The sequence below is a fragment of the Schistocerca serialis genome, chromosome 2 (genome assembly GCF_023864345.2).
Source record: "Schistocerca serialis cubense isolate TAMUIC-IGC-003099 chromosome 2, iqSchSeri2.2, whole genome shotgun sequence".
Classification (NCBI taxonomy): Eukaryota; Metazoa; Arthropoda; class Insecta; order Orthoptera; family Acrididae; genus Schistocerca; species Schistocerca serialis.
The window spans coordinates 493,898,560-493,970,648 of NC_064639.1; the positions used below are offsets into that span (position 1 = coordinate 493,898,560).

General features: G+C 42.1%; 1 protein-coding gene and 1 pseudogene across 2 annotated transcripts; one reads left to right on the top strand and one right to left on the bottom strand.

Moving 5' to 3' along the window:
* Window positions 1-11,729: 11,729 nt before the first annotated feature.
* On the top strand, window positions 11,730-11,847 carry LOC126458876 (5S ribosomal RNA; annotated as a pseudogene).
* A 2,235-nt stretch (window positions 11,848-14,082) lies between these two features.
* On the bottom strand, window positions 14,083-48,471 carry LOC126457427 (uncharacterized). 2 transcript variants are annotated; one of them, XM_050093697.1, is made up of 3 exons: window positions 48,297-48,316; window positions 19,354-20,236; window positions 14,083-15,237 (listed from the first exon to the last, which is right to left on the bottom strand). In XM_050093697.1, the coding sequence occupies exons 2-3, from the start codon at window positions 20,215-20,217 to the stop codon at window positions 14,842-14,844; spliced, it is 1,260 nt and encodes a 419-aa protein (XP_049949654.1). In that variant the 5' UTR covers window positions 20,218-20,236; window positions 48,297-48,316; the 3' UTR covers window positions 14,083-14,841. The 2 variants fall into 2 exon arrangements, with proteins under 2 accessions (XP_049949654.1, XP_049949653.1); XM_050093696.1 differs by lacking the exon at window positions 48,297-48,316 and adding an exon at window positions 48,361-48,471 and having other exon boundaries at window positions 14,085-15,237.
* Between the last annotated feature and the right edge of the window lie 23,618 nt (window positions 48,472-72,089).

Consider the following 72,089-nt stretch of genomic DNA (forward strand, 5'->3'; position numbering starts at 1 on the left):
CTACGAAAGTACTTAGGTTTTTATATGCTCACGGTCTGCACTTGCTTGGGATCTGATGTGCCTTGCAGCATGTATACTAAACATTTCCGCAGTTGCTAGTGCGGGACTTCCGCCTTCTTCAGCTTAGGTGCCGCCATGTCAACTATTTCCACACCTCGCCTGGCTGACACGCCTCGCGATGCGCGACGGCGTGTTGTTTATTGTAAGGCATAACATCCGTGTTCGCCTGCAGCTGGCTTGGCTGTAATCTACTTCCTACTTTGTGCATTTCTGGCTGAATGCCGTTTCTGGGTTACATTGCCTTCTCTGTTAATAAAACCCTGTCCCGCGGATCGCCTTAACTACACTGTCATACGCTAGAGTGACAGATCCTGCCGGAAGGCCCAACTGACTCCAGCCTGCTCTTTCGCGATTATTTTTACCAATAAGTTCCTTTAAACCATACTAAGCCTAGGTCCCTTAATTTTCCGCCCAATTTAGTTTATTGCTACGGCTCTTTCTCTCCTACCTCCTAGGCTCTTGGAGTCCAGTCAATTATAATCTGAATAGTGGCTGGGTCGTTACTTTGTCTCCGCGCTGTGCAGCCGCGTGATCTAGGGCGTCTTGTCACGGTCCGCTCGGTTCCCCCAAAAAATGGTTCAAATGGCTCTGAGCACTATGGGACTTAACTTCTGAGGTCATCAGTCCCCTAGAACTTAGAACTACTTGCCGGCCGAAGAGGCCGAGCGGTTCTAGGCGCCACAGTCTGGAACCGCGTGACCGCTACGGTCGCAAGTTCGAATCCTGCCTCGGGCATGGATGTGTGTGATGTCCTTAGGTTAGTTAGGTTTAAGTAGTTCTAAGTTGTAGGGGACTGATGACCTCCGCTGTTAAGTCCCATACTGCTCAGAGCCATTTGAACCATTTAGAACTACTTAAACCTAACTAACCAAAGGACATCACACACATCCATGCACGAGGCAGGATTCGAACCTGCGACCGTAGCGGTCGCGCGGCTCCAGGCTGTAGCGCCTAGGACCGCTCGGCCACCCCGGCAGGCTCGGTTCCCCTCGTCGGAGGTTTGAGTCCTCCCTCGGGCATGTGTGTGTGTGTGTGTGTGTGTGTGTGTGTGTGTGTGTGTGTGTGTGTGTGTGTGTGTGTGTCATCCTTAGCGTAAGTTAGCTTAAGTTAGATTAAATGGAGTGTAAGCATCCCCCAATTAACAGCATATGTGTTTTTTTGTAGCCCGTCCAGGTGACAGCAAGTTCACTCCAATTTGGCCTTACACAGCTTGCTGCCTCGCTCCTGTAACTCCGCTAACTTTCTTCGTGCTCCCCATATCCTGTCCTCCAAGGACTGTAACCATTTTGTTACTACTATTTCCGTGTGCAATATTTCCAATAATACAATTGTAAGTAGCCTTTTTATATGTTAGCAGCAATATAGACTGTGTTAATATCGCTGGCAGCTCTCTGCGCCCTCGGCAAGAGATTCTGGGATTGGATGTACTAGCAGTTAGTAGATAGAGAAATGTAGGGACATGTTTTTTCTTAGTGGAGACTCAGTGTTGGTAGGACATGCATTGTCAAGTGAGACGCAATGAAATGTATGAGGATGGATGTATGGTTTGATAAAATTTGGGCAATGGAATTATTGACAACTATATAATATTTGGAACTGGATATCACATGAATAAGGTGAAATTTTCTAAATACATTGTTCGCTCTACAACAAGATCTTTCTTTTTCTGACTATATGCCTCTTAGTAGTTAGAGTCTATAGCAGTTAGAATCTCTTTATTTAACTGGCCATTGTTGCTACTTGCTGTAATTGCTATCGTTATTATTATGAAAATTTTCAGTGAGCTAAATGACTTATAAAAAAAGAATGCGGGTTTCTACTATCGATATTCGTTAATGTAACGAGTTTAGGCAATTAACAGAGTTGGACGTAGTTTCGTATTTCTGTAATTCAATATTTTTTGGATTTGTATTATTGTTAGGATATCTTGCAATTCAGGGCCATTTTTTTGTGTTAATTATTGGAAGTCATGTTGTCAATGTATAGCAGTCAGATTGCGTTGGGCTTGTATATTGTGGGTAATAAATGAATAGGTTAAGTTTCAGTTGTCTTTGTCAGGGAAGATTCTGTTGGTCAGCGCTTCATAAAAAAATTAAAGAGTTAGTTTCACAATCTCTTATTATTCCGATTCACTAATTCCTAATTCTTCCGCAGTTTTGTCGTAGCTTATTACTTCCCCAGTCATCTGGCGTAGTAACCGAGTATTTTTCAACATATCTTTCTTAAACTAGCGATTTGTGTGGCGAGCCACTTACTTGTTGCCTTGTTTCCCTTCACCCATCGTTTTATTACATTTAGTGTGTTATTCACTCTCCTAATGTCGGCCTCGTTGTCAGTTTTCATAAGTCGGCCTCTTACGTTGATCCAACCTCTCCTCCTCTTCGTATGTGGTATAGTCCTCAGAACCTGTATCTTCTCATCCCTTAACTTCTCATAAGTCCCATGTATGCTTCTACATATCCCGAGAACTTTGAGCATTCCGTGATTCTCTGCCCCCTGTCTATCTCCCAGAGCGATTTCTACCTGACGACAGCCACTCAATACGTCTATTGTTGAGAAATACTGGCACTGGCCCAAATCGTATATGGTTTCCGTAATGTTTGACAAAGGGTAGGCAACCGTTAAATGGCTCTGAGCACTATGGGACTTAACATCTATGGTCGTCAGTCCCCTAGAACTTAGAACTACTTAAACCTAACTAACCTAAGGACATCACACAACACCCAGTCATCACGAGGCAGAGAAAATCCCTGACCCCGCCGGGAATCGAAACCGGGAAACCGTTAAATTTTAGCATTCAGACGTCGATTTTTTTTTTTTTGAGTCGTCAGATTCTGACTGGTTTGATGCGGGCGGCCACGAATTCCTCTCCTGTGCCAACCTCTTCACTTCTGAGTAGCACTTGCTTCCTACATCTTCAATTACTTGCTGGATGTATTCCAGTCTCTGTCTTCTCCTACAGTTTTTGCCCTCTACAGCTCCCTCTAGTAACGTGGAAGTCATTCCCTTGATGTCTTAACAGATGTCCTATCATCCTGTCCCTTCTCCTTGTCAGTGTTTTCCACATATTCCTTTCCTCTCCGATTCTGCACAGAATCTCCTCATTCTTTATCTTGTCAGTCCACTTAAATTTCAATATTCGTATGTAGCATCACATCTCAAATGCTTCGATTCTCCTCTGTTCCGGTTTTCCCACAGTCCATTTTTGAGGACCATACAGTGCTGTACTTCAGACGTACATTCTCAGAAATTTCTTCCTCAAATTGAGGCCTATGTTTGATACTAGTAGAATTCTCTTGGCCAGGATTGCCCTTTTTGCCAGTGCTAGCCTCCTTTTGATGTCCTCCTTGCTCCGTCCGTCACTGTTTATTTTGCTGCCTAGGTAGCAGAATTCCTTAACGTCATCTACTTCTTGATCATCAATCCTGATGTTAAGGTTCTCGCTGTTCTCATTTCTACTACTTCTCATTACCTTTGTCTTTCTTCGATTTACTCTCAATCTATACTCTATACTCATTAGACTTTTCATACCGTTCAGCAGATCTTGTACATTTTCTTCACTTACACTCAGGATAGCAATGTCATCTGCGAACCGTATCATTGATATCCTTTCGCCTTGAATTCTAATCCCACTCCTGAATCTTTCTTTTATTTCCATCATTACTTCTTCGATATACAGATTGAACAGTAGGATTGAGAAACTACATCCCTGTCTTACACCCTTTCCAATCCGAGCACTTCGTTCTTTATCGTCCACTCTTATTATTCCCTCTTGGCTCTTGTACATATTGTATATTATCGGTCTCTCCATAGAGCGTACCCCTATTTCCCTCAGAATTTCGAACATCTTGCACTATTTTACATTGTCGAAAGCTTTTTCCATGTCGTATGTCTATAATCGCAACAAAACCTATACTTCCGTGTTCCATCCACAGATTTTTTGTCTACGGCAACTCTTCTCAGTAATTCCATCCTTCACTGCTGGTCGATAAATTCTTCCAGAATCGGCTGCTAGTGCCTTGTAGCTCTGTATGGTTTGCGGTAAACCGTTGATTCATTTCCTGTTGGTATCCAGTGTTGCGTAATATACACATCTGGCAAAAGCGGTATTAGAACAAGGAATTCCCTAAACTCCAAAAGTAGGTGTTCCATCCGTTCTCTGTCACTACCATTTTGACGCTTACTCCCCTCATTATGCAGTTTAGATGGCGTTTGGTGAACGTCCGTGGCTAACAACAATACTGTAACGCAATGTGAATCGTCGGAAACTTGGTAATGCTACCCATTCGCAGATTCAAACTACACGAAAGAAAGTCACTGAAACAAGTATCCACGCATATCTAGTAGTCATACTCCGTATTACAAAGATCCAGTGGCGACTTATCACCCACACAAACAGTCTCCGACTTTTCACTTGCAGACTCTTTGGTGTAGGTAATTTGACGTCTTTGTCTTTGCGTGGGTTTTTCATATTTGTACTTATTCAGCAGACCATTTGATGTATGTAATTTGACATCTTTGTCTTTACGCGGGTTTTTTCATATTTGTCCTTCTGCAGTTTGCAAATTAAAGTTGTTCTGCAGCGTATCTCACGTTGATGATCTATTCCTTTCTCATATAAGAAAGAGACGGAAATTACGACAATCCGAACCTATTTACCCATTCATTTTAAATAACTTCGATTCCCAATGAAGGTTTCATTTACAGAAACAGTAGGCTCAAGGTCAAACATTCAGTGATTTACTATCAGAATTTGTTTTTGAGTGGTCATTTGTATGTTATCCTTTCGAAATCTGCGTCCTTAAATAGTTCCCAGGATACCCCGGATTGGGACGTACATCGAGATCCGACATACATTTTTTAAATACGAAGTATTGCCGGGTTCCCTTAGCTATACAAATATTTTTCATCTGAAACAGAAGAATGGAAAAAGCCAATGAATTCAAAAGACAAAAGAGTAAAGATCACGTCAGATGTATGAAATGCCGTACTTCATCTGAAAGACCAGCACATGTTTATCAGTTGCAAAGTCCGCCACGATAGCTGAGTGGTCAGCGTGACGGATTGCCGTCCTACGAGCCCGGGTTCGATTCCCGGCTGGGTAGGGGATTTTCTCCGCTCAGGCACTGGGTGTTGTGTTGTCTTCGTCATCATTTCATCCCCATCCGGCGCGCAGTTCGCCCAATGTGGTGTCGAATGTAATAAGACCTGCACCAAGGCGGCCGGATCTACCCCGTAAGGGGCCTCCCGGCCAATAACGCCAAACGCTCATTTCCGTCAGTTGCAAAACAGAAAGACCTCTTGCCGATGCTGCCATTTTTCCCCAATAGCACATAAATTTCACAGCAAACTTCGGAACAACTCATCCGAACAATAAATTTAATTTTGTTATTCCCCTGATAAAAAAACTTAAAAAGAAATGCGAAATGGTTTTTATTACAATCCTACTAGTTAAAATATTATTGCTACATTTCTGTCTACATATTACCAGAAATAAACCCGCCAGGGTAGCCGAGAGCGCTAATGCGATGCTTCCTGGATGCAGGCAGGCACGCTGGCACTGGATCGAATCCGCCCAGCGGATTAACGACGAGGGCCAACATGCCAGCCAGCCTGGATGCGGTTTTTAGGCGGTTTTCCACATCCCTCTAGGTGGATACCAAGCTGGTCCCCACGTTCCACCTCAGTTCCACGACTCATAGTTAGCACTATTTCATAGCCTACAGTAGACGATAACAGCTGGGGGGTGACCTACTTACATCCCAGAGGGTTAGAGGAAGGGCATCCGGCCAGCCTCTAGAACTAACACCGCCAAATCCGTAATAGCAAGGCCGACCGCACGTGACATGGGACAAGGCCCCAAGACAGACATTACCACAAATAAAAAGTTCTATGTATGTATTAATGATGCTCGAATCAAAAACTTTCGAAAGACATTTTATAACCAGTCTTTTTTCTTGATATGGCACATATAATGTTCTTTATGAATTATTTACTTTCTGATTTGTCTCATTCTTTTTTTTGCAATGGTGAGTTGAGAAACAATTCTCTGGTATCAGCATAGCATCTAAGTTCTTTGGATACAAATAAGTTATGTACCAAGAGAAGTGTGCTGTTTTTCTTTTTTTCTTTTTCTCCAGACAAATTTCGCACTTAGAACCTTTTCCATTTCAAATCCTAAGTTCATTGTCACCTTTCAATAACAAAATGTTCATTCTATTTGTGATGTTTATTCAAATTTGCAGCATTGTCTTTGAAAAATCTGTATGCATAGACACATTTGTAACCCAAACAAGGAAAGAAGCTGATTGAAATGCGATATACAATAATCAGTACCAATCTTCAGAATTACCTTACACATTTTAAAGAAATCAGCATATTTTCTAACCTATTTTCTGTAATTGATGCCACATTTCTTGCGAAATTCAATTAAAAACGTACTATAATTTCCCACAGACAAATGTTTGTGTCGTGATGACATCATCATTATACTTTTCCAACAGTAAACAGAAGTACTGTAGGTAAGGCTGTGCTAAGAAAGGTCAGTTGGCAGATAAAAGGCGGTGTCGAGAAGATAGTAAATGTACTTCATTCTGACGTTTCCCATCCTCTTCATCTGCTCGGTATGGCATTTTTCGTTGCGAGGCCCTGAGAGACTCTTCCAGCCGCTCAAGCGGATAAGTTGTCTTTCTCTGCGCGCAATGCCTTGTTTCCTAGCGTCGTGTCTCTAATATATCTATTAAGCTTAGGCGACCGTAATGTATGTCGGTACAGCATGGGAAATATTTGTCTTGTATGCCTTCGTGAAGGGGGGGGAGGGGGGGGAGGGGGGGGGAGGGGGGGGGAAGAAGATAACCCGACCGGAACTTGGCACATGGCCTTCTCCTCTAGAAAGACCACCAAGGTTTCTATTGAGCGTAATGCCTACATCAGACGGACGCATTAGTAGTCTCACATCCCCTTACTCTGTGAGAGACTGCGATGGAGTTAGAAATTTAATCAGAAACTTTATGTCACCACCTTTACTGCTCTTTCTGGCCAGTGAAAGCCTTTAGCTTAATCTTAATTACTCATTACTAAAACCTATGTTCCAAAATGGCGGCCTCCCACCCCTGACTCATGTGTATTTCTATTAGAGCCCCACCACCAGCCCTCACCCACCAACGCTCTTCATGTACCCAAGCATCATGAGGTGAGTTTGTCATTCATGCTGTGTACGTCGATCGATCACCACCATGAAGTGTGAGCCGCAGAAGGTGTTAATCCTTCCATCTCTCTCTCGTTGCACATTATTATTATATGTGTTTTTCATTAATTTCTTTTCCTTTCATAGTCAAAAGATCCCTGATCATGATGGAGTCAATCCATCAGATTTATGGGAGCTGACCGAGTTACAAAAGCAGTTACCTAATTTATCAGACTTCTGATTTCCAATACCTGATTCTTCGTCCAACTTTTCGTCCCTAGCTTGGCAGTGCACTGGTTATATACGGCAGCAGTGCACTGTTGATATATCACAGTATCAGCAGCTGCAAGACGTGAAACTACTCTTCTTCCAGTGCAGTTTTTATGTCTATGGACATGTATTTAAACAACAGTGGTGAGCATAAATGGTTAGGCAGCATGGATAAAAGGAACTAACAAAACTCAGCTGAACTGAAGGGTGCACTTCAGGTACATCGTAGCTATACGACAGCAGGCCTTAAATATATAGCTGTCTTAAGGCCACGAGTGGCCTACCGGGACCATCCGACCGCCGTGTCATCCTCAGAGGAGGATGCGGATAGGAGGGGCGTGGGGTCAGCACATCGCTCTCCCGGTCGTTATGATGGTATTCTTGACCGAAGCAGCTACTATTCGGTCGAGTAGCTCCTCAATTGGCATCACGAGGCTGAGTGTACCCCGAAAAATGGCAACAGCGCATGGCGACTGGAGGGTCACCCATCCAAGTGCCGGCCACGTCCGACTGCGCTTAACTTCGGTGATCTCACGGGAACCAGTGTATCCACTGCGGCAAGGCCGTTGCCCAGGCCTTAAAACTACAATGAAAAAAAAACAGCGTTTTGTTACTGGAATTGTTGTGAATCACTAAGTTTTTGTAACTGCAATGTTCAGTGTGCATACATCTAGCTTTTACTAACCCTTTCTAAGAAGGTGATATCTGTATGTGATTCAAATTGACATCAGTACGTTCTGTCAGCGTTCCGCTTATCAAAGTGAACATGAGACATCACCTCCAATCCTTAAAGACCTTGTCATCAATATTAGGAAGCTCATTAGTAAAGAAATATACAACGGTATTATGCCTTGATAGCACATATCCCTCAAACATTTGCCTTATTTTTGGTACTAACTTTTGTAAATCGTCATTCCAAGGAGTCTTTTCCTTTTTTAATTAGACGATAGAAGATCCGATTTCTATGCTCTTCTAAAAGGTTAGTTAAGAAGTACCTGACATCTTTACAAATGCACATGCGAAATTTGTGTAACTATGATTTTAAATGTGACTGTGGTGTATAGAAATGTGACTGCTGTTTACATCACTAAAAGTAGTTGATGATGGGATGCACAGAGCACATGGAGAATACCATACTAACTTGTAGCTAAGAAAATTAAGTCCCCTCTTGTCCTGGATACGCTGAGGCAGGATGGCGGAAATATGACACGGGGATGGAGACAAACAGCACAATATCTACTCCACAAATTCCTCCCCGATGACAATCCACGAACAAATACACAAGCACACACACACCTTAGGGAGACAATGCATAGGGATTACACTGCAAAAAACCGTCACCTGCCAGTTTGTGCGAGAGGAGATAGCGCTAGCAATTGTTGGCTACGAAACTAAGTAAATAGCAGGACTAGATCATATCCACTCGGTAGCATTGCGCCATGTATCACGGCAAATAGCCCCATACTTAACTAATCTAATAAATGACGCCCTGAGACAGACGGGTGCCTCTAGTCTGGAAAACAGCCAAGACTGTAATTATTAAAAGAGCTGCAATAGGAATCCGTCAGTACCAAAATCGTACCGACCAATTTGTTTGTTAAATACATTGGTCTTTGAGAGGCTTATACGTAAGCGCCTTCAAGCTCACAGGGATATCCATGGCCTCAGTCAGCACCAATTTGGCTTTATAGCGGAAAAATCTATTGACGATGCGATTAATCGGGCTTTCCAAATCGTAGAACAGACATTACAGAAGTAGGCAATTGCGATTCTTTTTGACGTTGCTGGCGCCTTTGATAATCTTCAGTGGCCAGCAAAGTTCGCACGAATTCGAGAGCTACAAGTACTTGGATCCCTGTACAACAGTGTTCGAGACTATTGTAGGAACAAAGTGACTGAGTGGCAAGAGGGAAACCGCGAGGTAGTAAAAAGGATTACCGAAGGATGTCCACAAGGCTCTATCTGCAGACCCATCTTATGAGGTACCACAACTGAACCGCTCTTGAGTTTAATCGAGTGAGACGAACGTTCAGACGGGATCGTTGCGTATGCTGACAACCTGTTAGGTGTGACACCAGCCAACGCAAGAGCAATGTTGGAATAGGTGGCTAGCAGTATGCTACCCACAGTACAACAATGGTGCAACCAAAAGAAATTATCCATAGAAGTCCAAAAAAGGGGATACATAGTGCCTAAAGGATCACTACAGAGACACCCTCAAATATACACTGACAAACGACACAGCTTCAACGAACAAACTAGCCACATTAAATTCATCCGGTACAGACTACCATTCACACACATGAGAATGCACCACTGTGCACTTTTCGAATCAGTGTTGAGCTATGCATCAAGTACATGGATACATAGACTCGCTGTCGTCGTGAACAGGGTCACTGTTAGGCGCGGGTATTAGGCAGCACATCGTTAGATTCGTTGCATGTAGCACTTGGAATACATCCGATCGATGTAACCACTAGATGTCGGGCTGCAACATACTGGATGAAGATGGGTAGACCTGAGAGTGTTGCAGGCACTGGGCAGCACATAGAAGATAGGCGACAACTAAAGAGTTTGCTTGCGGATACTCGGCAAAAATCGTGGGACGAGAGTGATAAGAGCGGTTCAGTCTACGCATTTTTCCCCAATATCAAGGAGCGGTTACAGTTGCGCCAACCGAGGCATGGTTCATTTTGTAACTACACACTACGCCCTTATCCCACGCACTTGTAACGCATGTCGCTTTCAGAAAGCAACCGTTGCACATGCGGCGAACTACTTCCCCCGAGCACTTTCTTTTGAAATGCGTTAGATACAGGCACTTACGAGATAACATAGGACACAAAGGAAACAACACTATACGATGTACCGAGGAACCCAGAAACACTGACACAGTTGAACCCAATCCCCAACAACATCTCGAAAGCAGACATGACGTAAACAAACCGGCCCATCAACACAGAAGGCACAGAAAAACCGACACAGATAGTTCGAGTAGCTCGAGTACTGATGATGATACGAGTGATAGTGACGACACTGTCATAACATAGACACACAAAATATACATAACGAAAAATGTGTAAGACATGCACAACTACTCACGTGAGCATTAATTAAAGATTGCAGTTTATATCCTATTACGAATGAATATAAACAAAAGTAGGAGTAATTAGAATAGTTCATGGATATATATTGTTTTATAATCCACGTTAGACCTGTACAGCAAACTGTTTAGTAGTTGCATCAATGAACACGTCAATGTAAATGTAATAACATGAATGTAATATGAACTTAATATAAAGTAAGCATGCAGGATCAAAGAATGTAAATGCACAACAAAAACCAATCATGTATGTTACGCAACAATATAAAATTAATGGGTCCACTACTCAAAAAAGGCTAGTTTATTCCAAAAAAACGTTTTACAAGATTAATAATAGGTTAGTTGTGACTTGTTATTCCTCCTACAGCAATGTGGGGACAGTATATAACTTAATTTCACTGATGTAAGATATTGTTCCAAAGCCAAGCAGAATTTGTTTACTAATAATCTACTTGTAGTAGTTATTATGTAACCTAACCACCATCTACTCACAAAGCACTCTAACAATCAATGCTGACATAAATTAGATCTGCATGGACTGAACAATTCGAGTTTTCCAGAAGAGGGATTCTCATGTGGATAGTTACTAAAATAGGTAGCACCATATGTGGACGCTGAACTTGAATTTCAATACCAACTCCCCTTCCCCAGGTGGTGTTGGTGAAGGGATATCTGTATCTGCTCTTTCCCGTCTTATTTTATTCCCTTCTTAAATGATACCATAAATTTAAAATTTGCTGCCTCTAAAGTCCTGTATTTTTCTTTGAAAGACAAGTGTAATTGCTGCAAGTAAATAACAGATAACACCAAAGTGCAGACGAAAGAATTCCACACAGCCCGACCTCCATGTGGTGCTGCACGGGCAACAGTGCCCGTGGCTTCAACTGCATAGCACAGTTTTTCTGTGCAGTGGTGGTCATGAGTGCTGGCTATGAGATCTGTGTGGAGCACTATGGCCAACATAATAAGATGCCAGGCAAAATTGCTCACAAGGCAGTTTGAAAAAAAAAGTTCAGCAGCTATTAAGTTCTCACTATCAACATCGGCACCACTTGTGGGCAGTTACAATGGCACACCTCACCTATTAAAGTGAAGCTATTCACAGTAATGGGCAACGGCCTTGCCCCAGTGGATACACCGGTTCCTGTCAGATCACCGAAGTTAAGCGCTGTTGGGTGCGGCTGGCACTGGGATGGGTGACCGTCCAGGCCGCCATGCGCTGTTGCCATTTTTTGGGTTGCACGCAGCCTCGTGATGCCAACTGAGGAGCTACTCGACCGAATAGTAGCGGCTCCCGTCACAGAAAACCATGTTAACGACCAGGAGGGCAGTGTGCCGACCACACGCCCCTCCTATCCGCATCCTCAGCTGAGGATCATAAGACAGTCGGATGGTCCCGATGAGCCACTTATGGTCTGAAGTCGGAGTGCTTTTATTCACAGTAACAAGCAATCTAAATGTAAGGGGAAGAAAGCATGCAGTTGTGGGCACGTCCTCTAGTGAAGAGTTCAACATGTTGGCACTAGCAGCATTTCATCCAATGAGTGGTGACAAGCATGTCAGAATTCTTCAAAGGTGATCTCACAACTGAATGGTCAAATGGCTCCTGCCATACAATACATGTTGAGGAGTACCTAAAACAATTAAGATGTACAACAATGAGGACAGTGTATAGTGCACTCATTTTCAGAAAACAAAGTTTGGAAACTTGATGTGCACTACCACTGCCCTCCAGTGTGCTGTGAATGAACGTCTTTGAAGGAGAGAGTATGTGTATGGATATGGCTATGTTTGTTATGAGCGTATAAAGCTCATCCATGAGAAAGCTTTGGAGGACGCTGTCACTAACAATTTCGATGTTTGTTGTGATTCTGTTTTCAGTATGTATAGTGCGTCATGACTACTCAATGGAGCTACAAAAATACATGCATACTTATATATGTGTATGTATCCTACAATGCTACCTGGGATTAAAAAAAGAAAATAAATGATTTTTTTACAAATAAAATTTCAAATAGATCATCCCCATTAGGTAAAGCTGCATAGGCACTGTAATACAGTAATTAGAGTATATGCACTAAAGAAAAAAAACGGAGTGACTGTGTTACTACCCTATCGCTCCCAGTGGCTGCAGATATTTGTACGTGCAGTAGAACCACAGTCTAACAGCCGTGACACACTGTCTCGTTTTTGGTACCTACCGCGATAGCAGCTTCCAAGTACCCTGTAAGCGATATGTCTGAAGACAATAGCGGATAAATTAATGTTTATATTGATTTGTGACAAATTTTAAAACAGAGTGTATGTAGTACCACATTTGTCATTATTTAGTTTTTTTAAGGACCCTGAGAGATATAAACGATGCTTTACAGAACAAATTATTTACAGTTTTACTGTAACATTCAGATAATCACCGAGTAAAGTTGTTTTCCTTTAATAACTAAAAATTGCTAGTAAATACCAGAAGACCTGATCTTTTGCAGAATTAAGTCGTACATGTTCTCAGCAAAATGAATTTTCGTACGCTACACTTTCAGCCTAATCAGAAAATGTGGAATGCAGGAAATCTGTATGGAACGTAATACCTACATTATTGAACGCAACAAACAAGCCGCCACACCTGTACCTTAAGGGAGAACCACACAGACACGATAATAAGTAGTCAAAAGCAATCAAACTGTTTCCCAAAACGCAAGAAATCAATTGCATAAATGTTGCTAAATATGATCCACAAACAGCAAGAATCTTCAACACATTCTCTTTCGAAGTACAAATAATTACATCTACTCAAATATTCGAGCATTACAAAGTCGAATGAACTGCAAGAATCGACGAATCGTTAGACTCTATGAAAATTTTTTAAGTGTCAAGGATAGTACCCGTGATAATGAAAACAGACAACATCAGAAATATAAGTTTCTCAAGCATGAAATATATGTTAATGTTCTCTTGTTTTCAGCGGAATAAGCTGCAGATACAAACACATTCGAAAATATTTTTTCATGAATAAACGGCAGCTCCTGTCACTGAATCAGTGAGATTCGGTTATTTTACGTGTATTCCACGATAATTAATGTCACTTGATAAATTGCGAACGCATGGAACGCAAAAATCTGACAACTATTTCGTTCATTACGTAGAAAATAATTTAAAACAAACACTGCCCATAAGATACATGTGACTGAATGCTTTCTCACCACTTGGAGCGCTAGTCTCGCTCCAGCTGTAAAGCGGTAGCAACTTCCGCACTAAAGAGCGTCGTGACTGTATGTATTAGATTGTGGTACTACTACTGCTGTTATTGGGTCTTCCTGTAAATAAAAGCAGGACGGATGTAAATGACAATTTAATAATTTCTAGTTTACTTCTATATATGTAGATACAATTTTTTTCTGTTGTATGAAGAATGGCAATGATAGTAGCTAAAGAACACAGAGATACGTTTTCATTTATTTAATACACGTTTTAATAACAACGATCAAATACTTTTTATACTAATATTGTTTAATAATGTTGCCTACAAACTTTTTAAAATAATGTTAGTAGCATGAAAAGATATGTACAGTTTTCCACAATGGACTTTTAAAAAATATGTTAACATTCTTTGATATAGCTGTTTCAGTAGAAATATTTTTACTGTTGACATTCTTTGATATAGCTTTTACAATAATAACTTTTTTTGGTTGGTGAATGATGCAACCAGTCACAATAACTTTTTAATGTTTTATTTTAGTGCCATAACCGGTTTCGGGCTACCATGTCCATCTAATGTTTTTAGTTAACCAGTTGTTTTAACTGACAGCATGTCGTCTGCTCACATATTGCACAAAAATATTTCAGTATTTGATGCCACTTCATAAGTCGTTTCAGTAACGAAAATACGCTAAAATGCTTGCGTTTATTTCTATATGAAGCAAAATAGTGGTGTTTGCTTACGTAAATTCCAGCACATGACGATTTGTTTTGTTGTAGTCCACGTTGTTTTCCAGGTCGATGTACATGTTGTTGAATTCCGCACAGCACGCATATTGTAAATAAAGTATAGCAGTAGTCTCACTCTTTAAATACAAAACCTCGAGAAGCAAATACTGATTAATCATATAATAGCATAGGTATGCTGCTTCAATGCTAATAGTTTCAGGGAGATGAAAGGATGTCTAAAGTTACCATTTAAAAGTTGTTAAATAATGTCAACTATAATAGGTGTACGTGCTACAAATGTTCATAAAATTCCTTTACTTTCAAAAAATGGTGTCAGGTATTTCATGTAGGATAACGAAGAAGGATTTTTGAAGATCTTTCCGAAAGCTTCTTCGGCGTGTCCTGGGTCACTGAACAATTTCGTAAACTCTACACCGTACTTTTCAGTCGCCAGAGCTAAGCTGCTCATGATGCTGAAGAGAAATCCTACGACTAGACAGCGGTCCATTTCCCGCTTTAGCTCCTCTAGAGTGAAGACCTCAGCTTCCTCCTGCATGCCCAGGCGCCGTAGGATGTCCACCAGCGTGTTGTGGTACTCGCCCAAAAGGTCATCCATGTGGTGGCGATGGACCTCCTCGCTAGCGCTTGCGTACAAGAAGTACTGCAGATCCAAGGCTGGGCTGGTCACGTATGATACCTGCAAACATCGCCATAACACTAGTTTAGAGTAAAGATCTCATACTCTAACTATTCATCACCAACTCACACTCTTGGATGTACTAGTTATTCGCAGACAATTCTATTATGATAAATGACGAAATAGGGAAGAAATCTTCTAGTAAGTTGAGTCCATTTACAGTTACAGTAGAGAGCAGGAAACCTCTTGTTTTAGTTATTTAGTTTGTTAGCCGTTTATATGAATCAAAAATGATTAGGAAAACTAATCTTAGAGAGATGGAACGAGTCATTTTATACACTTATTACTAATTCGTACATAAGTATGGCTACATACTGACCATTTACAAACTGTTTTTTCTTTAATACAGATGTGAATTAGTAATTTCTAACTCACCACCTTTCACATATTAAATAAACAGAAATTCTTCTGTGGAATACAAAGTGTCAAAGGCAAACTTTTTCTGTTTGTTTTCAGATTGAACTTCGCTTTCTCGCAGACGTTTCATATCGTGGGTAAGGGAACAAAAATTTTGGTGATAGAATTGTGCACCACTTTTTGTGAAAAGACAATCTAAATGTGGAATAATGAATGTCATTTTCTCTTCCAATATTGTAATTATATGCACCATTGTTCTTATTGTACTTTAATGGGTTGCTTACCAGAAATGTAATGAGGGAGTAGAAATACAGTGATGCACTAGTCAAAATACCTAACCCCAGGAGCAGGTATCTGCAATATAATCATGGGTGAGTATCACATGCTATTCTTACAGCACTTTCGTGACCAATGGAAACTTTCTTTCTAAAAGTAAAGCTATCCCATAACATGACAGTATTGAATGGGAATATGCAGAGTATGTCAACTTAACGATTTGTCTTCCCCCAAGGTTTCCAGTGATTCTAATTGCCCATGTGTAAGAACTGAGTTCTTTTAGGAGTTCTAAATTTTTGTTCAACTTCAGTTCTCATCAACATTGCTAACAAAAACTTCGAAGTTTACAGCACACTTATTATTTCCTCGACATCTGTTTTATTTATCAACTAGTACAGTACCTCTAAAAGTGAATATGTTGTCTTCTGGAAATTGATAGTGAGACCATTTGCATTTCAATAATATTTTCAAAAACAATATTTATCATTTCTTCTGTTGCTCTATTTATTATCAGAATGAACAAAATGCTAGTGTCTTCAGCATGAAGAATGAGTAATTGAATATTAGATGGATGGTCATTATATATATGTTCGATGAATGATATTAATCAAACGAAAGATAAACATAATACCTCAATTCGTCTTCAAAGTGATGTCCACTGGCCACAATTCTCTTTACGACAATGTTTATGTAGTTGCTGCAAACTGTCACAGAAAGCTTCTTTTGAAATTATTGAGCAATGTCAATCAAAATCTGATGTGGACTACTTTACAAAAATGTTCAAATGTGTGTGAAATCTTATGGGACTTAACTGCTAAGGGCAGCAGTCCCTAAGCTTGCACACTATATCTCGTCTCCTGCCTTCCAAAATTTACACAAGCTCTCCTGCGAACCTTGCAGAACTAGCACACCTGAAAGAAAGGATACTGCGGAGACATGGCTTAGCCACAGCCTGGGGGATGTTTCCAGAATGAGATTTTCACTCTGCAGCGGAGTGGGCGCTGATATGAAACTTCCTGGCAGATTAAATCTGTGCGCCCGACCGAGACTCGAACTCGGGACCTTTGCCTTTCGCGGGCAAGTGCTCTACCATCTGAGATACGGAAGCACGACTCAGGCAAGGAAGTTTCATATCACCGCACACTCCGTTGCAGAGTGAAAATCTCATTCTGGAAGTGCCTTATTAATGTGGCGAGGTGTCAGTAGCAGTCCAGTGTTAAGGCCAACAATGCAGCGTGCAGTGTGGCTGCAGACGTCGATGCAGAGGTGTAGAACGTTTAGACTCTAGAGTTATACTGTGTGCTTTTCCCGAGAGTCCCATCGCAATGTTTCTTACTACTCCTGCACTTTATTACGAACAATATTTGCGTATTCCAGGCACCTGAACTCGATGCAGTGATGATGTGGTATGATGGTTTGGACGCTTAACAGTCAGACCTAAGATCTAAAAGTCTGATAAAAAAGATAAATTAAGTGTCATGATCTAAAACATCTTGACAAGAATATGTTGCTGCACGGAGTTTGGTCTAATACAGCATGAGACACCCAATATGACCAGCTAAAAATTCTAGTCTAAAACGTTAGACTGAAGGCTAGACACTATACAAAATTTTTAAAACAGATGGCAGGTGTCCACTTAAATTTGCTTCACTCACTTAAAAGTTGCCGTACAATGATCAGTACGCCACAGCCTTCACAGAACGAGGAACTCTCTCGCCGGAGTGTGCAGTCCTACATTAACGATAATGACGTATGCAGAGGTTGGTCAGAGCGACTTCATCCTATTGGAGTGACTGGTATGTGGTAAGTCACAGAAGAATCGTTTGCTCCACTGACCACTGCTTCTTATCCCTTATTGCTAGCAACCAATCCAGCGATAATCGAACATTCCACAGCGAGATGAAAGTCTGCGTTTGATTCCCTGTAGATCTTGGGTTTTTGGTCAGCTTGATCATTTCCACAGATTCCTCATGCTTTAGTATTAAGCGGAATGATACGTACTCCCATCGGTCTTGAAAAGCATTAATTTGTCCTGCAATGTTTGAATCATTTTCTTTGTAGGCAACATTTACTGCAGTAATGTGGGACACTAAAGGAAGAAGAATAAATAAGAATTGTTTTCTGTCGATGATGTCTCATCTACTCCACTGCCTCCAAGATTGATGCACTAAGTACACTGTACTGATTGAAAAAGCGAATCCTGAAGATATGATCCGAGAAAATGGCAGAACAGCTGAAGGCTAAAGGAATCCCATTGATTCAACCATAAGTATATGACATCTGAAACTTAAAACAATGGCTTAATGAACGTTCTTGAAAATAGCTTCAGAAAATGAGTAAGTCAATAAACTCTTGGTCCACCTCTTGCCCAGTGTCAACACAGTTCATGGTTTCATGCCATCGTACTAAGGACGTCCACTGCAATACGAAAAGAGATGCCCAGCCACTACGACAGGCGATGGATATGAAGGTGTTTTCCGTGATTCATCGGTATCTACACATACTGCAAACCATTGTGAAGTGCATGGCACAGAGTACTTACCCTGGTATAAAATGTCGCAGAATATGTTTCAAGGATGAAGAATTTTTGGAATGTACGCCCTGAATTATTATGATTTGGTCACCATGAAGCAAAACACGTTACAAACTGATGTGTCAAACTAGACAGTCCGTGAGCTAAACATCAAACGAATAATTATTTGCAGCAGAACACAATTTTATTTTTGGTAATACGATAGTATGCATGGTGAGGCAGCTCGGACATACCATTCCGAATACGTTCGGAACGAGTAAATACATTGATATGCAGGTTTCGCTAAGTTGAAGCTGGCAGTTTAGCGAATTTTCTGCAGAACGTAAGTAAATTTAGCTGCCTTAGGCACACTGACATTCTTTTCATTACACACGTTTTCTGTGGCTCTGGAAAAGCCTCAGTAGAGGATGCTGGAAACATAGTGCATGGAACTTGAGATTAACAAGATAACAGCGCGGCAAACTACTGCCTCGTCTTCAAGAGAAGGTATTCCACAAACGTATGTCCTATTATCCAGATTTAAGCAAACGCGTATCCCATGCACGGTTCGTATGTTCATTTTTGTGGCTTTCGAATCAAGTTTTCATAATGTTGACTGCGAGCACTGGTAAATGGCATAAAGCGATTCTAGGGAGTCTTTACTGCACACTGTACTTCATCTTGACTTGGCTCATGCCCCTCTTTCATGAGTTTCCAGATGGTTGGGAGACATAGCTGTTGCCTGTTGCCTTGTAATCCTCTTAATTAGTTTATTCCACAGATAAAAGTGCAGAACTATTAACGCTGGAGGGCGTGCAGGCCATTTTCTGTTTGACGACCGACCACTCCAACTATCGGTCTAAATAATCTACATTATTGTAGACATGGCAGATCAACTCACATAATTACTGGTAAAAGAATTAAGCTCCATGTGGACGGAACGTAATACAAAAATTGTGAGGCATTCTTACCTGAAAGTCAACAATTCTGACATCTGACAGTTCACCGTCCACATACTTAAACAGAAAGTTGTTCTTCCAGCAGTCACCATGGCCCAGCACAGGTAACGTGGTCTCCTTTCTCATTCGTTCAAGTACTTCGAAGATACTGTTAACAGATCGGTCTATAAATCCCCGACATTTTTCAGAATATTTCTCATACCCTGGACACTTATTCAGTTCATCTGCCAGTGCGGACATGATTTTAGACCCTATTGCTCTGAAATGGTCCTGAGCACGCTTGTCTGTGAACATAGGCTCATTGAACACGCTCTTGTACCGGGGCTGTTTGTCGAGTAGAAAGGCCGAGGCGGCATGCAATCTGGCGTACGCTCGCAGGACCGCCTTGCAGTGTTGGTAGTTCAGAAGACTTTGCCCCTCAGCCATCCTGAAGCCACCCTCTGACAGGTCCTCCAGCACAAGGAAGAGTGCCGGCTGCTGACCCCCGTCGTAGCATCGAGCTGTCAGCGGCCGGAAGTCCTCACCCTCCAACGATGCCAGCATTTTCTGGATCTGTGGCATCACCTCACGCAGCATCTGTGTCTCTGTTCTGAACACCTGGTCATTTTTCTTCAAGTCCTTCATTGGCCCAAAGTCAAGAGCAGTTTTCACTAGCAGTGATTCCTTTTTAGCCTCTTGTTCATTATCTTTGCCCTTCAGAATAGCAGTCACTCTGAACAACAAACTTGTAATGCCAGCTCCTGGTGGACAAGCGTATTGTACTTTAATTGAATCTACAGAAGCTTGATTTCCAACTTTATTTATCAGTACAGATTCTATGAACTCCTGATTGATCCAGGATGGAGGCGGTGGTCGAGTTTCGTTGAGCGATTCCATGCTGTTGTGTACTCTTCACCTGAAAACGTAAAAAAAGATTCCATCGTAGTAATCAACTTGCTGAGTGTTAGCTTTATTACATTTAATATCAGGTTATTTATAAACAGGATGAGGCACATAACATTTCTCTTGAATATTTGTTAATGAGGTATCAAAACTTGTTTTGCCATTAACACATGATGTCCAACGTTAACTGGATCCAAAAGCCATTCCTCTCATTTGAGATAGGAGGTTTGGTACTTTAAAATTGTAAACTGAAATTACTATCCTCCAATGGAATGCATCATGAGCGAGCTCTAACAGAGTAAATTTGCTCTATGCAGTTTACAGCACTCATGCAGTGATTTCGGCTAGACATAGTTGATGCCTAACTTTCTAGTTCGCTTGTCCGAATATAACAATCTCAGAAGTAGAGGACAGGATTGGGAGATTGGCAACGCCGTGAAGTTTTATCACACAAATAACTGACCACACTGCGTATGTGGGGATGTGTAACCATTTGCTGAATGGGAGGACATTATTTTCCTTATGTAAACAAACCATCCAGTTCCCGTTTCTTAATTTAACAGCCCTTAGGTAAACAAACTGTCCACTTCACCAAATGTGGTGTTTATTTAAGCAATAATTAATTGCCAATAACTGTCATGATAATTACTATAATTTATGAGCAATATGGCGGCCTACTCCGTGAATTAGCCTTTTACACTGATGAGCCAGGACATTATGACCACCTGTTTAATAGCTTGTTTCCGCGTCTTCGGAACGAAATACATCACTGATTTTGCTTATCAGGGACCGAACAGTTTGTAGATAGTTTTGTGGAGGTATGTGCATTAGATATCTACGCATAAGTCATGTAATTCGAGTAAATAACAGGCAGCTCATATGGGTACGTGGTGATGGCGCCCGATAGTGCTCCAGGTGGGTTCCGTAGGATTTGCATCAGACGAATTTGATCGCCTAAACATCAACGTGAGTTCACTATAATGCTCCTCAAACCACTGAACCATGGTTGTGGCTGAAAGACCTGGACAAGTATTCAGCTGAAATATGTCATTGCCATCAGGGAAGACATCAAGCATGAATGGATGCAGGTGGTCTGCAGCTATCAGCGTGTCTTCTATTAGCGCCACAGGTCCCACGCAGACGCAGGATAATGTCTCTCATGGCACAATACTGCCCCCACCAGCCTGTGCCCGTGGCACGCTGCATGTTTCGAGCCGCTGTTCACCTCTTTGAGGCGTTTGTGTGCAAAAATATAATTAACCCAGAGAGCCGACACTTTTCTGTTGATCAAAGGTCGATTCCTGACGGTCCCATGTCCACTGCGATCGTAAATGACGATATCGTTGGGTCAACGTTTGAACACGTAGGAGTGGTCTGCTGCTGAGCTTCATGTTCAACAATGTATGATGAAAGGCGTGCACCAAAACACTTGTGTATGCGTGAGGACTGTATTCTTTCGGCAGAGATGTCACAGATCACCAACTTTACAAAGCAGACGAGATTCCGAACCCCATGTTCTGTAACGAGCCACACCTAGTGGTGGGTTTTACTGTCCTACCTCTTTCCATAGATGGTCACGACAGTAGCATGCTAACGTTCGACTAGCAACGTCAAATTGTAGAAGAAAGAGTGTATTTTTTTAGTGCACTGAAGTGTTAAGCTCCGTATTTACAGATGTATTCTCTTTTATAGAGGAAATCAGAAACGGGTATGGTGGTGTATTATCGTACGGGAAACTGAAGATGCTTCAAGGTGGTGCGGTTACTTGTACGAAGTACAGGCTAAGAGCGCCTCTCTTTGGGTGCTGGGATGACGCTAAGGAGTGGTGGGGATGGACTTAGTAGGAGACAACCGATAGCAGCACGGTGGTGGTGGTGGTGTGGGAGATAAGTCGTTATTTTTTGAGTCATCAATTACTGTCATTAAAATGAGAGTTATCACTTTATGCTAAATGCATTTGAGCACCTGGATAGACATAAAGCCAAGTCTCAGACATGGCCGCTATATTTCCCAAAAATTGTGTTATATATCATGACAGTTATTGTCCATTAATTATGTCCTAAATAAACAAAACAAGCATGGAAATGGCCAGTTTGTTCGCATGAGGACCATTAAATTAGGCTGGCGCTTCTGGCTGGCATGTTTCCATAGAAGAACAATGAGAGAAAATGCCCTTCCCCATTCAGGTAGAACGGGTATACACCCCTAAATAACTCTCTCTTGGCCTTTTGATTTACAAAAAACTTGCCACATATAATTTGTATAGTACCATCATATGTCAAAAGGCATAACCATTGCATAGCTGGGAGTCAGTTAATAATGGATACACACTAATTTTTCTTATTGCATGCACATACACCGACAGAACTACGGCGACACAGCATAAAAAGTACAAAGAATGTTTGTACAAGCTACTTTTTTTTAAATTTCTGTGGTGATGATAAGCTTTATGTAAGTACACACGAATTTCTTTGCCTACATCTGGTAGTGGTAACACACCATACATGCTCCACACAGCTTCACAACACATGTAAATGTTTTTAGTGACTACATCCTTGGAAATGTTGTCATTAGTCAGCTCTGAAAGAGCATACGAAATATTTCCCAAAAAAAACTGTAAAGATAATCTCGCCAACTAACATGGTCATTGACTGCCCACAGCATTGCTGGACTGGCGCGCACCAAGTTTCCGAAAGTCACTTCCTATCCTTATCACTGGTAATTTTAATAATTCTCGGATTGTCACTGACACATGCTGAGTAACAACCCAGTAACACAGGGGGTGCAGTTTAATCATTCGACAGAGAAGTGCCACCACTCATATGACGAAAGCATAACATTCTTGGCACTAACTTGAGGATTTTGAAACACTATTAGAGCAATAAATTCGTGTCCTGGTGGCATGCGCAAAATAATACATTAGCTACCGCTCAAATTTAGACGGTACATAACAGTGAATGAAAACACCTTAACGTTTGCATTAAACCACTGCAGCCACACATATTGTGATGAAGATCTAGGTGGTGGTGGTCACTCACGATAGTACAAGAATATTTCCTTTATATTGTCTGGTGATATTCCACCGGAGGACCAATCCTGATGCTATGTCGTGGACTAAGAGCTGGACAAAACACGCGACGGGAACCTAAAGTCCATCAAATCAGGTAAGGGCAGTGGAAAACGAATGGCTTCCATAAATCAGGCTGTTCAACTGCATTATCAGTTGGAGCCCACTGCAGTACAGGAGAGAGAAAAATGTTACTGTAAATAGTAAATAATAACAACAACAATGAGAAAGAGAAGGAGGAATTAACGAAACTATTTTCTTTCTACTCTTCTCATTGGTGGTGGATCTTTGTTGCTTCATGGTGATGGCAGTGTTGCTCGAACAAGGTATAGATTAAGGACGCCTGTCTTGGGATGCTGGAGTGATTGTAAGGAGTGGTGGGAGTAGTGATGGCGTTGGTGGTGGTGGCGGTGGCGGTGGGGTGGAACGACCATTAGGAGCACAGTTGGGCAGTGGGAGCCGGAAGAAGTCATTTTTTGAGTCATAAATTACCATAATTAAAATGACAGTTATCACTTTACACTAAAAGTTTTGAACACTTAGTAGACAACTGATAAACCAAAACATCATGACCACTGCACACCGTGACTGAGTGCAGCCTGTTGTCGTTGCGGGCGTGTGAAGCGGTAACAAAAGAAGTATGTAAGTGGAGCCAACACCCCATCGAAGGTATGGGCTGCAAATGGGGGAATCCATCGAGATAAGCGACTTTGATAAAAGGTAGGTTATTATCATGCAGAGCCTGTGAACGAGTATTTCGAAACCAGTGAAGATTGTAGAGTGGTTTGGAATTGGTTTATTACGCATTGGCAGTTACATGATATACTATGGCATATATTTTCTTTCACGTTTATGGTGAGCCTTAATATAGCAATTTTTTTTCCACTAGCACATTTTAATCCTATGTACTTAACCGTTACAGAGACACACCTTGTGCTTGTAAATGTTTCCTTTTTTGGCATCGTCTTACCATAATCTTGTTCAGGAGTAACAGATCTACATACTTCAGCAGCTTAGTACAGTCAGCTTCGTACGTATATAAGTAAACGGTAAGCGTTCATGTAACGGTCATGTGGCTGACACCCTGGCAGACCATGTATCGTCGTTTTGCACCTGATGAATTTTCAAAGTTTGTACTAATCCATTTTTTAACAAGTCTTACCGTATTGAGAATAGGTAACGCTCTGCCTTTGTCAGCAAAAAGTATGATCATTATGACATTCTGTACGTATTTCTAGCATTAGATTATCATTACTTTTAAGTACTTTGCTGCTTTGCTGGACGTGATTTCTTTTCCTCTATGGTGATTTGTGGTTGGATACCTAAATTCTTTTTCCCGGTGATTACATTTTTCCGCCATGTGAATGATAGCCAACTTGTCAAGTATGACATATATTCATTATTTTGGCCAAATTCTTCATGTTGGCCGTCCGGAATGGCCGAACGGTTCTAGGCGCTGCATTCTGGAACCACACGACCGCTGTGTCGCAGGTTCGAATCCTGCCTCGGGCATGGATGTGTCTGCTGTCCTTAGGTTAGTTAGGTCTTCTAAGTTCTAGGGGACTGATGACCTCAGAAGTTAAGTCCCATAGTGCTCAGAGCCATTTTTTTCTTCATGTTGCTATGTTGACTGACGCACGATGAATGACTTTAAATTGTCTCTTTCCACAGGTCCAATAGTGCTAGTGCACTACACAAACTTTCCTTCTCCTTACGTCCTAGTTGTTCCCATAATTAGTGGAACTTCTGTTTTTCCCTTTTGTGTTTATTCTGCAGAGATAGTTAGCCAAGACCTTAGTATAAATATTTTTATGATAACAGAGACGTTCTTCTAATCATATGGAAAGTGTCTTGTCATAAAGCAACTATGTTTGCACACTTCTCTGAATGTATACCACAATTTTTCTTTTCACAGAACTGTGTTACTCACATTACCGAATGTGGCATACTCTGCTCTTGATATATATATATCCATATGCCACCACTATAACTTAGTATGCAATTCTTGTCACACAGCAACTAAGTTTGCATATCACTCCGATATGTCGACTTTGTAAATACTTTTGAAAAACTGATTATTTGCTAAGTTTTAAGACATTTCGCCAGTGTTTAAGATGTACTGTATTCTGTTTGCTTTGTTTTTTTGCTCTTTAGGTTAATATGTTTCTCATTTTGTTTTTCGATGTAACATGAATGCTAGTTCACCATTGTATTTCATTGCATGGACATACCCTCTTGTTTTATATGTATCATTTGTACTTCATTGGCACTCTGCACACATACTGAAATATTTTCATTGGGAGCAGTTGTTAGCTCTCATATTTTATTTGATCAGAGACTGTAGAGTCTTATACCCTGGCTTGTGATTAGCTTGTACAGCACTTAAGATTATACGTACTGTAGATGCCTCGTAGAGACATGTTTGTAATGAGTCGTTAGGTTGTTGTTAGCGTGGATGGACTATTTTTTAGCATATTCTGAGCTTGCTGTCTCCTCGTTACTGCCAAAACCAAATTTTTCTGATGTCGGTGCCCGTGGAACTGCAGGATTTTCTTGCACTGGTCAGTTATACCAAATATTTGTGACAGTGACGGTGGGTTTGCACGACTGTCTCACTGTGCTTTTCAAATAATATTTATATTATCATTGTCTGTGGAACTGCAAGATTTTCCTTCAATGTGTCATCTAGTTTCCCTACACACTTATGGTTGGCAGTTAAACTGCAAGTTTTACTCTCTGAGGGCACTTTTCGTGGCGCACCCTAGGGTGGTGGTAAATATTTGTTTTTGTACTTAGGACACTAATATGTGCAGTCATATATGTATTCTATCGGCTCTCTGTAATAACAGTCGACACATTTAATGCAGTTTGCACTGCTGTGTGTGTACCCTAATATTTAGCAAATACTATACTTGTAACAATATTCCATCCGGAGTAGACAATATTCCATTGGAACTACTGACGGCCGTGGGAGAGCCAGTCCTGACAAAACTCTACCATCTGGTGAGCAAGATGTATGAAACAGGCGAAATACCCTCAGACTTCAAGAAGAATATAATAATTCCAATCCCAAAGAAAGCAGGTGTTGACAGATGTGAAAATTACCGAACTATCAGCTTAATAAGCCACAGCTGCAAAATACTAACACGAATTCTTTACAGACGAATGGAAAAACTAGTAGAAGCCAACCTCGGGGAAGATCAGTTTGGATTCCGTAGAAACACTGGAACACGTGAGGCAATACTGACCTTACGACTTATCTTAGAAGAAAGATTAAGGAAAGGCAAACCTACGTTTCTAGCATTTGTAGACTTAGAGAAAGCTTTTGACAATGTTGACTGGAATACTCTCTTTCAAATTCTAAAGGTGGCAGGGGTAAAATACAGGGAGCGAAAGGCTATCTACAATTTGTACAGAAACCAGATGGCAGTTATAAGAGTCGAGGGACATGAAAGGGAAGCAGTGGTTGGGAAGGGAGTAAGACAGGGTTGTAGCCTCTCCCCGATGTTGTTCAATCTGTATATTGAGCAAGCAGTAAAGGAAATAAAAGAAAAATTCGGAGTAGGTATTAAAATTCATGGAGTAGAAATAAAAACTTTGAGGTTCGCCGATGACATTGTAATTCTGTCAGAGACAGCAAAGGACTTGGAAGAGCAGTTGAATGGAATGGACAGTGTCTTGAAAGGAGGATATAAGATGAACATCAACAAAAGCAAAACAAGGATAATGGAATGTAGTCTAATTAATTCGGGTGATGCTGAGGGAATTAGATTAGGAAATGAGGCACTTAAAGTAGTAAAGGAGTTTTGCTATTTGGGGAGCAAAATAACTGATGATGGTCGAAGTAGAGAGGATATAAAATGTAGACTGGCAATGGCAAGGAAAGCGTTTCTGAAGAAGAGAAATTTGTTAACATCCAGTATTGATTTAAGTGTCAGGAAGTCATTTCTGAAAGTATTCGTATGGAGTGTAGCCATGTATGGAAGTGAAACATGGACGATAAATAGTTTGGACAAGAAGAGAATAGAAGCTTTCGAAATGTGGTGCTACAGAAGAATGCTGAAGATTAGATGGGTAGATCACATAACTAATGAGGAAGTATTGAATAGGATTGGGGAGAAGAGAAGTTTGTGGCACAACTTGACCAGAAGAAGGGATCGGTTGGTAGGACATGTTCTGAGGCACCAAGGGATCACCAATTTAGTATTGGAGGGGAGCGTGGAGGGTAAAAATCGTAGAGGGAGACCAAGAGATGAATACACTAAGCAGATTCAGAAGGATGTAGGTTGCAGTAGGTACTGGGAGATGAAAAAGCTTGCACAGGATAGAGTAGCATGGAGAGCTGCATCAAACCAGTCTCAGGACTGAAGACCACAACACAACAACAATATATTTATGTACAGCAATGACTTATCTATTTTCAGTTACGCAACTATTTATGTCCAGCAATAATTTTTATTTATTTTCTGTCATGTATAGTTTTATTAATACATGTCATGTTTCAAATGTAAAATCTCAATTTATCTGTTTGTTCAGCCGACATTATCATGTCAAGATTGTAACGGAAACTGATTTGTGAAGGAGGAAGTCTAATGGAATGTCAGAGTTAATTATTATAATGATGTTACTTCTTTTTCACTATTTCTGCGTCATCGGACAAAGTTGGTTATTGTCCTGAGAGTTACTAGATTTGGGAGATCGGAAAGTGTATTGTTTGGATGTTAAGACGTTCATTAAATTTAAAATCAGCCTTAAGCACTTTTTCCACAGTATACAAAAACTTAGTGTTGTCATTTATGCGTGTATTTCATTTTTTTTTACCAACCTTTCTCTTACTTTTTTTAATGGATCATGGAACCAAGTGTTCGAAAAATTAGATTTGTAACTAACAGAGACCTCATTACATCTCTCGAGTGCCTCTGTGTAGATACAGTAATTAACAGCATCAGCATAGTGGCGCGCAAGACAGAGCAGTACTGCAACGCGTTATCATGATTTGCGCAGAATAGAGGTAAGGGCAACATTTTTTTTCATTTATTCAATCAGGGCCAACTTATGTCAGAGACAGTTTTTGTGATCAGTTTTGCATAACCAATTATTGTAGGTTTCATGTCAAAGTTCAGTACTCAGGCAGTTTGCTAATTTTTACTGCATGGAAGACTTCCCTTTTCATTACGATAATTAATTACTAATACAGTGCAGCTTTGCCTTCACATTACGACAGTACAAGTTTCATTACGACAGTTCATTCATTATTACAGCTCAGAGCTTAGAATCAGAAACAGTACTTAAGGCAAATTTTTAATTATTCTGAGGATAACTTTCACTCATATTTTTTATTATTTTAAAGATAACTTTCACCCCCACCTAAAAAAGTAAAACTAAGCACAGTTTTCATTTTTGACGACGTTGCAGAGGAGAACTAGGCTGAAATACGAAAGTACTCCATCATAATAGTAATTTGAATTAGGACAGATGCTCCCACTTTGCGCTGCAGGATTTCCTTTGTAGTATTAGTATCATAACTTGCCAGTAGGTGCCGGCGGTACTGGTATGGAGACGCAGTGTTGAAACACAGGCACCAGTGTGCAATACAGTGGCAGACACACAGCGTGGACCGGACCTAGATGAGAAGGACTTTACTCGCAAAGCTGTTTTATCAAAACAAAAGCAGTAGTTTTGCTGCTCTTCTCAAATATCGAGGCATTAAAGGAGTACACTGATGCGACAAAATTCATGTGATAGCGATATGTGCACACATAATTGACGGTAGCATCGCGTACACAAGGTACAAAAGGGCAGTACGATGGCGGTGCTGCCATTTGTACTTGGGCAATTCTTGTGAAACGCTCTTCGACGTATTAAGTACTTACAACGGAAATTACCAGACTTTGAACGCGTTGGAGCTAGCCGCTTGGGAAATTCCATTTCGGAAATCATTAAAGAACTCAATATTCCCAGAGCCACAATGTCAAGAGTGTGCCGAAAGTACCAATTTTATGTAGTTACATGTATTCAAAATGGGTAAGTGGTCAGCTATCAGTAACGATCATGGTTTGGCGGAAAATTAAGTGTCTCTCTGAATGGCCACTTTACTGCCTTTTCATCCCCCCACCCAATTCCTAATTATAAAGTGTCAGTATTGGCTCTTGTGAAAAAAAGTTTGACAACCACTGTACTGAAAGGTACTAGCGAATGATTTGGCCACCCAGATCGCCTGATGTGAATCCCATCGAAGACTTAAAAAGCATAATTGAGTGGTGACTTCAGGCACAAAATTCTGCACTGGCAACACTTTTACCGTTGTAGATATCTGTAGAGGCAGCATGGCTCAGTGTTCCTGCACGGGACTTCCAACGACATCTGAGTCCACGCCACGTCGAGTTTCTGCACTACGAGAGGCAAAAGGAGGTCCGGCACGATATTAGGAGATACCCCACGACACTGGTCATCTCAGTGTCTGGAGAGGTCCTCTTCCAGCGCTGGGGTTGAAGAACATGGTCCGGAACTTCGAATTAACTGGTGATTTGGGAACTGCTACTAGAACAGATTGACAGCCGAATGCGCCATAAATTGTTGAAGTAGTTACAGTTACCATGGCTCAGAGTGCAGGGCGCAATGCGTGATCTGAGCTGTAGTGTACGAGTTGGGTCAAGATAGGAGGCTATTTCATAGTCCATTGTTGTTTCGGGTAGCAGCAGAGCAACAACTAGTGGGTTTCATGCTGTCATGGATACAGACGGTCGTCTTGTCACTGCGCAACATTTGTAACCTGGAACATAAATAAGGTACGCAATTAACAAATGTCAACCTCTCAAGTGGAAATGATACTGTGTTTCTGTCAATAGTTTATTAGTTATTTCTCTTCCGCATTTTCTTATGAACGTTTCCTCGAAGTTTTGCCCGACAATGAGTCGTTTGTCATGGGGCCTCTCTCAAGTAGCTTGTGGCGTCGCAACTAGTGCGTGATCGCCCATTTGTCTATTAAAAGCTTTACTTCAGAATGAATGTGGTCTGCAGTGTAAGCCGGTAGAGTATTATACGGTCAGTAACGGACGAGTTGTGTCCTGCAGACTGACATCACGACCATCTGTTGCAGCTGCGCGTGTGAAAGCCGTGGAGTAGCGCTGGCAGGCCACTTACATTATACGAAACTAAAAATATTAATAACTAATAATGGAATGACCTGAGGAACGTCATATTTGATGTCCATTCTTCTGTTGTGAAAACAAACAATATGTCAAAATCTGAGATCAAAAAATAGTTGTATTTTGGAAGCTAGTAAAATTCCAAAAGAAACAACGTAATTTTCCGACAGTCAAGAATTTAAGTAAATACAGTGATGTAATAGTTCACCTTCAGTGACTATGTACGATGATCTGATAACACTTTCAGTGTTCATACATAAATTTGGAAAGTTTTTAGTTTCAGAAAACCTCTGTAACTTTTCTGTGATAATAATTTAAAGAATTCTAAGTAAATATGTGTATTGTGTGTTAGGGTGCGTGTGAATGACAATGCGTGCGTGAGGGTATGTGGGACGTTCGGCATTATTAAAAATCATTCATGTAAATCTCTCCAGGAACTGGCAAGTGTTCCAACTCTATATCGTGGGAACGAATCCACTAGTGGTTCCCCTACTAGTGAATGTCGGATGTCTAAGTATGTATGCTTATGTATAAGACAGCCAGAACATTCGCGACTACATAATAAATTTCCAGATGTAGAGTAAAGCTTATAGTTCATTTTGTTTTGTTTATTTAATTAGAGAGTTTTGTGTTACATAATTTGATGACGTCAATGAGCCTAGAGAAGTGGTTGGTGCTTGCTAGATTTTGGCGCGAGCCGCGTCCTAGAAGTGAGTCCTCATTGGTCGTAAGTGCTGACAGCCAATGAGAAGCGAGACGGTTGGCTGCCTAGCGAGGAGATACAGTTTTGTGCAGCGGGAGAGTGAGAAGAGAGTCGCGACTAGCTTTGATTGGAGGCGGTTATGCTGGATGTGACTTTTCGCATTATGTATAAGATGAAGTCTTGGGATGACTTCCGCGTTATGGTCCAGTGTTAACGCTATCTGGTTGTGACCAGAAACTGTTTATGAAAACTTTAGTGTGTTGTGATAATTCGTTCCTACGAAAATCGCGAGTGAACTTTGAATTATATAGCTTGGAGGTACTGAGTATATTCTTACTGACTATTTTATGGCGAGCATAAACTTTTACTAAAGACAACCACTGAATATCGTGTGCAGAAGGAATTGGCCGATCATTGACTGTGTTACAAGTAATTGATTTCGGAATTGGGGAAGGTAAAAGTTCTGGCTGTTTTAGGTACGGTGATAACTGTGAGCAGAAACTTTAGTAATTTTCGTAAATGTGGGCTGATGATCATGCTTAACGGCAATAAAAATCTATTGAAGGTTTAAATTTGAACTTCATGTTTAAAGTACGAGTGACATCCCCTTTCCGAATCATTTCTTTAAAGTACATAGAAAATTTTCAGCAAATTTTACTTATAGCGGCCTCCGACGTGTAGCTATGAGGTTACAGTTCCCCCAACACTGCTTCTCTGTGATCTCGTAAGTAGCTGCAGTCAGGAGTTTTACGTGCGAAGATCTACCGCTGTAAAGAGGTAGGTGAACAAAAATTATAAAAGAAATTGCTTTGCAGCAGCAACGTATAATCCGTCGCAATTGGTGCATCGCACCCACGCACGTAAAAAATCCGTCGCAAGCGAAAGTTCAGCTATAACCGCCTGTAACAAAGAAGGCTGGGACTTACTGGCACTTTGTTTCGTTGTTTGCCTCCTTGAATGACTTCTTTTGTTTTCAGTTTTTTTTTCGTTTCTTAATTACCACTAGTGTTAGTGAGAGATGTCCCATAAGATAAAGCTGCCGTTCTGTAGTTCTGGGTATAAGACCAGGCCCAATTTGCTAAATTACGTTAGTCACAATAATTTTCTAATTAATTTGAACCATTTAAAGTAAATAGTTTTGCAAAGGCTGTTCAGTTAAGTAACTGTAATTATTTTCTATTCCAGTTACATTGTTGACATGTAAACAGATGTAATTACTATATTACTCAAAGTTAGGATAATAACACGTAGAAATCCTTAAAGTATTCATCTACCCAATTTCTTTAACATCATAGGAACATCTGCACTTAATTAGATTCCGAATAATTAAAACTTGTGTATGGTATCGTTTATTTAACTATTTTTGCAGTTTCGGCATCAAAAAGGCTTACTTCACTTGAAACGCTTATTGTAAGAAAACGATCAGGCCAAAAATAATTTTCCTGCTGTATTCAATTAATTTGAGATGTAAAATTCTAATTCTAAATATCAAAATTTTATATTTAACAATGTGAAACTTTAATAGCCATTTTTGAAAAGCTATACAAACACTGGCCCTGAACCATTTTGGAAGTCAGTTCCGAGATGTCGCATATGGAACCCGTGCCAGTCAAAACAGTCATAATGTACTTGGGCAATAATGTGTTTTGCTTAATATTAAGCCAGACTGTGAATTAGAGCTATTAATAATATACGTGGGAGTCAGTCTGTTCTGAGATTTCGAGCGTGGATCCAGTATCAATAAAAATCAACAATAACGTAATGGTGCAGTAATGTGTTGTGAATAAGAAGAGGGACAATCGAGAAGGACAGTTAACAATGACTGTTGATTAACTTTCATATTAAAGTGCCACACGCATCGTTTCATCTGATTGAGATTTTTGTAGATTGGTTACACAGCGACTGTTATCGTATAATGAGAAGAGGCAGTACGTGCATATCTGGTAAATGTGACTTAACTACGTAATTAAGACACGGCCTGGCCATAACTAATTCAGTGAGGGGGGTCCGACGTTTGTTGACCACATTATAGTATGTAGATAGTGCTGTACTCATCCATATTTACAGCCAATTTTTCGCCATGATTGTTGCTACCGAGGAACTACAAGCTGATTCATGACCAGGTGTGTCACACGCCCTGTGTACTTTTTAGAAAAATATGTCTGACATTAATTTCACTATTAATTTCTGCAGCCTTCGCCAGCACTGCGTTCGATGGAGTTGAAGACACTACTTTTAGGCAAGATCTAGTATCACGAATATGCATTTTTCTAGTTTCTAAACAGCTTAATTTTTGCCTCTGCCGAAGAATGCGCAACCACAGTCAGTAACAATCTAGACGTTAAAGACTCTGTAGAATAGAAACAGAATGTTAGGACACACCTGTAACCGAGCGCATCACGTTGAGACAAGGGTTTACTCCTTATAAGAGATGCGCAATGACAAATAGCAGCCGTACCACAAATATTACACTGATTAAGGTAACAGTTAATTAAAAATGTGTCACAAAAATAGTGAGGCTACAATATTTGCACTACTATACTTCAGTAAAGCATTTGATACTGCTCAGAAAGAAATCGACAGAATTTTCAGATAGTGTGCTGAAGTGGTTCGAAAGCTAATTGAAAAATAGACAGCACCGTGTTGTCTATGAGAACGAAAAGTCGTCCTCGAAGGATGTCCACTCAGGAGTGCTGTAATGGTCAGTCCTGGACGCATTATAGTCCCCCTTGTATGTCAATGATTTCTTGTTGATTCTGTCTCCTGTGAATGTACTTAGACATCTATAGATATCTATACCGAAAATCTCCTACTTAATTTAAGTGCAAAATCTGAAGATGTCTTACTACCACTTCCACAGAAACGACAATATGTCGTCAATGGTAAGATGGGCGCAAAACCTAGAACTGAAACTACATATGGTGATATTATAAGTAATTTTAATATTCCAGGAAAAATAATTAACTCCGATCTCTGCTAACTTTGGATGAGCACCCCTCACTGAATAGAAAACATTGTCGCCAGGTGCAGGAAAATTTCTGTTCGCCTCTATGTCGTTCTGAAAATTTCGAAATAATTTTTCACAAGAAGTGAAACGTACACCTATGCACTGTAAACGGCTGTGCCGAGATGGATACACCGTTTCCTGTTAGATCAGTAATTGGGTGGGCGACCGCCCTGGTACGCCGCGTGCTGTTGACAATTTTCCCTTCGCCTTTAAGGCAGAGGAACAGGAGCGGGTAGTGACGTAAAGTCTCTGATAACGGATCTTTGCGCCACTGTCCTGAATTAAATACCAAATCTTTCCGCAGTGCCTCATGAAGCGAGGGCATGTAACACCGTAGATGGCCATCCGACCGTCGGATGGAGACATTAAGCTTAGGCGGATGCCCCTTGGTGCTCTTTGAAAGGATCTGGGTATGTGTCGGCATCGAATTTCACCCTCTTCCTTCCCTTATTATCTCCGACACAAACATGACACTATGCTACACCCACACACCCCCACACCCCCACCCACCCCCCCACCCCCACCCACACACACCCACCCACACCCACCCAAACCCACCCACACCCACCCCCCCCCACCCACCCCCACCCACACCCACCCACACCCACCCACACCCCACCCACACCCACCCACACACCCACACACACCCACACACACCCACAGTCATGGTCATCTTCACATCATACACTACTGGCCATTAAAATTGCTACACCAAGAAGAAATGTAAATGATAAACGGGTATTCATTGGACGAATATATTATACTAGAACTGACATGCGATTACATTTTCACGCAGTTTGGGTGCATAGATTCTGAGAAATCAGTACCCAGAACATCCACCTCTGGCCGTAATAACGTCCTTGATACGCCTGGGCATTGAGTCAAACAGAGCTTGGATGGCGAGTACAGGTGTAGCTGCCCATGCAGCTTCAACACGATACCACAGTTCATCAAGAGTAGTAACTGGCGTATTGTGATGAGCCAGTTGCTCGGCCACCATTGACCAGACGTTTTCAGTTGATGAGAAATCTGGAGAATGTGCCAGCCATGGCAACAGTCGAACATTTTCTGTATCCAGAAAGGCCCATACAGGACCTGCAACATGCGGTCGTGCATTATCATGCTGAAATGTAGGGTTTCGCAATGATCGAATGAAGGGTAGAGCCACGGGTCGTAAAACATCTGAAATGCAACGTCCACTGTTCAAAGTGCCGTCAATGCGAACAAGATGTGATCGAGACGTGTAACCAATGGCACCCCATACCATCACGCCGGGTGATACGTCAGTATGGCGATGACGAATACACGCTTCCATGGTGCTTTCCTCGCGATGTCGCCAAACACGGATGCGACCATCATGATGTTGTAAACAGAACCCAGATTCATCCGAAAAAATGACGTTCTGCCATTCATGCACCCAGGTTCGTCGTTGAATACACCATCGCAGGCGCTCCTGTCTGTGATGCAGTGTCAAGGGTAACAGCAGCCATGGTCTCCGAGCTGATAGTCCATGCTGCTGCAAACGTCGTCGAACTGTTCGTGCAGATGGTTGTAGTCTTGCAAACGTCCCCATCTGTTGACTCAGGGATGGAGACGTGGCTGCACGATCCGTTACAGCCATGCGGATAAGGTGCCTGTCATCTCGACTGCCAGTGATAAGAGGCCGTCGGGATCCAGCACGGCGTTCCGTATTACCCTCCTGAACCCACCGATTCCACATTCTGCTTACAGTCATTGGATCTCGACCAACGCGGGCTGCAATGTCGCGATACGATAAACCGCAATCGCGATAGGCTACAATACGACATTTATCAAAGTCCGAAACGTGATGGTACGCATTTCTCCTCCTTACACGAGGCATCACAACGTCTCACCAGGCAACGTCGGTCAACTGCTGTTTGTATATGAGAAATCGGTTGGAAACTTTTCTCCTGTCAGCACGTTGTAGGTGTCGCCACCGGCGCCAACCTTGTGTGAATGCTCTGAAAAGCTAATCATTTGCATATCTCAGCATCTTATTCCTGTCAGTTAAATTTCGCGTCTGTAGCACGTCGTCTTCGTGGTGTAGCAATTTTAATGGCCATTAGTGTAGATACACTAACGCACACTGTTCCCATATTTAGCGAAAGAAAAGTGCGACCGGGCGCAGAGGACGGGGAAAATGTTCCCAACTAGGCGACTGAACCTGCCCTTCGGGGTCTTCCAGCCATTCATGGAAACCACTTTACTTTCCTGGTTTTCTTGTGCATTAACTCGTTCTACCGAAATTCCACTATTCCCCATATTATAGATCAAGCACCTGTGACATCATCATAATAATAACACAGGATCTCACTTATCTTGAACCCTAGTTCTGCCCATCCACATAGCAAAAACATTCTCAAACTGCTGCTCTACTGTGGTGGTCCACCTATGGTGGACCAAGCTATACTGAACTGTATGCACAATGAAGTGTTTTCGTGCATATAATAAAAAGATGAAATAATCATAAAAAGCTAGTTTTCTCTCTGTTAAACAGTAAAATGAGTGCCTTCATCTTCTCGAAGTTAACTTTTTTCCTTTTTTCAGTTCTCAATCGTCCCTGCCCCCTTCTTTCCCTTTCTCTTCATTATTTGTCTTCCACCACTTTCATCTTTCGCTCCCTCTCCCAACCCTTCTGTGACGTCCATTCCCTTCAGTGGTGTCAGTTTAGATCTACGTGATTTTGCGAGTATTTTGTCTGCCACTGTTATTCATGATCTAGTATAAATGTTATTTTTTCTGCTATAACTACCGCTGCTATCCATCTTTTACTGGTATTGTAATGTTACTTCTAATTGTAGTATTCTATATGTCCGCCCCCGATATATGAGTGGTCAGCGCGACAGAATATGAATCCCAAGTGCCCGGATTAAATTCCTAACTGGGTCGGAGATTTTCTCCACTCAGGGATTGGGTATTGTGTTGTCCTAATCATCGTCGTTTCATCCCCATCGACGCGCAAGTCGCCGAAGTGGCGTCAAATCGAAAGACTTGCATCCGGCGAACGGTCTACCCGACAGGAGGCCCTAGTCGCACGACATTTTATTTAGAATTCTGTATAAAGTGTGTCTAGGGGTAGCGTCTTTGATTCATAATCAAAACGTCTTCGGTCCCAGGTTCGATCCCCGCCACTGCATAAGAAGTCAGCCTCATTCTGCCAACGGCCTTGTCAAAGAGGGCGGAGGAGCGGATAGAGGTTCAGGGCACTCTCTTGTCCTAGGGGTGGGAAATTGCCCCTAAAGGCGGAAGAATCAGCAATGATCAACGACATGAGGATGCAGAAGGCAATGGAAACCACTGCATTAAAGACACGTAACGTGTATACACAGGACATGTGGCCTGTAATTGAAGAAGTGTCATGATGATCTCTCCATTGGCAAAAGATTCCAGAATAATCCCCCATTCGGATCTCCGGAAGGGGACTGCCAAGGGGGAGGTTACCATGAGAAAGAGATTGAATAATCAACGAAAGATAACGTTCTACGAGTCGGGGCGTGGAATGTCAGAAGATTGAACGTGGTAGGAAAACTAGAAAATCTGAAAAGGGAAATGCAAAGGCTCAATCTAGATATAGTAGGGGTCAGTGAAGTGAAGTGGAAGGAAGGCAAGGATTTCTGGCCAGATGAGTATCGGGTAATATCAACAGCAGTAGAAAATGGTATAACAGGTGTAGGATTCGTTATGAATAGGAAGGTAGGGCAGAGGGTGTGTTACTGTGAACAGTTCAGTGACCGGGTTGTTCTAATCAGAATCGACAGCAGACCAACACCGACAAGGATAGTTCAGGTATACATGCCGACGTCGCAAGCTGAAGATGAAAAGATAGAGAAAGTGTATGAAGATGTTGAAAGGGTAATGTAGTATGTAAAGGGGGACGAAAATCTAATAGTCATGGGCGACTGGAATATAGTTGTAGGGGAAGGAGTAGAAGAAAAGGTTACAGGAGAATATGGGCTTGGGACAAGGAATGAAAGAGGAGAAAGACTAATTGAGTTCTGTAACACGTTTCAGCTAGTAATAGCGAATACCCTGTTCAAGAATCACAAGAGGAGGAGGTATACTTGGAAAAGGCCGGGAGATACGGGAAGATTTCAATTAGATTACATCATGGTCAGACGGAAGCAGATACTGGATTGTAAGGCGTACCCAGGAGCAGATATAGACTCAGATCACAATATAGTAGTGACGAAGAGTAGGCTGAAGTTCAAGACATTAGTCAGGAAGAATCAATACGCAAAGAAGTGGGATACGGAAGTACTAAGGAATGATGAGATACGTTTGAAGTTCTCTAACGCTATAGATACAGCAATAAGGAATAGCGCAGTAGGCAGTACAGTTGAAGAGGAATGGACATCTCTAAAAAGGGCCATCCCAGAAGTTGGGAGGGAAAACATAGGTACAAAGAAGGTATCTGCGAAGAAACCATGGGTAACAGAAGAAATACTTCAGTTGATTGATGAAAGGAGGAAGTACAAACATGTTCCGGGAAAATCAGGAATACAGAAATACAAGTCGCTGAGGAATGAAATAAATAGGAAGTGCAGGTAAGCTAAGACGAAATGGCTGCAGGAAAAATGTGAAGACATCGGAAAAGATATGATTGTCGGAAGGACAGACTCAGCATACAGGAAAGTCAAAACAACCTTTGGTGACATTAAAAGCAACGGTGGTAACATTAAGAGGGCAACGGGAATTCCACTGTTAAATGCCGAGGAGAGAGCAGGTAGGAGGAAAGAATACATTGAAAGCCTCTATGAGGGTGAAGATTTGTCTGATGTGATAGAAGAAGAAACAGGAGTCGATTTAGAAGAGATAGGGGATCCAGTATTAGAATCGGAATTTAAAAGAGCTTTGGAGGGCTTACGGTCAAATAAGGCAGAAGGGATAGATAACATTCCATCAGAATTTCTAAAATCATTGGGGGTACAAAACGACTATTCACGTTGGTGTGTAGAATATATGAGTCTGGCGACATACCATCTGACATTCGGAAAAGCATCATCCACACAATTCCCAAGACGGCAAGAGCTGACAAGTGCGAGAATTATCGCACAATCAGCTTAACAGCTCATGCATCGAAGCTGCTTACTAGAATAATATACAGCAGAATGGAAAAGAAAATTGAGAATGCGCTGGGTGATGATCAGTTTGGCTTTAGGAAAAGTAAAGGAACGAGAGACGTAATTCTGACGTTACGACTAATAATGGAAGCAAGGCTAAAGAAAAATCAAGACACTTTCATAGGATTTGTCGACCTGGAAAAAGCGTTCGACAATATAAAATGGTGCAAGCTGTTCGGGATTCTGAAAAAAAGTAGGGGTAAGCTATAGGGAGAGACGGGTCGGGTCATATACAATATGTACAACAACCAAGAGGGAATAATAAGAGTGGACGATCAAGAACGAAGTGCTCGTATTAAGAAGGATTTAAGACAAGGCTCTAGCCTTTCTCCCCTACTCTTCAATCTGTACATCGAGGAAGCAATGATGGAAATAAAAGAAAGGCGTGGAATTAAAATACAAGGTGAAAGGATATCAATGATACGATTCGCTGATGAAATTGCTATCCTGAGTGAAAGTGAAGAAGAATTAAATGATGTGCTGAACGGAATGAACAGTCTAATGAGTACACAGTATGATTTGAGAGTAAATCGGAGAAAGACGAAGGTAATGAGAAGTAGTAGAAATGAGAACAGCGAGAAACTTAGCATTAGGATTGATGGTCACGAAGTCAATGAAGTTTAGGAATTCTGCTACCTAGGGATTAAAATAACCAATGACGGACGGAGCAAGGAGGACATCAAAAGCAGACTCGCTATGGCAAAAAAGGCATTTCTGGCCAAGAGAAGTCTACTAATATCAAATACCGGCCTTAATTTGAGGAAGAAATTTCTGAGGATGTACGTCTGGAGTACAGCACTGTATGCTAGTGAAACATGGACTGTGGGAAAACCGGAACAGAAGAGAATCGAAGCATTTGAGATGTGGTGCTATAGACGAATGTTGAAAATTAGGTGGACTGATAAGGTAAGGAATGAGGAGGTTCTACGCAGAATCGGAGAGGAAAGGAATATGTGGAAAACACTGATAAGGAGAAGGGACAGGATGATAGGACATCTGCTAAGACATGAGGGAATGACTCCCATGGTACTAGAGGGAGCTGGAGAGGGCAAAATCTGTAGAGGAAGACAGAGATTGGAATACGTCAAGCAAATAATTGAGGACGTAGGTTGCAAGTGCTACTCTGAGATGAAGAGGTTAGCACAGGAAAGGAATTCGTGGCGGGCCGCATCAAACCAGTCAGTAGACTGATGACCAAAAAATAAAGTGTGTCTTCTTATAATATCCGTGACATCATACGAACATAACAGAGTGCCTAGTTAAATGTAAGAGAGGATGTGATGTCCCTAGTCATGCCAGGGTAAATATGTTCCGTCCATTGTCATTCCCGTAAATGTAGTCTGGCTTTTACTGAGGAAAGGAGATGGCTTTATCTCATGTTTCTTAGTGCCTACAGAATTCTTAGCCTACCAAAGTTACCAACAGCCGTCTTAATATTGTTGTAGCCGCCTTTAGGAAAACTTTATTTTCCAAGATCGCAAGAATGTATACATCGATTGTTAGTTTTACTTAGTCCCATAATACATCAACTACAGTAGCAAGATGCTTAGTCATATTCACGTTTACAATTAAAAACTCAACAACTGAGGTTACAATATGACACAATCATATTTACGATTCCAAGCTAAAGAATTGCGATTATTATTTTAAATTTATATTTTATTTTAAATTTATAACTGTAAACATGACAGTGACAAAGCGCCTTGCTTCAATAGTCGATGTGGTGTGTGAATGTGTGATACTCCTTTTTATTGTGTGATCTGATGTGAAGAGCGGTCGGAACTAGTGATTGACGTATCCTTCCTTGCGATCTTGGCATATCAAAAAGTTTTTCTAAAGAACACTACAACTCCAAACGTAATTACAGATCGCCTCCTTCAACGCGAAAACAATGTCAGGTAGTTACATTATCTCATTCTACCTTTCCGCAAATACCTCTCAAGTGTCTACAGTAAGATGTGCCAAAACTTCATACAGAAATAATTTTTCGAAAGTCGTGTTGTTAGTCTGGCAGTATACATTTTTGATTCGATTCACCACTCAAGTCGTTTTTAAATCAATCATGAGTAAGGTTTCGCAGTGTGCGAGGAAAGTATTTTGGACATACATGCGGAGTCAGACGGAGGCCCCATTCATAGTTTACGGAATGGTACAATTATTCCTGTATTCCAGTCTTAATGAAAACATTTGTAGCACCATATTGCCAATTTCCAGCAGCCAGTAGCTGTAACTTCCCTGATCACTGTACGAAAAACACATGGTGTTATAATTAAAGTTAAAATTTTCAAAAGGCTGTAGAAATAACACCACTGGTCAGAATGACGTGGAATTGCAACGGAATATTACCGGTCATGACTGTCTCAATGCAGGATCGTGCTCTGCTTGTAATGCTGTATTACAAGAACGATGAGAGTGCACACGTCGTTCCGCAGAAGTTCCGGGCACTGAAGGGTTTGAAACGAGGCGTTGGTCCGATTAGTGCCTAGGTCTGGAGAAAATGATTCGGAAATTCGGAAAAACAGATTCTTTTGGTGCGCAACGTGGTAGAGGGAGGAAACGAATTGATTCGACGTCAGTGGAAGGAGTGGCCACAGCAATAGAGGAGGAGACGAGTGGTGGTGTGCAAACATATAGTGCACGGAGAATTGCCTGAACATTGGACGTACCCGTGTGCACGGTACGTAAAAACCTACGAAACATCCTTCTTTGCTATCCATTCAAAATTACCCACGTGAACGAGTTGCTTCCTATTGACCTGCCAGCAAGAGAGACTTTTGCTTTAAAATTTCTTGCTCGCATGGAAGTGGACAATGATTGGCCGTGGAAGATTTTGTGGATTGAGAAAGCCCACTTCCATTTGACAGGATATGCACAGAATTGTCGAATATCTTCAACGGAAAATCCAGACACAGATCAACCAAAACCACTTCACCTTAAAAAGGTTACTGTGTAGTGTGGGTTTCCGGCATCATTTATCATAGGGTCACATTTTTTCGAAGAGACAGGTGTTTACGGTCCTGTTACCTGTACCGTCACTGGTAAATGCTATGAGTGATTTGCGTAACACGTTATAACAGTTCTCCAACAACTTGGATATGTGGATGGGATCATTTTCATCTATTTTGATTGGTGCTTTTTATGCGGTTTTTGGCCTCAGGACAATTAAAAACCGATGTGAGTGCTGGTTTTTATGCGGTGTTTGGCCTCAGGACAATTAAAAACCGATGTGTGTGATGCTTTTTCTGCGGTTTTTGGCTTCAAGACAATTAAAAACCGATTTTTCCCATCCGCCGTGATATGACCTTGCCGTGGTGGATGGGATTACGTAACTAACAGTATCACACCTGTACACCCATGCATATTGACTAGTACAGTTTATCATCAGACATACAACTTAGGCATTGTTGTGTGATTCATTTGTCATTTGTAGTCAACCACTATTAAATTATGATGCTTAAAGCGTCATCTATTGCTACATTTTATAATTATTTATTTTTCTTCTGCCATACGTTTTCCCCTTCTCCGACAATATCCCGTTGCAATTTGACGTCATTCTTACCAGTGGTGTCATGTCTACAGTGGTTTGGAAGTTTAGTTATAATCACCCTGTGTTTCCCAATCCTCATACTGTACTGGATGTACGTATTAAGGGAAATTGTTTGATACTTCTGTCAGAACATTCAGATTCTGGCGATACAGAGGTGTGCTATTTTGTCTAAGGATGTGCCTGCGAGCGTCTCGTCCATGCTTTCAAAATTATTTTTTTCTTGCCTACTGCTCCGCAGAGCTTTGACTCATTTCCATATTTCTTCGTTAATAGTATCTTCAAAATGGTCTTCAGCCACCTATGATCGTTTTCCTCAAAACACGTAATTTTATTATTTTCTTAGAAATCGAATAATTTGTTTGGACTATATTCTTGCAACGCATTTTTCCTACCAAAGTAGCTCGTACATTCTACATCACATCATGTGATTGGATATTTCTTTGATTACTTCGATTCTTTATTGGTGAAGATGGTTTCGAGAGCTGCGTTGTTTATTAGTTCGACTAAAACATTATAAGTGTCGTATTCGCTGCAGTATGTTATTAGGTTATAAATTAGGTACATTCTCATATTTTTCACATCGCTTTTATCATATTCTTCATTTCTCATTTATCACTACTTCACTGTCTCAAGTAGCAAATATTCCTAGTTTAATTTCAACTACGAGGTGGTCTGATCCCACTATGTCACTCCAAATTGTCTACTGAGTTAAAACAGTCAATACCGTAGCCGATACGGTTACGTCTGTCGCCGAAGATCTTCTATACAGACTAGATACTGCGCTAGAGCTTCCGTTATTAAGCAATATTAGCACCCGTGACTGACAGTATGGGTGAGGTTTAGAATACGATAGCAAAATAATTTCCGATAGTTCAAAGTACATGACTGTTCGTAAAAAAATTCAACGTGGGACATGGTGCACGGCGACACGATCAGAAATAATTATTACGTGATACTCCAAAGTATGGTTAAAAAAACAGGAGGATAGCGTTGCATAGTGTATTAACCACTGTACATCTTGTCCGGTGGTTTGATTTAACGCGAACTAAAATTTTGTTTGATATTAACTGATTTCAATATTGAGCCACGGATTTTGAGAACATTACTTCCTAATTTAGCATCTAATGTCATAAGCTCTTCCGTCAACGCCTTCTACGAAGAAAACGAATCTTTAGGAAGTTCAAATGAAAGGAAAGTTTCTTGCCCTACACTATTCAGAAGAACGTAGATCCAGTCTTAATTCTGGGCGAGTTCCTACTACTGCCTGTAAGTTAATGGAGCTTTTAAAGAACATGGCGCACTTTTAAGTGATGGTATAATGCACTGAAAAGCTTTTGCTAAGGGGATCTACTTGAAACACTCAAAATCTTTATTCTGAGCCTAATAGAAATCAGAGGGCTGTATTTTTTTACTGACAGTCCTTTTGATAATTAATTTTACTGGTTGCAAGCACTGACATCGAGCAAACTTTCCTAAGAAGTAAGACAGTTCTCATTGACACATAATAGGAGAATAACAGATGCTTAGTACCCTGTGTTTAAATTTATGCGCTTAGTTTCCTCAAACTGCTACTTTTACGTTGTGAGATAAAACACTTAAATTACTAAGATAACGAAAACTTTGGTATATTTGTGATGGCTTTCAACAGGGATAGACAGCGTAACGTGTCTGATGTGCATTATTTCAGTATTCAAATTATTTTACATTATGACGCAGCAAAATATATATATGGGTTTTAACGTAATTCACGCCGGCCGCAGTAGCCTACATGTTTATAGGCATACTCGCTGTTTAATATTTTCATCTGATAAAACACCATCAATACATCTACAGCTCTTCAAGATACTTCCATAACTGCGTGGAACGAGGGCTCTAGTACAGAACGGTTCCCAGAATGTCCTGTAGGCTTAATATAGAAATCTCGCGTTCGAGGTAGACTGTGCAGATAAATTTTGCAAGAATTCTGCAGTACTTATTTCTCGTGTAGAGATCTTGAGAACAATATGGAGAAGGTGTCGGGTGCGTATGCATACATAAAATCAGTTACTCTCACTCCAGACACGAAAAGAATACGATAGGGGTAGTCTAACACTGGTTTGATTTAACCTACGCCATGCTCTGTATAGTGGCTTGGGGACTATATAAGTAAATGTCGATACACGCTGAGGTGACAGAAGTCAAGGTATAGCAAAATACACATATAGAAAAGACGGCAGTATATGATATAAAAGTGTAGTACATGGGCGGAGCTGACATTTGTACTCAGGTGATTCACATGAAACTCTTTTCGACGTGACTACGGCCGCCGACTGGAATTTTCGGTACATTTCTCAACATTTCTGTGGGGAGCTTTCAACGACATGTTTAGACCGTGCCATGCTGAGTTGCTGCACTACGTTGGGCACAAGCAGGTATGACACGCTGTTAGGAGGAATCCCATGACTTTCGTCACCTCAGTTTATGAAGTAATAGGTAACCAGTTTGGCCTTGAAAAAAATTCAGACACTGTGCGGCATCATAATACCTCCCTGTGGTTTCATCGAGCAGACGTTGCCATTTACGCTATAGGGTACAAGACATGATGAGGAAAGAACGTGTTCACTAGAATGAACAAGAGTGTCCCATTTTGCTACTGGAACTAGTCTCAGTACTTAACCGACAAAAGGAACACAAGCTAGTCACTCTCTAAATTTCTGTAAAGCAATCGTTTCTCCAAAGATCCCGTTTCTTCATATGAAGTGGTCCAGATATAGCAACTCTTTGATATTTAGGCGCCAGACTGTATGTTAAGCCAATGCTGCAATCAACATGCAATCACCAAGAAATATTTTGCCGCACAACTTCGTGAAAAATGTAGGATACATATGGGTTAGCACTTTCGTTTGGCAAGATAACATGTGCAGTCATCCAGTCGAATTTTTAAATTTGTTAACTGGGTAATTGTAAATATACGTCACTGTCAGCGTGTCACTTTTCTACGAAATGTGAGAGCACCAAAACGTGTTACGGTACGTCAGAAAGTTGCACTTCTACCGTAAAAAAGGATTTCGCTCAGCCTAGAAACTTTTTAGATCATTTTTAAAGGCTCAGTATTAGCATCTGTTTCTGTTTCCGTTGCTAAAGCTGATAGTCTGAGAGTGCTTATCTTCTCTGTAACGTTTCCTCGCAGATCAACAATATGAACTCCAGTCACGTATATCCCACGATACTTTCCATTTTATGTTTGTCACAGAGAGGCATTATTTCAATGTTATATCTTGTATTCCACTTTAAGAAAATATGCTTCCATATATCACATATGTAAAACTGCTGTACCGAGCGAGATGGGATAGTGATTGGTACACTGGACTCCCATTCTGGAGGACGACGATTCAAACACGCGTCCGGCCATCCTGATTTAGGTTTTCCGTTATTTCCCTAAATCGCTTCAGGCAAATGCTGTGATGGTTCCTTTACAAGGGCACAGCCGAAATCCTTCTCCATCCTTCCCTAATTCCTTGGGACCGATGACCTCGCTGTTTCGTCCCCTCCCACACATCAATCAAACCAACCAACCAACGTAAAAATGCTGTAGCCCACACCAAATAAGTTTAATTATATTGTAGTTATATTCCTTATGTTTACGTAACTCAATAGTCCTCCAACAATTTTATGTCACTAAATGGTGAATGCTTCAGATTTATTTGAAACGAAAGGGGAAACAAAAATATTGTTTATATGAAGAAAAATACACCAACGATCATCGGAACCCTGTTTCGCCCATTGCGTAACGTAACGTGGGTGATGTGGTGTCACCGCCAGACACCACACTTGCTAGGTGGTAGCTTAAATCGGCCGCGGTCCATTTAGTACATGTCGGACCCGCGTGTCGCCACTGTGTGATCGCAGACCTAGCGCCACCACAAGGCAGGTCTCGAGATACGGACGAGCACTCGCCCCAGTTGTACGGACGACATTGCTAGCGACAATACGGACGAAGCCTTCCTCTCATTTGCCGAGAGACAGTTAGAATAGCCTTCTGCTAAGTCCATGGCTACGACCTAGCAAGGCGCCAATTGTAACAGTTCATGTATCTTACGAGTCTCATTTGTATAGTCAAGAGAGATGTATCACAAGGAGTGATTAAAAGTTAAGTATATTCCAAAGCTACGTATTTTCTTTATAGCAGTCATAACGTATCCTGTTCCAGACTTGACGCCAGTCGGCGTGTGTGTAAGCGTGCCGTTCGGTACCCTTCCCAGTGTGGCGTAGCAAGCTTGTTACGCCACAACAGGTGAAGACTTTCAAGAACATTTTACACGAGATTACACTGTAAGATTAAATGACAAGACTATTGTACTGCAATATCTTCCACAGTCGTGTGAACGATTGTAAATAATCTCACTTTTCTTTTAAGAAGAACAGTATACCATTTGCTTTATAGATTTGATTAGTTGTTTTACAGCATTTAAGGTGAAGTAATTCCTATCCCTTCTCCTAAGCCTCGACCAGGAAAAAATAGAAATTTATGTAAAACATGCCTGGCAATCAAAGGAAAGTTGAACTGGAATAATATAGGCGTAGCAGACAAATGTCGTCTGTAACAACTTCCAAGAAAGAAACAATAGTTCTCAATTTGAAAAACTGGTATTTAACTATTATAATTATAAATGGATCTGCACTTAGGGGTTATGTAGTACGCCCATTATCCAACGGAAGTTCTGTTAGTTTCGCTATACTTTGTTCACCACGTCAGGACCACGAAAATTGTTTAAAGATTTAATTCAATATGCGCAACATACCTACAGACTTTCGGGAAGAAATGTTTACTTTCGAGAGCTAGAAGAAATCTATAAGATCTCTCTTTTCAAATTCTAAATTAGACCTCACTTTCTCCTGTTTAAGAGATATTCCAGGAACCAGGAGATGGCAAATGCAGTTCTTAGTTAATTATTTCTAGGCCCTGCATTGCTTGAGGTTCCGATATTTTGACAACTGGCAAAACTTCAAGAATCACATCACATCACATATTTGTTTGGAAAGATGAAGGTTTGAAGAGGTACGACATCAGAGAGCCAAAATATGGAAAATAGGAAATAATGACGTCTAACGTGCGCGTCTAAAAACTAGTGGTATACTTCGTCCGCGGGGAAAACTTCAAGAATCACTATCATGTTTTGCTCGATACTTTACCTATGACGAATTTTAACCGAAAAAGATGGGTGTACCGTTTCTTCTGAGGAAAGAACTTCAGCGGCAGGTCTGCGACATCTGGAATAAGTAGTACTCGGAGTTTTCGTGAATCGATTCAGTGTTTCGTGTCAATGTGCAGGTGCCTATTAGCAGTCAGCACTCGGTTCTCACATAATAAATCCCTTCAGAAACATCTACCAACGCAACGTCACGTATCAACGATACAAGTTGCAAATAATTAAAACACTCATCGCAATATGACGAGCACAATAAGAAACAGTCACCAACCTAAAGTAATACTTTGCTTGGTAGGTACCAGACAAGCTGCTATGGTTAGAGATGATTGACATACCACAGGCTGTGCAAGTTTTCCTGCAGAGGTGAGACGGCGCGACTAGCGTGCGTTGCCGGGCGTGCAGCTCGCAGCACTGGTAAGCGCCTGCGTACAGCTGGGGCGGAGCCGCGTTTCGAGGTCACCACGTCATCCGCGCCATCTTTAGCCTCGGGCAACAACAAACGCTCCAGGCGTCAGCGTCCGCATCGTGTTTGTGCCCTCCACTCGCCTTCACTGTGGGGCAGTCTCTACTGTTACTTTTCGCACAAGCTGACATCGCTCGGATTGCTTACGTATACCATTTTCGATTTAACTACAAGTTCGGCTATGGTAAGGAGGAAAATGGCATACTAATGTCCTAATTGATGGAAATCAATGGTGCGATGTTGAGGGGATTCCGAAATTGCGGACACCAGTCCACAGACACGTGAAATTCCACATCGTACAACAAGGAGTAGGTCGACTGGATCAATACAAAAGAAATGTGTAGCCTCTGCAATTGATAGATCAGTAGCAACTACATTCCTCCAGTGCTTCTTGTTGTTTTTACGTCACAGAGCTAAAAAAATTATTACGTCTCTTGCATCAGACACGGGAGTCGGGTGAATATCTTTTAGCCTGGTAAAGAAATAACATTGATCAAGAGCGTATCCTGCAACTGAGCAAGGTTGAGTGACGTACATTACACACGCCGAAGCAGGAGAGGTAGAGGAAAAGATGCATCACTTATAATAGAATAAAACTCAAAAGTATTGATTAATTGTGTTGATTGACACGAAACACACTAGCATTACCATTTTGTAATATTTCCTTAATACCGATAAGGAAATGAGACGCGTAAAGTAGTAAATGAGTTTTGCTATTTGGGGAGCAAAATAACTGATGGTGGTCGAAGTAGAGAGGGTATAAAATGTACACTGGCAATGGCAAGGAAAGTGTTTCTGAAGAAGAGAAATTTGTTAACATCGAGTATAGATTTAAGTGTCAGGAAGTCGTTTCTGAAAGTATTTGTATGGAGTGTAACCATGTATGGAAGTGAAAGGTTGACGATAAATAGTTTCGACAAGAAGAGAGTAGAACCCTTCGAAATGTGGTGCTACTGAAGAATGCTGAACATTAGATGGGTAGATCACATAACTAATGAGGAGGTATTGAATAGAATTGGAAAGAAAAGAAATTTGTGGTACAACTTGACTAGAAGAAGGGTTCCATTGGTACTGCATATTCTGAGCCATCAAGGGATCACCTATTTAGTATTGGAGGGCAGCGTGGAGGGTAAAAATCGTAGAGGGAGACCAAGAGATGAATACACTAAACAGATTCAGAAGGATGTAGGTTGCAGTAGGTACTGGGAGATGAAGAAGCTTGCACAGGATAGATTAGCATGGAAAGCTGCATCAAACCAGTCTCTAGGCTGAAGACCACGACAACAAACATGTTTCACTGACAAAATTTAGTTTCTATGAGATTTGTGCATGTTTTTGTAGCCTTTTAGAACCAATGGCGCGTGATGTTTTTATTTGCTGAGAGAACAACGACGAACAGCTAAACATGAAGTGTAATCAAAAACAAACGAGCCGGAGGCTGTAAAACGAGAAGTGCTGAATGGGTCGTAATGACAATATCTACAGAAGTAGGTGTGGTCCATACAAGAGCGCTTAGGAGCCCTCGAACAAACAGATAGAGGGACACGGGCGTACACCCACGTGATGACAGAGCGAGCACGTGAGGCGTCCACCGTCCACTGCTTTCAGTTGTGCTAAAAACAGAGAAAGGAAGGTTTGATATGAAGAGAGAAACAGTAGGTGAGTTACGTGACAGCGAAAGGAGTGCGGAGAACGGAATTCCATCAAAGATTAGCCCAAGTGTAAGAAGAAGAGCGCTGCAATTCCGTTGTAACGGTCAGTGTGTGGCACAAGCGATTCAAGTATTGTCGTTGGCCGATGGCGCACGAGCAGGAACGGCACATAGCGTTAGCGACACTATTGTCCAGTAGATGGACGCCCTTGTTATTAAAGGCCGGTGACCTACGTTGGGAGCCATTGTCCCGAAAGTCGGACTGATAGTCGGAATTCCAACAGACATACAGTCCTCTCCGTATTACTTGTGCCATTGTTCTATGAATTTCGATTCCCCGCATTCCTTCTGGTGAAAGAAAATACCGCTACATCCTTTTGCTCTTCTTTTGAAGCCTCCAATAGGATCATTTCGTTTTGGATGCACCTTATAATTTTGATATTTCATCTACATCTACATCATACTCCGCAAGCCACTTAATGGTGTGTGGTGGAAGGTACTTTCGGCACCACTATCTGATCCCTCCAACCCTGTTCCACTCGCGAGTAGTGCATGGGAAGAATGATTGTCGGTAACCCTCTGCATTGGCTCTAATTTCTCGAATTTTCTCCTCGTGGCCAATATGCGAGATGTATGTGGGGCGAAGTAATATGTTGCCCGACTCCTCCTGAAAAGTGCTATCCAGAAATTTTAATAGTAAATCTTTCCGTGATGCACTACGCATCTCTTGTAAGGTATGCCAGTGGAATTTCTTTAGCGTCTCCGTGATACTCTCTCGTCAGCTAAACGATCACGTGACGAAAATCGCCGCTCTTCGTTGGATCTTCTTCACCTCCTCTAGCAGTCTTACCTCATAGGGATCCCAGACACACTCCTGGAAATTGAAATAAGAACACCGTGAATTCATTGTCCCAGGAAGGGGAAACTTTATTGACACATTCCTGGGGTCAGATACATCACATGATTACACTGACAGAACCACAGGCACATAGACACAGGCAACAGAGCATGACAATGTCGGCACTAGTACAGTGTATATCCACCTTTCGCAGCAATGCAGGCTGCTATTCTCCCATGGAGACGATCGTGGAGATGCTGGATGTAGTCCTGTGGAACGGCTTGCCATGCCATTTCCACCTGGCGCCTCAGTTGGACCAGCGTTCGTGCTGGACGTGCAGACCGCGTGAGACGACGCTTCATCCAGTCCCAAACATGCTCAATGGGGGACAGATCCGGAGATCTTGCTGGCCAGGGTAGTTGACTTCCACCTTCTAGAGCACGTTGGGTGGCACGGGATACATGCGGACGTGCATTGTCCTGTTGGAACAGCAAGTTCCCTTGTCGGTCTAGGAATGGTAGAACGATGGGTTCGATGACGGTTTGGATGTACCGTGCACTATTCAGTGTTCCCTAGACGATCACCAGTGGTGTACGGCCAGTGTAGGAGATCGCTCCCCACACCATGATGCCGGGTGTTGGCCCTGTGTGCCTCGGTCGTATGCAGTCCTGATTGTGGCGCTCACCTGCACGGCGCCAAACACGCATACGACCATCATTGGCACCAAGGCAGAAGCGACTCTCATCGCTGAAGACGACACGTATCCATTCGTCCCCCCATTCACGCCTGTCGCGACACCACTGGAGGCGGGCTGCACGATGTTGGGGCGTGAGCGGAAGACGGCCTAACGGTGTGCGGGACCGTAGCCCAGCTTCATGGAGACGATTGCGAATGGTCCTCGCCGATACCCCAGGAGTAACAGTGTCCGTAATTTGCTGGGAAGTGGCGGTGCGGTCCCCTACGGCACTGCGTAGGATCCTACGGTCTTGGCGTGCATCCGTGCGTCGCTGCGGTCCGGTCCCAGGTCGACGGGCACGTGCACCTTCCGCCGACCACTGGCGACAACATCGATGTACTGTGGAGACCTCACGCCCCACGTGTTGAGCAATTCGGCGGTACGTCCACCCGGCCTCCCGCATGCCCACTATACGCCCTCGCTCAAAGTCCGTCAACTGCACATACGGTTCACGTCCACGCTGTCGCGGCATGCTACCAGTGTTAAAGACTGCGATGGAGCTCCGTATGCCACGGTAAACTGGCTGACACTGACGGCAGCGGTGCACAAATGCTGCGCAGCTAGCGCCATTCGACGGCCAACACCGCGGTTCCTGGTGTGTCCGCTGTGCCGTGCGTGTGATCATTGCTTGTACAGCCCTCTCGCAGTGTCCGGAGCAAGTATGGTGGGTCTGACACACCGGTGTCAATGTGTTCTGTTTTCCATTTCCAGGAGTGTAGATAGGTCGCGCGGGATAGCTGCGCGCTCAGACGCCTTGCCACGGCTCGTGCGGCTCCCCCCGTCGGAGGTTCGACTCCTCCCTCGAGCATGGGTGTGTGTGTTGTACTTATCGTAAGTTAGTTTAAGTTAGGTGAAGTAGTGTATAGGCCTAGGGACCGGATGACCTCAGCAGTTTGGTCCCATAGGAACTTACCAAAAATCTCCAATTTTCCAGATAGATGAACAATACTCAAGGATCAGGCGAACAAGCGCCTTACAAGCCACTTCTTTCATGGATGAATTACATTTCCATAAGATTCTTCTGATGAATCTGAGTCTGGGGTCTGCTTTTGCCACTTTCCGTTTTATATGGTCATTCCACTTAAGGTCGCTCTGGTAGTTACGCCTATATATCTTACAGCAGACGCTGTCTCCAGCTGTTTGTTTTCAATAGCGTTGCTGTACAGTAGTGGATTTCTTTTCCTATGTATGCACAGTATGTTACATTTATTTACGTTCTGGGTCAACTGCCAGAGCCAGCACCATTCATCAATCCTCTGCAGGTCATTCTGCAAATTCTTACTCTCCTGTGGCGTTGCTACTCTGGTATAGACAATTGCATCATCTGCGAATGGCCTTAAAGAGCATCCGATGCTTTCTACTAAATCAGCAACGGTCCTGTCGCACTTCCCTGCGGTATTCCGGATATTATCTTTACATCTGTAGATTTAGTTCCGTTAAGAGCGACGTGCTGAGTTCTATCTGCAAAAAAGTCTTGAATCCAATCGCAGGTCTTTTTTTTTTTTTTTTTTTTTTTTTTTTTTTTTTTTTTTTTTTTTTTTTTAGATGGCAACGCGGGGCCCTGTCAAATGCCTTACTGAAATCAAGGAACACGGCATCAACCTGAGCGCCATTGTCCACTGCACTGTCGATCTCATGGAGGAACAGAGCGAGCTGAGTTTCACAGGATCTCTATTTGCGAAATCCATGTTGATTTTTATAGAGGAGATGTTCATTTTCCAAAAACGTCATAATTCTTTACCATAAACAAAGACTCTCGGTTCGCTTGCTACAAGTTAGTATCCATTACGTGCTCTCGTTCTCTTTGAGCCGATACTAAACTGATACGTCTCTCTGTGTGCCGGAGCAAAATGCTAGTTCTGTTTGTGGCTACCGTAATTTCTTTCTAGGGCAGTACCTGCCCACTCCTCACCACTCTGCCTCTGGGTTTCGCTTTGCCGCACGCCTTTTTCTGAAAAAAAAATGCTTTGTCAAAGACATAAGTCTAGTTTCTATTTGTTCGAGAATTTTGTTTTTCTTTATTCTCCCTTTTTTAGCTCGAATGTTTAGGCGTCAGAAATTATTGCTGTGGAAGATTTATTGTCGAGAAAGATTCATACAAAACTGATGAAGATTTAGAGCCCACTGCTTCATTTTCAACAACTGAGAAGTGAGTGACCGGCTGGCTAAACGACAGCAAGCTCGCCTGTTCCGATCTATTGGTATATGCTGAAAATAGCAAGATTTGATATACAGGAAATAGTTGCTCGTGTGAATGATCTGGACACATTTGCGATACAATTAAAATGGAAATTTATAACAATTATTTTCGTGATAATAGAGATAATTACTTTAAGTATGCACGAAGAAAACTGTCAATGCTGTACGAGAGAGGCTCTGGAATGTTATTAATATATGATGAGCTCTCGCCTTTCCTAAGCACAACCAACTGAGTGATTCACGATTAGGAGGGGGAAAAGAAAAGGAGACCCCTCGATCAGGTCCTGAAGGGCAGGCGATAGTCGACCGACCGCCGTGTCATCCGCATCATTCATCATCGGATGCGGCATGCAGGGGCATGTGCTCAGCACACCGCACTCCCAGCCGTTGTCCGTGTTCCGACCTTGGAGCCTCTAATCGGCATTTTGAGTCTGAGTGCACCCCGTTGCTGTCCTCCCGCCAGTGAAAAATACCCAGCAGCACTGGCAACCGAAACCGGGTCTCCCGCATGAGGGTGTCGTCCTGGCGGCTACGTAGGCGGATTCTTGGAGGGGAGCCACCTTTAAAAGCTGAGTGAAGTAGTCTTGGTCTAAACGTTGAGTTGTGTTGTTTGATTGACTATACATTTTTGCAAAAGTTCTTGGAATAGTAATGGGACAGATTCTTACCTAAAAGTTGTCATGCCACTATTTGTGGGGTCATCAGGGCAATATTATGTGAGAAGACGTAAGTTCGCAAATCACAGTGAAGCTCTCAATAATGAAAGGGCGTACATGTCTTTCCATAGAAGACATCACAAAAATAAATGTGCATAATATTGTTTGCAATTTTTATTGTATGTAACAACAACTCATCTTATTTTAAACTCTTATGCTTTTACTTACTTTGATCCTCTTCCCGGCCCAAGTTTCCGATCAAGAAGGTTTGTGGATCTGACTTTACTCCATTATTTACAGTAGATATTCTTCATGGCAACACGTGTAACAATTTCTAGGCTTTTGTGGGCATTTGTTTACATGCTGCAGTACATTTTGGGTATGCTTCATAAAACTCTTTATGTGGCTCAGTAATTCATCTGTTGCTGAACAACAGCTGGCAGGTGAAGTTTATTACATACAGCAGGGATCTGAAACATCCCAAATGTACGCCTAAATCCAAGTTAGGCCATAGTAAAGGATCTTCCACAACTCCATGCACGACTGTAAATATCACTAAAATCTATTAATGAACGGGCGAGGTTTAAGCTGTAGTGACGTAACAAGACTGTTACGCCACTTGAGGTAGCCAAAAGCAAGGCACGCGTACACACACGCCGACTGGCGTCAATTCTGGAACAGGATAACTATTGAATGGTAGCAAGAAAAGTACGTAGCTGCTTTATACTTAACTTTTATTATGTGATGAATACAGCGTTCTTCTTGAGACATTTATACTATAACTCTCAAAGTAGGTAAGGCTAATGGCGCCTTGCTAGGTCGTAGCCATGGACTTATCAGAAGGCTATTCTAACTGTCTCTCGGCAAATGAGAGGAAGGCTTCGTCCGTATTGTCGCTAGCAATGTCGTCGTACAACTGGGGCGAGTGCTTGTTCGTATCACGAGACCTGCCTTGTGGTGGCGCTAGGTCTGCGATCACTCAGTGGCGACACGCGGGTCCGACATGTACTAAATGGACCGCGGCCGATTTAATCTACCACCTAGCAAGTGTGGTGTCTGGCGGTGACACCACATAAGCAATGTGAAATAACTGATATTGTGTAGAAAGAAAGGCAAACAGTGTTTGATACGAAAACCTTACCTTAAAAAAGCTTTCTGTAAATATAGTACCACAATATATTAGTAATTACGGGACTTTTTAATACGAATTCAAGTAATTTAGCTGATGAGTTAGTTACTTTTGCATGTTTCATTTGGACGTTGTAGTCTGCATAATCTAAAAGATACTTTGTCAGTGGATAACTGTGGGAGTAGAGCATAAACTGCTGGTACGCTCATGATATTTATCTAGTTTGGCATTCGCTGACCGTCTCCTACTCTCGTATCAAATTTTTACGGATTCAAAGAAGATGCTGTGGCACTCGTATATGGGTATTCCGCAAACGTTTCAGGATCGCAATTCAAGAATGGAGACAGGTGCTGGGAAAACGTTGGTCATAGTGCATTGACGTAAAAGAAATCTATGTAAAAGAACCTGTTCTGACAGACTAAAACATTTTCTCCATAACTTCGTATATAATCATCAGTTTGACGGGGTATTTAACCTGTAAAACAAAAATGGAGAGGGGGAGAGCTATTTGGTAAATCTGAAGTGACAGGACAGTGTCGCCAATCCCTGAGCCTTTCAAATCGGACATCGTCAAATGTACGGAGTAGCTCCTGAAACCTTTATAAGACCAACTACAGCAACATTCGCTTGTCAGTCATGTGTGATTTTATAACATTTTGTTTCTAATGTATGTTTCACAAACTGATGTGGGTTTGTATAACCCGATATATAGCTTATATATAGCACCTCAGCAATAAAAGTGGCACACATCGAAGTGGAGCAATTTTTGAGGTCATCAGTCCCCTAGAACTCAGAACTACTTAAACCTAACTAACATAAGGATATCACACACATCCATGCCCGAGGCAGGATTCGAACCTGCGACCGTAGCGGTCGCACGGTTCCCGACTGTAGCGCCTAGAACCGCTCGGCCACCCTGGCCGGCGGCAGTTTTTAGACTGTCACTGAAAAATACGTGTGAGGGCTACCACGTGCACGAAAAATATGATGGAATTTACTGCCAACAATACTTACTTTTAATTTAAACGAAGCCTACACTATTTCAAAACGTTTCACAGAATTAATTCTTTAATTAGAGTTTTCTCAAGTATTGCATTTTTAAGTTGTGTCACTGTTGTTGCCAGGGTCCGAGACGATAAAAAAATCTCTTTGTTTTGTGTTACTGATGCCATAACGGCTAAAAATTTTTTGTAACCACAGTGGATTTATTATCTCGTTCCTTGATATGAACCTTAGTACGTAATATTTAAGCTACCTTCCCATCAAACTACTGCATATGGTTTGTAACTTTCACTAAATACTTCAAAAATTCTTAAATACAATCAGTTTTATCGTAACTGAACATGTGTACAATTACACCAATTAAGCAAAAATCCAGTTAGTTGCTATTAAAGTATACTGATCTCAAATTTTGAACTTTATATGAACCTAAACAATTAGGATAGCAGCAGTAATACAGAGAAACCTCACTATACCAGTAAGTACAAAATTCGTGTTGTTTGTCATCAGGTGCATCACCAACGTGTACCTTAACTGTACTTTCTACGCCCATCATTTAACATACAATACTTTAGGTTTTTGTCGATCGAAACTGAAGAAGTTTTAGGAACAGTTTACTGCCTTGTAGTCCGTTAGATTACTGAAACAGAAAATGTGGCGTTGATAAGAATGCCCCTACCACGAACGCAACTCCAGTGCTTACGTCGCTGTCAGTAACTATAAATAAATACTTTTAATACCTTTTCTCTTTAAATTTCTTGTCTCATGTTTTCACAAAACTAAGACATTTTTTCGACACATTTACAGCATTAGCTAAGTTGCCGTAAGAACGCAAAATAAAAATCACACAACAATGTTAAACTTTGCACAGATGATAAAACTTTGCACAGATGATATAACACAATAAGGTCAAGTACAAATGCGCACATTGATTGTTTGAGGTCTTACCAAGAGAGTCTCCCTTTTATAATACGGGGGTCCAGTGTTAAGCATGAATGTGTTATAAATACGTATTTTTCAACTGACAGTTTGTAAAACGCATGTTGTAATGTTTACTTCCTGTTCTACACATGCACATTTGTAAACCTGACAATGTGTTGAATAATGCTGAAAATAGAAAAGTACTATAAATGTATCTCAAAAACAATTCGGAATACGGTATAAGACCATTTGAAGATTTTTTCTTCAAATGATCGTTTCTGTCATATCCTATACATTCTGTCCTTGAAAATTTTAACGGAAGCAGCTGCATCTCGACTATTAACTGAAAATTCTATATGTAACTCTTGTTGAAAGAAAGCGTTTTTCGTTGCGACGGAATCTTCTCACAAAATTCCAATCACCAACTTTCTCCTCTGAATGCGAAAATATTTTGTTGACACCGAACTATATAGGGCGGAACGATCACCACGATAAAATAAGGGAAATCAGAGCTCGTACGGAAAGATACAAGTGTTCCTTCTTTCCGCGCGCTATACGAGATGGAAATAATGGAGAATTGTGAAGGTGGTTCGATGAACCCTCTGCCAGACGCTTAAATGTGATTTGCAGGGTGTCCATGTACATGTAGATGTTGGATTTACTCCTGGTACTGTTTAGAAGTAACAAGAATGAAATCCTGTAGAGTCGCCTCTCACTTTCCTTTGCGTGAGTTGTTCTAGGATAAAGTCTCTTTCATCAAATAGCGACAGCTCATGCATGGTCCTTTTAAAATCGCCAGTCTGCAGTCATTTAGAGCCTACATCAGATATTTATAGTGAACTTGTGGGCAGTCATAGTTAATAAGTGACCAATGTGCTTATATCTATCCTTTCCCCACTTCCCTGCAGGCGTGAACGCTATGTTTCTGAGACATATTCCGTACATTGTTGGAAGGTATCTGTGCATGATATAGTTCCAACATGACGAACTCCAGCTCACCTCGCACAACTTGCTCGTGAAAACCTACATCCGATGTGCTGAAAAGTGAATGTGAAGAGGAGGTACTATTTCCCAACTAGTTCTATCTCTTGACGTAACCCCATTTTAGTGCTTCCTGTGGCGACACGTGAAAAGTCATGTGTACCAGGCAGACTAGCACAGGTTCTCACAACGGCAGCAGCTCAAAACACCTTTAATCGGGAATTCTATGTAGCCACAACGTGTGTTAACATGTGTTACATGTCAGAATCTATCATAAAATTTTGCTGTTTATCGTCATTTACGTCGTGGGTTTCTTTGCCTTTTGTTAAAGACATTCACTAGAGGACCTTTTGGAGTGTTCCTCCTCAATTTTCTTCGTATTGAAAGAATGTGAAGGTCACTGTCCGGACATCAGTTTTTTATTGCAGTCCTTGAAGATTACTGAGCACTCTTAATCATAAAATATTTGTGGCTTTTTAACGAAATCGTCGATGCATCAGCGTGCAGTGCAATTGTGTCGTACTTATGAGGTCTCTCGTTACAATCTAAGACTATTTTTGATTGCATTTTGTTAGCAAATCGAAATATTAATAACAAATATTGATTCATAATTTGTAACTGCTTTCAAATTCCTTTATTGCAGCTCTCTGTCGATACACATTTCAAACAGCTGCAGTGTGACATCCAGTCGCCTCCCTCGTGTGAGAGCGTGACATCCTGCAGTGCTGACAGAGAGCATTGTGCTCCATGTTGGCTTAACACTGCTGTTTCCGTCAGCGACGCCCTGGGGCTGAGTGGCTGAGGATTGTGTCACACGGGGCGATTTTTGTCGCTGCTACTTGAATAGCGTGTGGCGGTCACGTGACCTAGTCGCCGCTACTGAGCACAGATGTCGTCTCGTCTGACATCTCAATCCTTCGTGTTATCAAATGTAGCGTTCGACTTATTTCGTTTCTTCGTTGGTCTCATTTTGTTCATGTTTCTTTGCCGTCATGATGTAGAACCGGCAAGTAAATGTGTGCAAGTGGTCGGTCAGTCACCGGACAGAACAAGAAAATATAGATCCCGTTGCGATTTTAGATTTTGAAATGAACAGCAACTGGTGATATCTGATTCCAAAGGTAACTGAAACTTTAGATAACTGATACAGTGTAAATTCTTTTGCATATTAGATTCAAAGAGTGGCTATCACCAGATAAGTATGTCCAGAAGAAAGGCCGAAAGCAGCTTTTACAACTTCATCCAGTCATTACCAATATTGCAGAATGGCTTTTTGGTTAAAAAACGCACCTGCACCGTTTCAGCTTTTTTTTATATGGAGTCCTTCGAGGTCTAAAATCGAAAAAAATGCATGATCTATTTGGATGACACTATCCTTTTTTCAAAAGGTGCAGATGAATACACCAAGTGGCTACGTCAAATATTTGATAGATTCAAAAAAATCATATCACTTTAAGTATTGATACATGCCATTTTGCCCAGCCATAAGTTACGGGGCATATTACTCGTCAAGATGGAGAGAGGATAGATGATTTCACTTTATATGTACGAGATTTTTCAGTAACACAAACACTTGAGCAGTTACAATCATTTTTTGAATTGGGAAATTATTACCAAAATTTCGTCAAACGCTTTGGATAAATTGCGCAACAAATGGCTAGATTCTTGAAAAAATGGTTTACGTGTCAGTAGACATCGGAATGTCAAGCAGCATTCCAAAATTATAAAAACATCCTGACTTCAGAACCTGTATTAATTTTTCCAAATTTTACTAAAGAATTTATATTTTACTGTGATACAAACAACACAGCTTTGGGTGTCATTTTAAGTCAAACAGTAGATGGACAAGAACATCCCGTAGCTGAATAAGACTGAGTGCAATCATTCTGCTACATAAAAGGGAATGTTAGCTTTGATATAATATATTACGTATTTCTGTTGCTATCTATATGGGTGTAAATTTAAAGTAGTTACAGATCATGCATCCTTGCAGTGGTAATTGGCAATTTCAAATCGATTAACAAGCTAGGCATTCAAATTGAGTGAGTTTCAGTGCAAAGTAGTTCACAATCCTGGTGTCAAGCATATGAATGTGGATATGATTAGTAAGAAAATTCAGTATTGCAAGTATAAGGACTGAATCTAGTAGATTTGAAAAAGGCACATGCAGTGGATACAGAACACCAAGCATACAGTACACAACCACGATTTCTCACGCAAGAAGGTATACTCTGTAAAGCAACTAAATGCAGTCAAAACATTGTTATTCCTGCAGCGTTACAAAACAAGGTGTTACAGCAGGCACATGACTATGTGCTATCAGGACATAGAGGTGGGAGAGTTGCAGAGAAATTTTAATGCAGAACACGAGGAAATTATGTGGAATGATGTGTAAAAGATTGCATTCCTTGTGCTCAATGAACAGGTTAGAGTCACCAAAAGATACAACTTCAGAGATAACCAGAATCGGAAATATCTTTTCAGATGACAAGAGCGGACGTATTGGGACCGTTTAGCTGAAGTTTAGTGGGTAATAAGTATGCACTAATGATGATAAACCATTTCTCAAGATACCTTGTAATGACATTAGCACCGGATCAGAAATCGAGCACTACTGTTGAATCTATATCTCTGTTTTTTAACATTTTAGATATGCATCACGGTTTCACCGTCGTTTACACTGATGGCTCCAAACAGGAGAATTTCCTTGGCTGTTCTGTGGTGTTCCCTGATCATGTTATCCGGATTCGCCTCCCTGCTGAATATACCGTTTTAGCAGCGGAGCTCCACGCGATCCTGAGGGCACTGGAGCAGATGAACCGTGTTCGGGGCGATCGATTTCTTCTCTGCTCCGATTCTCTTAGTGCCTTACAATCACTGCAGAACCTGTACCCGACTGAGGAGATGGTCCGGCTGATATATGACCAACTCTACCTGCTCCAACGGCGGGGTAAGGAGGTATCCTTCTGCTGGGTGCCTGGTCATGTAGGAATATGGGGCAATGAACAGGCCGATCGGGCTGCCAAGGAGGCCTGCAGAGAGCAGGATGTGGTCCAGTGTCCTATCCCCTTGCAGTCTGTCATCTCTGCACTCCACAGGAAGGGCATGGAGTTGTGGGAGGACGAATGGCTGGCGGTGACGGCCAATAAACTGCGGTTGGTGAAGTCAACAACACGGCCGTGGCGTTCCTCCTGCCGGTTGTTCAGGCGGGAAGAAGTGGCCCTCACACGTCTTCGGATCGGGCACTGTCCTCTCACGCATGGCTTTCTATTACAGCGGGAGGATCCTTCGTTTCGTGATGCTTGTGGTGTGCACATCTCTGTCCGGCACATTTTAACAGACTGCATTTTATACCGTGATGCAAGGGCAGAAGCACAAGTTGATGGGGATCTGCACTGTGTTTTAGCTAACGGTGAGACGTGTGCGTCTAGGGTTTTAAAGTTTTGTGATGCGTCTGGACTCTGGCGTAAACTTTTAGGCTGGAGGTTTTCGTGTATTGCAGAGTGGCTGACTCCTCCCTTTTTTCCTTGCGGTCAGCCAGCCACTTCCATCTGCTACATTGTTTTAGCTCCCTCTACCACTTTCTTCCTGTGTTGTCCATGTGTTACTGCTGACGCCCTGCTTCATCGCACGCTTCGGTGTGGGTAGGCACATATTTTTCAACGCATGTTACCTGTGTTTTATGTTCTGTTTTATCTTACTGTTCTGAGTTTTTTTCTTGGCACCCGTCTTACTATGTTACTAAGCGGGCGCTGAAGACCTTGCTGTCGTGCGCCCACAAAAATACTGTACTACTACTACTATTACTACTGTTGAAGCCACGGTGAACAACTGGTACTTAACTTTCATGTACCAGAGAGTATAGTCACAGAACAATAATAAATTTTGTATCTGATCTGATGAAATAGTTATGTCGTCTATTGAGACCCTCGTCCCACCCCCCCCCCCCCCCCCAAGCTAATGTTCATACAGAAAGAGTACATTGTACCGTAGCAAAGATGTTAATTTACTACGTTAGCAGTCAACATTTATACTGGGGTGTCTACGTGGGCTATGTCGTTAGTGTGTACAACTCAAAAATCCACACAGGAACAGGTACTGCACCATACCAAGCGTTGTATGGACAAAAAATTTTCGTAACAATCAAAATGTGCAAACGTAAAGGCATTTGAGCTTCAGGAGCGGATTGGGCGGGGAACGAGTAATTATCTCAGCAGAGGATAAGACAATGGGTTCTACTAGCCAATCCTTATACCCCAATGGGTAAAACTAAGAAATTTTTGATGAAGTTCCAACGACCGTTCCAGGTAGTGGAGATAACTTAAGCGACCGAGGTCGGCTCGCAGTTACCGATGAAAACATCGGTTGTAGATAATAGTCGAGTTAAACATTTTAAAGGCATAGTTATGCATTAACACAAATATCTACGTCCTTGCCACAGAAAAAGAAATTGCCATGTGGAACCAGAGTAACATAGAGCATACCTCATAAACTTAGGTCTACGGATGAGTGACAAAATAGCAGTGTATTCTTTTCAACATTGTGTTGGGTTACCTAGATTAATATTATTTTTTTAGTGTACTACAGTAGTTTTCTATGAGATACGCTTTTTCCTAAGGAGGGAGGGGATTCATGGCAATTCCTTTCTTCTAGAAGCTATCGAAGGTGATGTCACAACTTAGTATCATTAGTATAATGTTGTTGCGCATACAGGAAGCAGAGGTAATTAAGAATCAAACTCTGGAAAATTGAATCCTTTTCTCACTGCAACCAGGTGTCCTTCCACGAACCGCAGTTGGTTACTAATATTCATGTTTAACATCTGGTAGCAGTTTTAGTAGAATTACAGCAAGCAGAACTAGAATTTCCGACAGATTATGACACGTTGTACCTATAACACAAAATCAATACAGCATTCTTCCTTCATGTTTCTACAGTTAAGGTTTATTCAGGTCAAGCTAGGGTGTATATTAACACATAGTTTCCAGTTGCAAGTCAAAATTTCCGTTACCAGAGTTTTACGATGTATCCATATCCAGTCAAATAGAGAATTATCGATAAGTGGTACAACTGAAAACTAATGAAGTGTTACTTGTGCCAGAACAATGAGATACGCGTACTATAATGTCAATATGAGATATCAGCAATTGTGTGAAGACGTTAGTCGCCATTAGTCCAGAACAGGTTGTTTCACTCATCAAATGATCACTTGAATTCAGTTGTTCCTAGAGAATAAGGAAGTGTCATTGTGTAAAAATATAGTCATTGTGTAAAAATATAGTATCAGTGCTCCAGTAATGTTTTCAGAGGATCCGTAGTCACTGTTTATATTCTGTATTTTCGCCAGAGACAGTAACAGTAAACAGTTACAGCAATAAACTAGGATCAGATATTTTGTCATTAACAGAGAAAAAGGTTCAAAGAAAATGTAAATATTTAATATAATTATCAAAAAATGGTTCAAATGGCTCTAAGGGCTATGGGACTTAACATCTGAGGTCATCAGTCACCTAGACGTAGAACTACACTCCTGGAAATTGAAATAAGAACGCCGTGAATTCATTGTCCCAGGAAGGGGAAACTTTTTTGACACATTCCTGGGGTCAGACACATCACATGATCACACTTACAGAACCACAGGCTCAAGACACAGGCAACAGAGCATGCACAATGTCGGCACTAGTACAGTGTATATCCACCTTTCGCAGCAATGCAGACTGCTATTCTCCCATGGAGACGATCGTAGAGATGCTGGATGTAGTCCTGTGGAACGGCTTACCATGCCATTTCCACCTGGCGCCTCAGTTGGACCAGCGTTCGTGCTGGACGTGCAGACCGCGTGAGACGACGCTTCATCCAGTCCCAAACATGCTCAATGGGGGACAGATCCGGAGATCTTGCTGGCCAGGGTAGTTGACTTACACCTTCTAGAGCACGTTGGGTGGCACGGGATACATGCGGACGTGCATTGTCCTGTTGGAACAGCAAGTTCCCTTGTCGGTCTAGGAATGGTAGAACGATGGGTTCGATGACGGTTTGGATGTACCGTGCACTATTCAGTGTTCCCTAGACGATCACCAGTGGTGTACGGCCAGTGTAGGAGATCGCTCCCCACACCATGATGCCGGGTGTTGGCCCTGTGTGCCTCGGTCGTATGCAGTCCTGATTGTGGCGCTCACCTGCACGGCGCCAAACACGCATACGACCATCATTGGCACCAAGGCAGAAGCGACTCTCATCGCTGAAGACGACACGTCTCCATTCGTCCCTCCATTCACGCCTGTCGCGACACCACTGGAGGCGGGCTGCACTATGTTGGGGCGTTAGCGGAAGACGGCCTAACGGTGTGCGGGACCGTAGCCCAGCTTCATGGAGACGGTTGCGAATGGTCCTCGCCGATAACCCAGGAGCAACAGTGTCCCTAATTTGCTGGGAAGTGGCGGTGCGGTCCCCTACGGCACTGCGTAGGATCCTACGGTCTTGGCGTGCATCCGTGCGTCGCTGCGGTCCGGTCCCAGGTCGATGGGCACGTGCACCTTCCGCCGACCACTGGCGACAACATCGATGTACTGTGGAGACCTCACGCCCCACGTGTTGATCAATTCGGCGGTACGTCCACCCGGCCTCCCGCATGCCCACTATACGCCCTCGCTCAAAGTCCGTCAACTGCACATACGGTTCACGTCCACTCTGTCGCGGCATGCTACCAGTGTTAAAGACTGCGATGGAGCTCCGTATGCCACGGCAAACTGGCTGACACTGACGGCGGCGGTGCACAAATGCTGCGCAGCTAGCGCCATTCGACGGCCAACACCGAGGTTCCTGTTGTGTCCGCTGTGCCGTGCGTGTGATCATTGCTTGTACAGCCCTCTCGCAGTGTCCGGAGCAAGTATGGTGGTCTGGCACACCGGTGTCAATGTGTTCTTTTTTCCATTTCCAGGAGTGTACTTAAACCTAACTAACCTAAGGACATCACACACATCCATGCCGAAGGCGGGATTCGAACCTGCGACCGTAGCAGCCTCGCGGTTCCGGACTTAAGAGCCCAGAACCGCTCGGCCACAACGGCCGGTATATAATTATCCAAACAAATTTAAAAAGGTAAAATTTGGGAGGAATTTTATTAAAGTGGATACGAATTTTAGACGAGAAAATTAGTAAGGGAAGCCGAGAGAAAAATTTTTCTTAGTTCGGAACAGCTGACGTTACTGAAACAGGCAGCTGGAAGCATAAACATTTCGACACCGTTACTGGGTCAGCCAGAATAGCGACCTTACTAATCTTAAGAGAGACTGCAAGCAGTTAAGGGGAAAATTGTTAGAAGAATGCAGACAGAACCGCCTTCATCACTTCCACAACGTTACACAAGAGACACTAGGTAGGAGGCAACAACGAGTAGCGAGAGTCTGAATAAGCAGTAAACACGTCTTCAGGCCACAAGTGGCCTACCGGGACCATCCGACAGCCGTCTTATCTTCAGAGGAGGATGCGGATAGGAGGGCCGTGGGGTCAGCACACCGCTCTCCCGGTCGTTATGATGGTATCCTTGACGGAAACCGCTACTCGGTCGAGTAGCTCCTCAATTGGCATCACGAGGCTGAGTGCACCCCGAAAAATGGCAACAGCGCATGACGGCTGGATGGTCACCCATCCAAGTGCCGGCCACGCACAACTGCGCTTAACTTCGGTAATCTCACGGGAACCGGTGTAGCCACTTCGGCAAGCCCATTGCCAAGCAGGAAACACCCTGCTACAAATTCATTAAGCAAATGTAGCAGGGCTGAAGACCACTCATGACTTGGGAAGAGCATAACCAATTTGGTCATTACGAATGACATCGCAGGGCAGAGCCTCAGAACGACATAAATACTCCCTCCCTTCATGCTTTTGACACTCGATCAGCAGGAACGATAGCGTTCATGTCATTCACATTCGATTCTGTAGTTAGGCTACGGTAACATCTTTTGAGTGAGATTGTTCTAGTGCTGATCTTGCACACACTGCCCTAGTAGACGGTCAGCGAACCAAATCGAGCATCCAGTACTGATGTGAGCACAGCCGCCAGCGTTGATGGGTAGACTGAAGGTCTACAAACACCACTCTGGTCCAGGGTAGAAACTACCCTAAACCCCAGCATCGCGAGGGTCTCATGGCCTACGTTACTGTCGGGCCACGTTCAGAATTCATCATGACTACTCAGCATTCGACATCGCTGTCCACCTGAGAGTACAATGCGGGCAGCGATGTGGGAGGGATCTAGAACTCCCCAAAATGGGGTGTGAATCAGAACACATATGTTTTGCCCTCCGCCATCTCCGAAAGCAGAGCTACCGGCGGGGTGTGCCCTCCTCGCCAGCGGGCGTCTAAACCGCCGCACCAGGGAGTCATCGTCTTCCGCTCCGAGCTGAAGCAGCGTCCTTGGCAGCAGTGAGGCCGCTATCGCATTCAGCGGATTCTATTCCGGACTGCGTAGCCACCAGTCGGCGCTGAAGAATCAGCAACAGCTTCTACTTTCAGCAATAAATTAACGATTTTGAATATAGTTTTATTGCATCTAACGACGCCGCATGGGTCTTCTAGCTGAATCTTAATAAATTGGTAGGGATTTCCAGGCTTCTAGAGGGCTGTAACTACAATACATTAAAATGATTATATACCGTCTCAAGTACAATTTATTCAAAAACTTCACGTGACGTCCATTACGGATATGCGCTGAATCTGCAAGAAGATTCGTTCAAGAAGGCAACCACAGAGTACGCAGTACACATGCTCTGCCATAATACAGGTGACTGGACACTTGCTTTTCCCTGTCAACTATTTCTATAACGTGCAGACAGAAAATGCAGACGTCAATGACAGCAGCGATTGAAGGCAAGGTCGCAACTGCAGTCGAGATAGCAGGCAGACGACACTTCATAAAGAATCATTTATCAGAGTCATCTCTATCGACATCCGTTGGGTTCTGTGTGTTTAAGACATATTACATTGTAAAGCGATCTCTTAGTTGCAAATCATACATTCGTTGTAACAATCGTTAGAGTGAACGTGTTATCCAGATATCAAGATGTACTTTCAAACATCGAACTGTATTCTGAAAGGCTCAATCCGGGGCATACTCCAATTTAAACTCATGTTCACATTTCTATCTTCATGGAATGGTCAAAGATAGCTGGTAGTGGCCACAGAGGTGAACTCACTGTAGGGCTCGTACCAGAGAGTAGTGTTAGGCATGCAGATGGTGTAAGATTTCTGCACCGACTTCCTTGGCGGAACGCGTTTTGCCGGCCTGTTGGGTAGCGTGTTTGTTCAGTAAGCTGATGGCCGACAGTGCCGAGGGAGATGCTGGTTGCTGGGAGCTGCCTGAGACAGATTTGGTCACCATTGCAGCTGGAGTGCGTGAGTGACGTTATACGTGTGTGTGTGTGTGTGTGTGCAAGGAGGGTTTTTGCTTTACGCTTGTTTTAAGTGTCTCCTCTCATTTTAGTCATCGGTATCAATTCTGCAAAGGAATTTAAATTTCAAAAATGAATTTCCACCCTGCAGCAGAGTGTGCACTGATGTGAAACTTCCTGGAAGGTTAAAACTGTGTGGCAGGCTAAATCTTGAAACTAGGACCTTTGCGTTTTGGGGGTGAGTGCTCTACCAACTGAGTTACCCAAGCACGACTCATACTCCAGACTCACAGTTTTACTGCCGCCAGTACCTTGTCTCTTACCTTCCAAACTTCACAGAAGGTCCTTGTCCGTGAAAGTCAATGGTTCCGGGTTCGAGTTCTGCTCTGCTACATAATGTTAATGTGCCACTTTCATATCGGCCCACATTAGAGGACAGAGTGGAAATTCATTCTTGAAACAATTCCCGAGTCTGTCGCTAAGCCATTTCTCACCAATGTCCTTTCTTCCAGGAGCGTTAGTCCTGCAAGTTATCCAGGAGAACTTCCCTGACGTGCGAAAGGTAGGAGACGAGGTACTGGCGGAAGTAAAGCTATAAGTTCGATGCATGAGTCTTGCTTGGGTAGCTCAGTTGGTGGAGCTCTTGCCCATGAAAGGCAAAGGTCCCACTTTCGAGTCTTGGTCTGGCACACAGATTTAATCTGCTGGGAAGTTTCTTATCAGCACACACTGCGCTGCAGAGTGAAAATTTATTCCGTAAGTCATCATCCAGACTGTAGCTAGGCCAAGCCTCAATATCCTTTCTTCTAGGAGTGCTAATCGCGTATTTGACACAGAAGAACTTCTTTGAAGTAAGGGAAGTAGAAGATAAGGTACTTCCGCAACCGAATCTGTGAGGACAACTGCAGAGTAACTAGAATGAGATTTTCACTCTGCAGCGGAGTGTGCGCTGATATGAAACTTCCTGGCAGATTAAAACTGTATGCCGGACCGAGACTCGAACTCGGAACCTTTGCTATTCGTGGGCAAGTGCTCTATCATCTGAGCTACCCAAGCACGACTCACAGCCCGTCGCCACAGCTTTACTTCTGCCAGTATCTCGTCTCCTACCTTCCAAACTTCACAAAAGCTCTCCTCCGAGAGAGAGCACTTGACCGCGAAAGGCAAAAATTCCGAGTTCGAGTCTCGGTCCGGCATACAGTTTAATCTGTAGAGTAACTGTGTGTGAATAGCAAATGTCCTGGATTTGTTTCCCAGTCTGGCACACAGTTTTAATTTGCAAGGAAGCCTAAATAACGGAAATGTTTAAGGTAGATTACAGTGAATAGAAAATAGCTGCAATGCTCTAGTTCACAAGACACCTAAGAAATTCTGAAGTTACAAATACCATTATAAGAAAGGAAGGGCAGTTCAAATAGCCCATCCATTGGTTGACACTATCTTGGTGTCCTTACGATGCGAGTTTGCATTCCTCCATGATAATTCGTTTGATATTTCAGCATATGACAGTGGCTGGATTCTGATGACATTATCTTAACAGACTGCGTTTTCAAAGGGCGGTATGTAGTATATTTTGAGTACAACAGTGAACAGTGTTTTCAAATCTAACACTGACTACAGCCGAAGAGGCTGGCTTACATCTGGATGGTTAGATCTCTTCCCCGAAATTTTCAGATATTTCCATCAGTGCCTTTGCGTTCCAAGTACTAATGGCAACGCACAGGGAATGTAATATTTATCCTCTTCAGGACTGAGAGTTACATAATTAATGAACTCCAAAATGGTAAACTTTTTACTTCGCTCATCAGCAGAATCACAAAATATGTAGAGCTCTTCAGTGTACTCATCCAAGACGTAAGTGATGAAGCGAAAAACGAATGACGTCTCATCCTTTGCGCACACAATGGCAAAGCATTCAGAATAAACATAAAAAAATTCACCCATTTCAAAAACATTAATATTGAACATATGTATTGCAAATTGCTCCTTAAAATAAATATGTCGCTATGTTGGGCATGCATAAGCACTTTCAGTTTTTCTTTGCTTCCAATTTACTGTCGGATGACACTGCATCAGAATTCTGCTCTGCACGCACTTGGTTGGATGAGTCACCACTGATTTGCGTGCATTTTTCGCCTGAATAGTTGACTTACGTGATTTTTTCACCTTACAATAAAATTTCAAATGCTAATATTTCTGGGCTCTTTCTCTTTTCTCCCAATTTTAGCCTCTGAACAGACACTTATGAACAGCCTAATTCAAACTGTAACAAAAACACAATTTCAAGAAAAAAGTTACTTACATGACTTCTTTACCCTGACCCTTCATGAGTGAGTTACATTTAAATGTCCTTCTGTTTAATTTCTTATTTGTGCGTTACAGAAAAAAAAACGACTCTGAGAAAGTCCGTCTCTGGCGTCATACATGGTTTCTGCATCCGCATTCCTGACGACGCAGTGAAAGGCTTACTGGAGAATGACGGCCTGCATTTCACTTTGAGCAACTTCTACAACAGCAGCCAGAAGACGCAGACGTCAATTGGCAGCGGCGAGAGGAGATGCCTGACAACTGCAAACGACAGGACGCAGACAACGCTTCATAAAGAATCATTTAGTACAATCCGTTCTATCGGCATCCATTGGGTTCAGATTGTGTAAGACACATTACATTGTGAAGATATTTCTTAATTACAGATCATACACAATCTATATGACAGTTACGTCAAACGTTATCAAGAATTGGTACTGCCTAAGATCTGACGGGAGTTACGTATGTGACAAACTATGTACTATGTTATAGAACATATTTCAGATCCTGTCACATGAACTGGTATTCATGTCATTGCTATAGAAGTATATAATGTAAGTAGACTTATATTACTGCTACTATACGTACAATTATCATTTTGCAGAAATCGACGTACATACAGTCGTTTGTTCCTCTCTAAGAGACGCCACTGATTATGACTTATAAAAGTGAAAAGCATTTTTGGCACATATAAAATTTCTAGTGCAGGATATGTATAGAACATGTCTTTTAATAATCATACATTCATTTTGACAATCATTAGAGACACCAAATATGTAGTTAAATGTCAACTATATTCTGAAAGGGTGCAACTACAGGTTAAAAGCCCACACATTCCAATTTAAACTCATGCTCGTACTTCATCTTCATATCTTGTAGTATCCATGGACTGGTCAAAGATACGTGGCAGTGGCTGCAGAGATCAACCCACAGTGAGGCTCATACCAGAGAGTAACATTAGCCATGCAGGTGGTGTAAAAGTACTGTGTCATCCTCTTTGGCGGACTGGGTTTTTCCGTCCTCGTGGATAAGGTGTTTAGTCGGCCTGTTACCAATAGTGCCGAGGAAGATGCTGGTAGTATTATGCTTGTGTGTGAATGAACAATAATCAACATTACACTTGTTTTACTTATCTCTTCTCATTTTAGTCGTCGGTATCAACCCTGCAAACTAATTTAAATTTCCAGAAAGAATTTTCACTCTGCAGCAGAGTGTGTGCTGATATGAAACTTCCAAGTAGGTTAAAAGTGTAGCCACACTGGGAATCGTACTTGGGTCTTTTGCTTTTCATGGTTGAGTGCATTGCCAATTGAGCTATCCAATCATGAGTCATGCCCCATCCTCATGGCGTTATTTCCAGCACTATTTCATCTCCTACCTTCCAGAGTTCACGGTTCTCCTGCAAAACACGCAGGACTTACGCTCTAGGAAGAAAGGATATTGCGAAGAGGTCGCTAGCCACAAGAGATGGGTTCCAGATTGGATTTTCAGTCTGTAGTGGGCTGTGTGTTCATATGAAATATCCTACCCGACTAAAAATGTATGCCACATTGGGAGGCGAACGTGGAATCTTTGACTTTCGTGGATAAGTGCTCTGCCAACTGAGCTGCATAAGCATTACTCATGCCCCGTCCTCACAGTTTTACATCCGCCTCTATCTCGTCTGTTACGATTGAAGCTTCACAGAAGGTACTTGCCCATGTAAAGCTAAGATCCCAGGTTCGACTCCTGTTCTGGCACGCAGTTATAATCTGGCACGGTGTTTCATATCAGCACACATCCCGCTGCTAAC

What these genes read in the sequence shown, in the direction of transcription:
- LOC126457427 (XM_050093697.1), bottom strand. Translation starts at nt 20,217, where the DNA reads ATGGAATCGCTCAACGAAACTCGACCACCGCCTCCATCCTGGATCAAT. An exon ending in TCAGAATTGTTGACTTTCAG is followed by an intron (nt 15,238 to 19,353) that starts GTAAGAATGCCT and finishes CGATGTTTGCAG; the next exon opens with GTATCATACGTGACCAGCCC.